Here is a 72089-nt window from a genome sequence, read left to right on the forward strand (position 1 = left end):
TTTTTCAAGAAATATATATTCAGCCTCTAGTACATGGCAGGCACTGGACTAGTTACTGAGGTCATATTCTTGGGGAAAAGGAAATACGTAAACAGTACTAAACAATGCAAGTCAAGTGCAAAAGAAGCTCAGAATGGGAGAGCTCAGAAAGGGAGAGAACAGGGACAGCCAGTACAGAAAAGAACACCTAGAAAGGTTCAGATACTTGATGTGGGTGTTTGTTCTTCCTGTTCTGTGTCAGACTCTGCTCCAGATGCTTTATGTCTAAGAACATGCTTCACACAATCCTTGAGGTAGAAAATCTGCATCTATATTTTAGAGATTAAAAACTGGAGGCAGGAAGAGGTTAAGTAACTTAACAGGTTAAGTACATCAGTAAATGGCAGAGCCAGGAGTACTCCATCCAGCTCCCATCCTCCCAACCACTGTGACTCCTGCTGCTCTGACTTTGCCAGATTTCCCAGGCTAAACATTAACAAGCCAGGACTGAATCATGTTGCTCTTATTCCCAGACCAGCATTAAATTCTAGCTCCTAAGACCCCAGAGTAAGTGTCTATTTTTCTTAGTGGTCTGTCAGAGGCTGATGACTCTCAAGTAACTTCTTTAAAAAAAGGTAAGACATTCCCCAGAATAGCAACTTTGGGGTCCTTGTTTAGAAGTGCCAAGGCTCGGGATAGGGAAATATGACAAATATAAGACTGAACTTCTATTAAACAAAAATGTACTGTGAGCAAAAGCCTGGTGTGTTTGGGTGAACAGTGAGTTTCTACCACATGCAAGGTATAATAATAATCGGGTTTTCAAAATACTCAGCCAGACTCCACTGGCCTCACTAAGATAGAAATGCGCAGACAGATAAAAGACTGTTCAGGTTTTATTTTAATCGTTGCCTCCCTGTTTGTGGTCTCAGAGGCCTTAGTATTGAAAGCAAATGATATTTCTACCTCCTCCTTCCCAAGACAGGAATTTGCATTTTAATTTTGGAATGCTTAGGGAAAAATCAAATGAAATGCTTTATTTACTATTTTTTTTTTGAGAACTTTTTTTCTTCTTTCCAGGAAAAAAATCTATTGCTTACTGAGTTGTAGATTAAATACCATAAGTCCCAGGAAGAACTGGTTATGGGAGTTGTAGAAAATGTGTTTATACTTCACCCAGGAAGAAGGAGCCCAGTTTCAAGGGGCTTCAGCAGAGAATAGATTTGTATCAGAGCATAGGAGTTAGTTACCTTGACCTGAACTTCAAATCAGGGAGTTTATATAAATAAACAGGAAATATACTCTAGTAAAGATGTGCTTATATTTCTACTTTGGTAAGGAAAGTTATTGATGTGCATTTTTTGTCATCTTGCAAGCAATTCTGTAGCTCTCTGAACTATGAAAATGACAACATTGCTACCAGTGTATAATTCTTAGAGTTTGTCTACCTAGCCTGGCCTCTGTTCCCATAAGTAGAACAGCCATACAATTTATCATCTGTACTAGACGCTTAGAAAGCAAAAGTGAGTGCCACTATTAATTACATTGGGACAGTGTATGGACCAAGACTTTACCAGACCACTAGCATGAATAATCAGCCTAATCAGGAGCAAAATTACCTTTTCAAGCAAAGAAACTGTAGCAGTATGGTATCTGGAATTTAGATCTTGAGGCCCAGTTGTCAGCTGAGTGGTTAGGTTCCAGTAGAAAGACCCAACAGGGTCAGTGACTTCCCCTTCTAGTATCAGTGGTCTTCCCATCCAGACATGAAACACCCTCTAAATTTTCTACCAGCACTGACAATAACACTTTTAGCTCTTTTTGGTGTAGAACTAGTAGATAATAACACAAGTGGATAGTAGCACCAATCATTTGAGCAGCGCCCTTGGAATTGAATGGACCTTCTCTCATTAGCATATTCATTAATCATTTATCTAAAAAACTCAGTATCACCTAGCAGTAAGCTGAGGTCTAAGAATAATGACACACAGGAGGACAGGTCCGTTTTGCTGTGAGGTGAAAAGTTCTTTAGGGAATCTGATACTGTAAGTAAAGGCAGGTGATAGAAGACATTGACCACCATGCCTGAGATAGCGGTGGTGGGCTATGTGAAGGTTCTCCATGTTGGAGAAGGGATGGCTGCAGTAACTGAGGACATGAGAAGAGAAGAGAAAGGTTCAGAAGACAAAATTTGCATGCTCTCTACCTTAGCAAAAGGATATGTTAAGGCTTCTTGGAAGTTAATTAAAAGTATGAACTCACACATAGAACAGGTGTGGGATGCCCAGAGCATCCAAGACTGTTTTCTCTGCCTTTGATTATGAGCAGAAACTTGGGAATCAAAGAGCATGAATTAATTATCCCCTTGAAGGCAGGTTCCACTTCATGTCTCTAAATCTTTAGCATTTCCCCGCAAGTCAAGGTGAGTTGGCAGGAAAAGAGAGATGAATTAATTCCAAGTACAGAATTCATTTTTTTCCTACCACTCATGAGTAGCACATTCTGTTTTATACAGTGAAGCCAGGAAAACTGGAATGAATACCTCTTGCAAATCTAAGAGAAAAAAATAATGAAATTCTGGCATTGTTTGTAATGAAGGAACAGTTCCTTCCGAGATGCCAGTTTATCTGTGGCATTATCTTTGCTGCATGCAACCAAGGTTCAATGAGGATGGAAAAATTGAAGCCGTCATTCAGAACTTTAGTCACAATATAATCTAGATCACCTTATTACCTATTGCATATTTGGGAGTTTATAAATGGATGAATATTTCAGTTTTCACCAAGATGTTGAATGCCATGGAAGATTGATAGCTCTGCAATGAGATCATACCTTTTATATTAGATATTCCAGAGTACCACTTAAGAAGTTCCCTTTTGGGGGGCAGTACTCAGTAAGTAGGCATTAAGTATTAGTCTGTTGCACCAGCTTTAACTAAGACATATATTTTGGGTACATATGTTTAGGACTAAGAAGAATTAGTACAGTGTTTTTCACACTCTGATATTTTCATTTTATTAATATTGTTCTTGTCTATAAAGTTGATCCCTTAACCTAATGTGTAATGAACCACTGCTTGAAACATGATGTTCTAGGAGGTTGTGAATCAGATACCTGAGATAGGGTTTGTGTTTTAATGCTGATTTTCCATGACATTCTGCAGATACTTTTTTGCACCAGTTATCTCTGCTGAAAACTAGGAAAACGAGGGCAGTATACAAACAATGCCAAAACTACAGCCTAGTAAATTCAATAAAAGAAGCCAAATTAATTAACACTGGAGAATTAGTTTCTATTTGTATGGACTTTTCAAATCTGTCAAAATCGTCAATGCTATAAACTTTTCTCTCCTACGTATTGCTCTGAAATTAATAAAATGACCGAGAAGCCCTCCAAATCATTTTTTAAAGATGCAAGAAATGAGGTTGAATTAATTTTTAATTTGTAATTATTACTAATGTTTTATTGTTAATTGTTTTATTGTATTATTGCTAATGAAAAATCACCATTTCTTTGATTCATCTCCAAAAGTGTTTTACATTCAATCTACTTGATGGTCCTTTTTCATACTTGAATTTGGATTGTCTGTATTAAGGTCATTAGTAAAGAACAAGGATTCTGGTTATTCATATATCAATTTTAGTATCTTTCTAAGAAATTGGATTAAATTAAAATATCCATTACTTGAATTTTCAATGTAAGATACATTACACACAGGACTGGCTCACCCAATGAAATGTATCTGTTGAGCCACTGTTCATCATAAGGCTAACCATGTAGACACACATACTTACTCACTCACATTTTTATTGAGCACTTATGAATTGATAGATGCTGGACTAGGCACTGACAGGTGAATTAATTCAGGCCCTAAGCACTGAAATGATTATTCCACATCTACCTCCCCATGATGCACAGTCCAAAGATAATTTAAAATAAAAATAATATAAAATATAAAATGTGTAGAGAAATTATCAGAATTCTTCATCCTGTATTGCTTTGATAATCCAATATAACTTCTTTGATAATTTTTGGAAATATCTCTCAGAATCTTTTTTTTTCATTTTCTGATCCTTGTATTTTTCTTATTTCTTATACATATGCTTCTGCCTATTGGGTATCCATCCCAGAGACGGTAACTTCAGAGACAGAAGACCTTCTTTTTGTCTTCAGTGAAACTGTAGTCCAGTGAAAAACACTTACAATGCAATAGGACTTAAAATCATCATCCACCTGCCCAGAAAGCCTAACTAGTGTAACTTTCTATGATAGGTGCATCTTCAATGTCTGTCTGTTCTGCACCCTAATTTGGACAGCAATAATTAGCCAGTATACACCTGGTCTAGGAGTCTATAGCAGAACCTGGGTTTGGTTGGGTTTGTTCAACTTGGAGCTCTGGTAAGTACTAATAGGATATTAAAATGTATAATTTCTGTAATTTATTGTATTTAGTTATACATTTAGCCATAGTGAACAAGGTGCTTAAAATTTATAATTGATTTAGGGGTGCCTGGGTGGCTCAGTTAATTAAGCATCCTACTCTTGGTTTTGGCTCAGATCATGATATCAGGGTCCTGGGATGGAGCAACATGTGGAACCCCATGTGGAGCCCCAAGTTGGACTCCATGCTCAGTGCAGAGTCTGCTTGAGGTTCTTTCCCTCTCCTTCTGTACCCCCCACTCACACTCTCTCACTCTCACTCTTTCTCTCAAATAAATAAATAAATAAATAAATTCTGTTTTAAAATTTACAATTTATTCCGATTAGCTATAATTTTTCTTAAGGAATTGGCTTGTTAACCTTTCTCCTTTGAGATACCAAAATGTTGTTGAGGGCAAGAGTTATGCCTTATTCTTCTTTGTAAGAACAGAGCCTCAGAATGTTTGGCACAAAGCAAGTGGGCAATATGTTGTTAGACTGATGGCAGCTAAGATTTATTTATTGGAATATACCCTGAAAAAACCTGCTAACGGGCTTCTTCCTATTTAGGGCGACCTGGCAGCACTTTTCCCCTCACTGGGCTCTTCTGCCTCTTGTGTTTGTGTTCAGACAGTGCCCCTTAACCTATCATATTTTCCTGAAATAATAACATCCTGACTGTACAAACTGAAAGTGGATCCCCATATAGAAAACATGGATGTCAAAACATGTCCTGTGTTAGTCGTGTATTTTACACCTGCATGGTATCCATTCTAAGATGGAGAGTTGTCCCTTACCATGAAATATAGAGGCTCAGGACTCTGTCTCTATCCTGGGGAGCTGTACACTAGGGAGCAGTGTTGGATGATGGCTCTGAGCATCACATGCTGGAAGGTGAAATGAGGGAGAGCGGAGAGGATAGTGGTAGCAATCAAGGAGGCAACCTCTTGGCAACAAGTCTCTAGTCAGGATGAACTTGTGGTGTAAAATTCCTAAAAGCCTTCTAGAGGGGATAGAAGAGTAAGATAGAGTTTAAAAATGCATAAAGATTGAAGGCCTGTAAAGCAGGCAGGGGGTTATTTCCATCATATAATAGCAAAGTGGGAAAGGCCAAAACTGTGGAATTTAACAGAAAGGACACAGAAATATTCCATTGAAATTTGTTCACAGATTTATTGAGTTAAAAGTGACATATAAACCTCACATATTGAAAGTGTACAATTTAATAAGTTTTTACCTATATAGTGAGACCATTGCCATCATCAAGATAATGAACATATCCATCACTCCCAAAAGTTTCCTGGTGCCTTTTGAAATCACTCCTTTCCACCTTTCCGGACACCCCCAGGGAAACACCATCTACTTTCTCTCATGATGATCCATTTTAAAGTAATGTGTTTTTTTCATTTTTGGCATGGATGGGTGCCTCAGTCATTAAACGCCTGCCTTCGACTCAGGTGGTCCTGGGATGAGCCCCACATTGGGCTCCCTGCTCAGTGGGAAGCCTGCTCCTCCCTTTCCTGCTCCCCATGCTTGTGCACTCCCTTGCTGTCTCTTTCTCTCTGTCAAATAAATAAAATCTTTAAATATATTTGTATGGTTTTTGTACTGTTATGTTATTCACCATATAGTACATCATTAATTTTTTTTTATTTTTTCAAAATATTTTATTTATTCATTTAACAGAGAGAGAGAGAGAGAGATCACAAGCAGGCAGAGAGAAAGGCAGAGAGAGAGGAAGAAGCAGGCTCCCCGCCGAGAAGAGAGGCTGATGTGGGCCTCCATCCCAGGACCCTGAGATCGTGACCTGAGCTAAAGGCAGAGGCTTAACCCACTGAGCCACCCAGGCACCCCCATCATTAATTTTTGATGTAGAGTTCCATGATTCATTGTTTGTGTATAACACCCAGTGCTCCATGCAATCCATGTCCTCCTTAATACCCATCACCAGGCTCACCCAAATTGATATCTTTATATGGTATGAGGTAAGGACAGAGGTTAGTCTGTTGGTCAGTCAGTTGGTCGGTCAGTTGAATTTTAAACATGTCTATCCAACACTATTTATTGAAAAGATTATTTTCCTCCATGAATTGCCTCAACAGTTTGCTATTAATTGGTCATATATGTGTGGGTTTATTTCTGAATTCTCTATTCTGTTCCATTGATCTATTTTTAGGCCAGTAAGAGTGTCTTGAGTAACTCTAACATTGTCATAAAATCTGGTAGTGTAAAGTCCCCCAACTTTGTTCTTTTCCAAGTGGCATGATTATACTAAGTACTTTGTATTTCAATATACATTTTGAAACAGATTCTCAATTTATACAAATAAGCTTACTGGGGATTTAACTGAGATGGTTTTGAAGGCATATATCAATTAGATAGTAAATAAACATTATAACAGTATCAACTTTCTCAATCCATGAATGCACTTCCCCAATCAGAAGTGTATTTCAGATTTCAGTGTACAGATCTTGCATATTTTTTGTCAGATTTATCCTTTGATGTTTTTTTGCTATGATATTAGAAATGGTATTTTTATTTCAATGTCTGATTGCATGTTGCTAGTATACAGAAATAAAATAGATTTTTGGGTATTGACCCTGTATCAAGCAATCCTGCTAAGCATACTTAATAGTTTAAAGTTAATTTATATATCCTATTCCTTAGGATTTTTTATACAGATAATCATGTCATCTGCAAACAAAGTTTTATTTCTTCTCCAATTTGAATGACTTTTACTTATTTTTCTTGCTTTATTGAATGGCTTGATACTCCAATTCAGTGTTAAATAGAAGTGGTAAAGTGAACTTAAGATCATTTAACATAAGTGTGATATTAGCTGTAGGTTTTTCATAGATGCACTTTGTCAAATTGCAGTAGGAATCTTTTATTGCTGTAGCAGTGCTGAGAATTTTTATTAGGAATAGATATGAGGTGTTAATCTAATGCTTTTTCTGTACTTATTAAGAAGATCATATGGTCTTTCTTTTTTTAATTTCAGTAATCTTTTTTTTTCTTTTCAGCATAACAGAATTCATTGTTTATGCACCACACCCAGTGCTCCATGTAATACGTGCCCTCCATAATACCCACCACCGGGCTCCCCCAACCTCCCATCCCCGCCCCTTCAAAACCCTCAGATTGTTTTTAATACATTGAATTATAGAAATGGATTTTCAAATATTAAATGAACTTTGCATTTCAAGGATAAATTCCATTAGTTCTGAGATACTATCTTTTTACTGTATTGTTGGATTTGATTTGTTAGGTTTTGTTAAGAATTTTTGCAGCTATGTTTGTGAGGTGTATTGGTCTATAGTTTTCTTTTCTTATAATGTCTTTGGTTTTGCCATAAAGGTAATGATGGCTTCACAGAATGAGCTGGGAAGTTCCTCTTTCTTCATTTTTCTGAAAGAGAATTACTAACATATATTTACTAGATGTTTGGTAGAATTCTCCAGTAAAGCCATCTGGACCTGGAGTTTTCTTTGTGGGAAAGTTTCTAATTGTACATTAAATTTATTTAATAGAAGAAGCTATTGAAATGATGTATTTCTTCCTGATTGAACCCTCGTAGTTTGTGTCTTTAAAGGAATATTTTTCATTTCATCTAAGTTGTCATATCATTGGCATAGAGTTATCCATGCTAATCTCTCATTATCCAGTCCTTTGTATGACCTGAAGTGATGTCATCTCTTTCATACTTAATATTTGTAATTTGTGTTCTTTATTTTTTCTTCTTATCTATCTAGATAGAGATTTACAATTTTTGTTACTCTTCACAAGAAACAAGCTGTGGGTTTCATTTTTTAATTTCAATGATTTCTATGCTTATGTGTATTTCCTTTCTTCTGTTGATTTTGAATTTAATTTACTCTTTTTCTGGTCCCTTAAGGTGCAAGTAGAGACCATTCCTTTTGAGACATTTCCACTTTTCTAATGCAGCTGCTATCAGTTTAGTATTTTAGTGCTATCAATTGTCCTCTAAATACTCATTTACCTCCGTAAATTTTGGTATGTCCTGTTTTCATTTTGACTTAGTTCAAAATAACTTTCTAATTTCACTTTTGATTTGTTATTTGACCCATAATTTATTTAGAAGGATGTTATAGCTTCCAATTATTAGGAAATTTTCAGGTCTCTTTCTATTATTGACCTCTAATTCCATTTAATTCAAAGAACATACCTTCTATGTTGTACTGAATCCTTTTAAATTTTTTGAGAGTCATTTTATGTCCCAGAATATGGCTATCTAAATAACATTCTGGATATACTTGAAAAGAATGTTTATTCTTTTATTTTTGTGTGGATTATTCTACAAATGCCAATTAGGGCAAGTGGCTTGATATTAACTCTTCTGTATCCTAACTAGTGTCTGCCTACTTGATGTGTCTACAATGAGAGGGAGTACTGAAATCTTTACTATAATTACTGATTTATCTATTTCTCCTTCAGTTCTATCAGTTTTTGCTTCATGTATTTTATTCTGTTATTAACTGTATAGAGTTTTAAAATTGTTTTGTGTTCTCTTGATGAGTTGATCACTTTTTAACAGCTTAATTGAGATATAATTAATATACCACAGAAATCACCCTATTATATTGTACAATGGTGTTTAGCAGGTTTTAGATGGTTTTGTAACCATCCCCACAGTCTAATTTCAGAACATTTTCCTTGCTTCAACAATAGACCACTATCCCATTAGCAAAAATTCCCTACTTTGTCTCTATTGATTAGTCTATTTTGAACATTTCCTATAAGTGGATCATGTGGAATGTGGTCTTTTGTTACTCATTTTTTTTTCCACTTAGCATAATACTTTTATGTTCATCCGTGCTGTGGAATGTATTCAAACTTAATTTTTTTATACTGATAAATAATATTCTATGGATGTACTACATTTTGTTTATCTATCCATCAGCTAATGAATGTTTAAATTGTTTGTGCTTTTTGCCTAGTATTAATAATTTTACTATAAACTTTCATGTACAAGTTTTTGTGTGAATATGTATTTTCATTTCTCTTGAGTGTATATGTAGAAATAAAATTACCAGTTAACATTTTTAGGAACTTCCAGATGTTTTCCAATATAACTGCACCTTTTTACAACCACCAGAAACATATGAAGATTTCACTTTCTATACATTATCATCAACACTTGTCATTGCCTTTCTTAAAACTTTTAGTGAAAGGTGAAAAGGTATTGCATTATGGTTTTGATCTGTATTTCCCTGATTACTAATGATGTTGAACATCTTTTCATGGGTGTATTGGTTACTTGTATATCTTTTCAGGAAATATGTCTGTTGAAATTCTTTTTAATTTGATTATTAGTCTTATTGCTTAGAAATAAGAGTTCTTTGTTATGGATACAAGTTCCTTAACAGATGTATGATTTCATAATATTTCTTCTTATTCTGTGGGTTGTCTTTCCACTTTCTCAGTGGTATCCTTTGAAGCTTAAAAGTTTATAATTCTGCTGAAATCCAATTTATATAGTTTTTGTTGCTTGGGCTTTTGGTGTCAGATTTAAATAACCATTGCTTAATCCAAGGTTCCAAGTATTTACTTTAATATTTTATCCTAAAACAAAGAATATCCTTAAGATACCCTTTAGGATAAAGGATAGCTCTTCCACTTAGGTCTATTGTCCATTTTGAGTTAAATTTGGTATAGTGTATGGAGAGGGATTCCATTTTATTGTTGTGCATGTGGATATCCAGTTTTCCCAGCACCATTTCTTGAAAAATTGTTTCTCTCTATGGGCTTTTCTTGGCAAAAGTCTATCTTTATGCCATGACTACACTGTCTTGATTCGTGTAATTTTATATTAAGTTTAAAAATTGGAAACTATGAGTCCTCTAACTCTTAGTTCTTAGCTATTGTAGGAGCTTTGAATCTCTTCTGTAAAAATGCTTAGCTGTTCTAGGACCTTTGAATTTCCATATGAAATTCTTGCCAACTCCTGCAAAAAAAAAAAAAAAAAGTAAGATTTTGATAGACATTACATTCAATGTAAACATATAGACCAATTGGGGGAATATTGCCATCTTAATATTATGTTCTCCACTGCAACAACATGGGATTTCTTTCCATTTGCTTAGATTTTCTTTAGTTTCAAAAACGTTTTGTACTTTTCAGTGTACAACTCTTTTACTTCTTTTGTTGAACTTATTCCCTCAGTACATTTTAATACCATGATAAATGAAATGGTTTCATAATTTCATTTTCAAGTTGTTCACTTCTAGTGTATAGAAATAAAATAGATTTTGGTTTATTGACTTTGTGCCCTGCAAGTATGCTAAACTCACTTGTTACTCACTTGTTAGTCTTTCTTTTTATTTAGGATTTTCTATATGCAAGATTATGTAACCTGCATATAGAGATTGTTTTACTTCTTATTTTCAATGTGAGTGATTGTATCCCCTTTTCTACACTGGTTTCCATAACTAGAACTTCCCATGCAGTGTTGAATAGAAGTGTCACCAGCAAAATTCCTTGTCTTTTTTCTGACCAAAGAGGAAAATGTTCAGTATTTCATCAGTAAGTATGCTATTAACTGTAGGTTTTTTTTAGATTCCTTTTATCAGGTTGAGAAAATTCTCTTCTATTCCTAGTTTGATAAATGTTTTGTAGTGAAAGAAAATTGTATTTTGTTCCTGTACCTATTAGGATGTTCATGTGGTTTTATACTTTATTTTATTAAAATGTTGTATTACATTGATTGATTTTCAGATGTTAAATCAGTCTTGCATTCTTGGGCTCAGACCCACTTGGTCATGGTCAGTAATTCTTTTTATATGCTGTTGGATCTGGTCTGGTAGTGTTTTGTTGAGGACTATAGCCATAGGGATATTGATATATAGTTTTACTTATTCTTGATGCCTTTGTCTGGTTTTCCTATCAGGAAATACTCGTCTCTCATATTTGGGGAAAATTTATGAAAGATTCATAGTAAATGAATCTTTTTTAAAGGTTTGGCAGAATTCAGTATTGAAATCATTTGGTGAAAAGTAAAGAACTCATTCAATCTTTCATTGTTGTAGGTCTATTCAGACTTTCTGCTTTTTCTTGAGTCAGTTTCTGAGGTTATTTTTTTTAATGTGTTTTTTTCAACTAGGTTATCTACTTTGTTCACAAACAGTTATTCACAACATTTCTTTATATTTGTTTTTATTTCTCTATGATTAGTAGTGATGACTCTTATTTCTGAAGTTATCAATTTCAGTCTTCTCTTTCTTGTGGAAAGCCTAGTTGGAGATTTGTCCATTTTGTTGATATTTTCAAAGAACCAACTTTTCTTTTTATTGATTTTTGCTGTTGTTGCTTTTCTATTCTGTATTTTACTTTTGTTCTAATCTTTTTATTACCTGGTTTGGATTTTTTTTTTAAGTTTCCTAGGACAGAAGACTAAGTTATTTATTTGGGATCATTTGTTTTTAATACAGACATTTACAGCTATAAATTTCCTTCTGAGCATGCTGTAACCTCATATCTTACGTTCTGTTATGTTCTGTTTTCATTCACCTCAAAACATTTTCTAATTTTCCATGTATTTTTATCCTTGATGCATTTGTTATCTAGTAATGTGTTGATTTCCCAAATTTCTTTTTATTTATTTCTAATTTAATTTGGTATGTTCAGAGAACATATTTTGCATGATTTCAATACATTTAAATTTATTGAGGCTTGCTTTCTAACCTGATAGATGGTCTATTCTGGCAAATACTCTATGTATACTTGAGGAAAATCTATGTTCTTCTGTAACTGCATAGAGCATTCTATAGAGCCAGTTGGATTGGATTGCTGTTCAAATCTTCTATCTTCTGTTTGATCTTCTGCCTAATTATTCTATTGTTGAAACTGAGATATTAAAGGCTCCAACTGTTTTGTAGACTTGCATATTTTTCTGTTGAATTCTTTTAGGTTTTGCTTTGTGTATTTTGTGGCTCTATTGATAGGTCAGTATATATAAATAATTATTATATCTTCATGTTATATTGACATTTTATCATTATTAGATGTCCTTCTTTACCTCTGATAACTATTTTGGTCTTAAAGTCTGTTTTGTTTATATTAGGTTAGCCACTCCAGCTCTTTTTTGGTCATGGTTTGCATGGTTTATCTTTTTCCATTCTTTTACTTTCCACATTTTTGTGATTTTGAATCTAACATACGTCTCTTGTAATACCTACATAGTTGGATTAAGTGTTTTTATCCACTGTGTCAATTTTTGCCTTTTGGTTAGAGTGTGTGATCCATTTATATTTAATTTGATAACTGATAGGTAGTTTTAAATCTGCCATTTTGCTATTGTTTCCTATATGTCTTTTGAATTTTTTTTGTTCTTCCATTTCTCCATTATTGATTTCTTTTGTATTAAGTATGTATTTTGTAGTGTACCATTTTAATTTCCTTATTGTTTCTTTTGCTGTATTTTTAAGCTATTTTATAAGTGGTTTCCCAGAAGATTAAAATTAACATCTTAATTTAAAGTAATCTATTTCAAATTAATAATAAATTAATCTCAAAGGTATATAAAAATTTTGCTCTAATAGGCCTCTGGCATCTCCTCTCTTCTCTGTGCTATTATTGTCAATCAAATGAAATTGTTATAAGGTCATCAGTGCAGGGCTGTTTTGTTTTGTTTTGTTTTGTTTTTAGAGAGAGAGCAACAGGGGAGGGACAGAAAGAGAGGAAAAGGGAGACAGAGATTCTGAAGCAGGCTCCCCATGAAGTGCAGAGCCCAACCCTAGGCTCAGTCCCACAACCCTGAGATCATGATCTGAGCCAAAATCAAGAGTCATGTGTTCAACAAACTGAGCCACCCAAGAGCCCCCATCAATACAGGTTTTGTTTTGTTTTGTTTTGATTTGATTTCCTAATCATTTGTTTTGTTTTTAAAGATTTTATTTATTTATTTGACAGAGAGAGAGAACACAAGTAGGCTGAGAGGCAGGTAGAGAGAGAGGGGGAAGCAGGTTTCTTGCTGAGCAGAGGGCCCCATGCAGGGCTCAATCCCAGGACCCTGAGACAATGACCTGAGCAGAGGCTTACCACTCTGAGCCACCCAGGCACCCCAATACAGGTGTTTTTTTTTTTTTTAACTATTGCTTTATACAGTTGTATTTTTAAATCAGTGAAGAAAAGAATTATAAACAAAAGTATATTCACACTGTTTCTTATATTTACCTATGTAGTTACCTTTATTTTTTCATATGCATTTGATTCACTGTCTGGTATTCTTTCATTTAAGACTCAAAGACTAGTTCTCCTTATAGGACAAGTCTTGTAGTGATGAATTACATCAGTTTTTATTATCTGCAAGTGTCTTAATTTCTCCTTCATATTTGAGGGACAGTTTTTTGAATATAGAATTCTTTGTGACTTTGTTGACCATCTTTTTCTTTTTACCACTTTCAACATATTACCCACTGTCTTCTGGACTCCATGATCTCTGGTTAGAAATCAACTATATTTTTTTTTTTTCAGCGTAACAGAATTCTTTTTTTTTTTTTTTTTTTTTTTTTGCACCACACTCAGTGTTCCATGCAATGCATGCCCTTCATAATACCCACCACCTGGCTTCCCCAACCTCCCACCCCCCCGCCCCTTCAAAACCCTCAACTATTAATCTTATTAAAAAGTGAACATAATGAGCTGTTTTTCTCTTGCTGCTTTCAAGATATCTATCTTTATCTTTTGGTATTTTTATTTGAAGGTATCTAGGTGTGGATCTCATTGAATTTACCCTACTTAAAGTTCCTTAAGTTTCTTGAATGTGTAAATTAATTGGGTCTTTAAAATCATCCTGATCTTGGGCCTCCAGCCTCCAGAAATTTGAGAAATAGAGCCCTATTGTTTAAGTCATCTAGTCTCTAGCATCTTGTTATAAAACCCTGAAATGAATAAGAGAGTTTGCTTCTACACAGTAGAAGGGGAAGCTGAGTAGTCATTAGTCAATTATAACATCCTTACTATTAGCCAGCCATGTGCTGATATGGAATTCATAAAACCATATATACAAAATAAACCTTTGCTTAAGAATTCCAACCCTCTGTTATGTCCACAGTAAAGAGGGGCTTATAGTGTCTTCTCTTTCCTGTTCACTTTCCACCTCCACCATGCCCCCTACCAACAGCTGCAGTGGTCTTGTTCCTTTAGTTTCTATTTTCCAAGTTTACCCTCTTCCATGTTTTTGCTCCTTTCCTAATCATTAGAAGATTTTTAAGGGAAGTCTTTCTTTAGACCTTGTTTTCTCTTTTTTACCTCTGCTACTCTCAGCCTTTGCTGTAGATTATATGTTATTCATTAGTAAGCAAATATAGTAATGCCTCATACCCCATAGGAAAGCGGATATATACCACTCCCCAGAAAAGGGGTGGAAATAGTGGGGTATGTGAGGTAGAAGCCAGTCCTGCCATAACCATTTTACAGACTGCCATGGAGAAATAAGTTCCACAGAGAGAGAAGCACTCTGAATATCTGCAGAAGGTCCCACTTGAGTCTTCAGCATAATATCAGTGAGCATGTGTGTGTGAGAAAACTGTACAAAGTCAAGGGAAAGGACTACCTGAAATGAGCAGTGGAAAAAGATCCCCCAAACTCCCAGAAATCAAGTCAAGGAAAATAAAGTATAAAGTATAATATTTGATACAGTCAGGACTAAATCTAGTTTTCTTGGCTCCAGCATTTACTCTGGTTATCTTTCCTTTACTATATGATATGGGAAAATTTTCTTCTACAGAACGTAGATTATTTTTATAAATGCCCCCACTTGCAACCTGTACCCTGTACACTTCTAGTCCTTATTGAAAAGAAAATATTCAAATGCCTAGGTTTTTTTGTTGTTATTGTTAATCATTAGGTTTTTTTATTTAAAAATAAACATCTCAGTTCTGCCTTTGGTATCTGGTTGGTTTGTTGTTGATTTTCTGTTTGTTTGTTTGTTTGTTTGTTTGTTTTAGAGCTATGTTTCTTTTATATCTTGGTAGGCCATTGCTCAGTAGGGCTCCTTTTGAGATGATAAGACATATTTTGAATTTTCCAAGGACTCACATGTTAATATGTGGAATTTGGGGGAAAGATATCTTACCACCTACTCTTTTCTTAGAACAACAGTTCAAAATTATCTGTTACTCTGTAATATCTTATGAACTTCAACAAATGCAAACATATTCTATTTATGGAAAGACTCCATTCAACATGTTCTATTTGCATTTTTTTCGTCATAGGGAATTTTTCCCCCTGACAGTTTCTAAGATGTGAGGGACACTTAGTTCCTTGCTCAAAAAACAAATAAAACAAAATCATATTTTAGAAGTAATAATCTTTAGTTCAGAGGGTGGCCACTAGGACTCTGGTTAATTTATTATTTTTTTTTAATTTTTTCAATTTATTTATTTTCAGCATAACAGTATTCATTATTTTTTCACCACACCCAGTGCTCCATGCAATCCGTGCCCTCTCTAATACCCACCACCTGGTACCCCAACCTCCCACCCCCTCACCACTTCAAACCCCTCAGATTGTTTTTCAGAGTCCATAGTCTCTCGTGATTTACCTCCCCTTCCAATTTACCCCAACTCCCTTCTCCTCTCTAACACCCCTTGTCCTCCATGATATTTGTTATGCTCCACAAATAAGTGAAACCATATGATAATTGACTCTCTCTGCTTGACTTATTTCACTCAGCATAATCTCTTCCAGTCCCGTCCATGTTGCTACAAAAGTTGGGTATTCATCCTTTCTGATGGAGGCATAATACTCCATAGTGTATATGGACCACATCTTCCTTATTCATTCATCCGTTGAAGGGCATTTTGGTTCTTTCCAGTTTGGCGACCGTGGCCATTGCTGCTATAAACATTGGGGTACAGATGGCCCTTCTTTTCACGACATCTGTATCCTTGAGGTAAATACCCAGGAGTGCAATTGCAGGGTCATAGGGAAGCTCTATTTTAAATTTCTTGAGGAATCTCCACACTGTTCTCCAAAGAGGCTGCACCAACTTGCATTCCCACCATCAGTGTTAAGAGGTTTCCCCTTTCTCCACAACCTCTCCAACACATGTTGTTTCCTGTTTTGTTAATTTTGGCCATTCTAACTGGTGTACGGTGATATCTCAATGAGATCAATAAACCATTGGCCACACTAATCCAAAAGAAAAGAGAGAAAGCCCAAATTCATAAAATTATGAATGAAAAGGGAGAGATCACAACTAACACCAAGGAAGTAGAAACAATCATCAGAAGTTATTATCAACAGTTATATGCCAATAAGCTTAGCAACCTAGATGAAATGGATGCATTCCTGGAAAAATATAAACCACCAAAATTGAACCAGGAAGAAATCGACAACCTGAATAGACCGATATCTAATAACAAGATTGAAGCAGTGATCAAAAACCTCCCAAAAACCAAGAGCCCAGGACCTGACAGATTCCCTGGGGAATTCTACCAAACCTTCAAAGAAATAACACCTATTCTCCTGAAGCTGTTTCAAAAAATTGAAGCAGAAGGAAAACTTCCAGACTCTTTCTAATTTATTTTTAAAAGGGCTCAGAAAACAAAGGACTACAAGTATGTGAAAACTTCCTAAGCCTGAATGGAGCTTTTTTTTTTTTTTTTTTTTTTTTTTATTCTTAAAGTTAGGATATTTTACATTACTCTTTTTCCTTGGTTTCCAGAATCCCATTCTCTCCCTTTTTCCTGAATGTGGCTATCTTTTATCTCTCTAATAACAACACTTCATTCAGAAACAGGCTTCATAGCAAGAATCTGCCCGGTCTTTCTGTAAAACCTAGAGACTGGATTTAAAACAATTTGTTCAGAATTTATTGCAGCCATCAAATCAGAAAGAAATAAAAATATCAATGAACCCACGGATTGCTCTGAGAAGTAACCAAGAAGAAATCTTTTAAAAGCACTTATTGGGGACGCCTGGGTGGCTCAGTTGGTTAAGCAGCTGCCTTCAGCTCAGGTCATGATCCCAGCGTCCTGGGATCGAGTCCCACATCGGGCTCCTTGCTCAGCGGGGAGCCTGCTTCTCCCTCTGCCTCTGCCTGCCATTCTGTCTGCCTGTGCTCGCTCTCTCCCCACCCCCGCGATAAATAAATTAAAAATCTTTTAAAAATAAATAAATAAATAAATAAAAATAAAAGCACTTATTGTATACCTGGAACTATTATTACACCGGTATATTAACTAATTGGAATTTAAAATAAAACTTTAAAAAATAAAAAAATAAATAAGCACTTTATAAATACATTCCAAAGTGTAAAACACTTTTCCTTGAACTTTAGATAAATGTAAACATGTCTTATTCCTACTCAACAAACCCTGTCCCATCCCCAAAATGCCCCCATTCTACTCTAAGCTCTCAGAGCATTGGGATTTTTTTTTTTCCTGCTTATCTTTGTATTTCTGCAGCAGGAAAGTGTTAGGAAAGATTCAGTAGAGGCTTTTAAGTTGAGTTAATGAAACAGAACTCACTTTATGGACCAGTGGATCTGCCTTTGCTAAGAAATAGAAACTTTGAGGAAGATTGGAAGTTTTTTTATGTTTATCGGGGAAAAGAGAGGTGTTTCTTTTACTGTGCCTGACCATTCTCATTTATAACAGAAGTCCTATGACATATGATTTGTGAGTCACCCTGACCCATAAAACATCCTTCACTCGGGCACCTGAGTGGCTCAATCGTTAAGCGTCTACCTTCGGCTCAGGTCATGATCTTGGGGTCCTGGGATCAAGTCCCACATTGGGCCCCCTGCTCAGAGGGAGGCCTGCTTCTCCCCCCTCCCACTCCTCCTGCTTGTACTCCCTCTCTCTGTCTCTCTTCTCTGTCAAATAAATAAATTAAATCTTTAAAAAAAAAAAAATCCCTCACTGATGCATGAAAACCTACTTAAAATTCATTTTCTTTCATCTTGAAAAAGAATGTTTGAAAAAATAAAACCCTACACTTCCATATTTGGTGGTAAGAAACTAGATGCTTTCCTACTAAGATCAGGCACAAGGCAACAATGTATACTCTCACTACTTAAATTCAACATTGTACTGAAAGCCCTACCTGATACAGTAGGTCAAGAAAGAAAATAAAAACCATGCATATTAGGGGACGCCTGAGTGGCTCAGTGGATTAAACGTCTGCCTCAGGCTTGAGTCACGATCCCAGAGTCTTGAGATTGAGTCTTCACATCCGGCTCTTAGCAGGAAGCCTGCTTCTCCCTCTGCCTGCTCTGCCTGCCTCTCCTGCATATTGGGAAGAAATAAATAAAACTGTCTTTGTTCACAAATGACACAGTTATCCATGTAGAAAATTCCAAAGAATAAACAAAAAATCCCTGGAACTAATAAATAATTATAACAAGATTATAGGATAGCAGTTTAATATACAAAACCCAATTGCTTTCCTATATACTAGCAATGAACAATTTGGAATTTGAAATATAAACAATATTATTTACATTAGCACCCCCAAAAATTAAATGCTTAAGTATAAGTCTAACAATATATGTACAAGATCTATATGAGGAAAAATACAAAAACAATAAAAGAAATCAGAGGTCTAAATAAATGGAGAAATATTCTATATTCATAGATAGAAAGACTTGGTATTATTAAGATACCAGTTTTTCCCAACTTGATATGTAGATTAAAGGCAATCTCAATCAAAATCCCAGCAGGTTATTTCGTGGATATGGACTGATTCAAAAGTTTATATGGAAAGGCAAAGATCCAAAATAGTCAACACAATACTGAAGAGCAAAGTCAAGGGACTGATACTACCCAATTTCAAGAGTTATGTAAAGCTACGATAATCAAGATTGTCAAAAGAATAGACAAATGGAACATGCAACAGAACAGAGACCCCAGGGAGCCCCTGGGTGGCTCAGTCAGTTGAGCACCCAAATCTTGGTTTGGCTCAGGTCCAGGTAGTGAATTCAGGGGTTGCTGGATGGGTCCTACATTGGGCTCCATGCTCGACAGGGAGCCTGCTTAAGGATTCTCTCCCCTGCTCCTTCCCCCATTTGTGCACATGCTTTCTCTCTCTCAAATAAATAAATCTTAAAAAAAAAAAAAAAAAAACAGAGCCCCCACAAATAGACCTATACACTACAGTAAATTGATCCGTGACAAAAGAACAAAGGCAATTCAGTTGCAAAAAGATAGTTGCTTCAAAAATGATGTAAGAATGACTAGACATCCATATTCAATAAAAGAATTCTAGATACAAACTTTGCACCCTTCTCGAAAATTAAGTCAAAATGGATCATGGCCCTAAACGCAATGTGAAAAACTATAAAACGCCTAGAAGGTAACACAAGAGAAAATCTAAGTAACTTTAGATTTATCAATGACTTCTTGTGTACAACACCAAAAGCAGCATCCATAAAAGAAAAAATTGATAACTGCAATCTCATTAAAATTAAATTTCTGCTCTGAAAAAGACTGTTAAGAGAATGAGAAGACAAACCATAGACTAAGAGAAAATATTTTTTGCAAAACACATATCTGATTAAAAAAAAAAAGCTAGTATCCAAAATATACAAAGACCTCTTAAAACTCAACAATAAGAAAACAACAAACCAATTTAAGAAATGAGCAGAATACCTGAACAGAAATCTTCCCAGAGACTTTTGAAGGACAAAAGGCTTTGAACAACAGCAAATTTTTCTGGGTGGCTTCTAGACAATGTTACTTGTCTTATCTTGACATCCTAATCATTGGTTATTCTCTTTCCAGAAATCAGATGAATTTGTGAGGTTCATCTATGTCACTGTACTGAGTATTGATAAACTTTGAATATTTGAAAAATGCCTTCGGTAGGGAGAGACAGAAATATATATTTCAAATATATTGAAAAATATATTTACAAGATATATATTTGATAGTTTCTTAAAGCAACACATAAAAAAAGGAAAAACTTTTACCAAGAAAGAAAGAAAAAAAGAAAAAAATCTTACCAGATTACCAAAAATATACATATGACAACTAAGCATATAAAAAGATGTTCGACATCATATATCACTGGTGAACTGCATATTAAAACAGTGAGATACCACTACACACCAATTAGAATAACTAAAATGCAAATTACAGACAATACCAAGCACTGGTGAGGATATGGAGCAATAGGAATTCTCATTTATTGGTAGCAGGAATATAAAATGATATAGCCACTTTAGAAGACAGCTTGGCAGTTTTATATAAAATGAAACACAGTCTTACCATATAACCCAGCAATCTCACTTCTAAACATCTACCCAAATGAGTTGAAGACTCATGTCCATGCAAAAACCTGCTGTAAAAAAATGGTTATGCCAGCTCTATTCATAGTTGCAAGCATGTGGAAGTAACCAAGGTTAATGGTGAATGGATAAACCTGTGGTACATATTACAGTGGCTCATTATTTAGCAATAAAATGAAATTAAACCTTTCAAACCACAAAAATACGCGAAGGAATCTCATTTGCATATTGTTAGATAAAAGGAACCATTCTGAAAAATCAAATTGATTCCAACTATGAGACATTGGAAAAAGGCAAAATTATGGAGACAGTGAAAGGATCGGTGGTTGCCAGGGAAAGGAGAGATGAACAGGTGGAGTGCAGGAGAATTTTAGAGTAGTGAAACTTCTGTGTGATGCTGTCATAGTGGATACACAACATTATACATCTGTCAAAACCCATAGAACTCTACAACACAGAGTGAGCCCTATCGTAAACTATGAATTTTTGTTAATAATAACATATCAATATTTGTTCATCAGTTGTAACAAATGTACCACACAAATGCTAGATGTTAATCCTAAGGGAAACTGGGGATGGGAGTAGGAAGTAGAAATATATATGGAAACTACAATTTTTCTACATCTAAAACAACTCTTAAAAAACAAGTTTTTACTTAAATTTTTTTTGAAAATTCATTTTTCTGTATAATTCAGAGGCATTTTTAAATAATCTTCACTTGCAGTATGAAATTCCTCAGAATTAACTAATGCAAATCACATTAATATTCCACTCAGGCGTCTCTCTCAGGGTAAAATGAAAGTTCCAGGTTCTGTGAGACTGGGGGTTTCTGAAAGGTAAAGTAGGATTCAGAGAAAACCATCTAAGGCAATGTTATTTTCACATACTGGTTATTAATTGTCACAATACCCCATCTCCATGGTAGAAGCCTTTTCTCATTCTTGCATTTATGACCATGTCAGCATTTGTGAGTAGGGGAATAAACAGAGAACTTAGAGGTTTTTCTGACACTTAAAATTAATGCAAATTCTACTAGCTTGGTACTAAAAGGCAGGAAAATAGCTTCAGTATGCATTAACAGCATGTATTACCTAAGTTTGCATCTCATTTGGGCAAATGACCTCAACCTCTCTCTAAAATAAAGATAATAACGGTCACTTCAGATCAAAGGGTTATTATGACACTTAACTGAAGTAATGCAGTTATCTACTGAGGTCACAATAAAATATTAGCAATTCTTGTTCCTATTGCTGTTGCTGTTTCTTGCCATTGGAATACTTCCTGGTGAAATTCAATTTAAAATGCGGATTTCAGTATGTCTAGTCTGAGTAAGAGGGCTAACTGTGGGTTGTCGGAAGTGGAGGGTTAGAGATGGGAAGGATATCCGGATAAAGTAAAGAAGAAACTAACATTTCTGATGACAGCTGTAAATCAAGGATCATGTGCTTTGTTATCTCAAGAATCCTCGTGGCAGCCTCAGGAATTGTCCGTTTTTATAGATGGAGAAACTGAGACTCAGGGTAGGTAATTTCCGCGATACCACAACTAGTATTGGAACCGGTAGTGCTGGGATCAAACTCAGAAATTTTTTCTTGTCATGTGAGCTTCCCTGTGTAGCCTATGATGCCACGTGGGCTGAAAGATTAGGCTTATCATTTATTTGGGCTACTTGAGAGCTGTAACCAGGCAGTCTTAATGGGCCTTTCCCATGGTCAGTGCTTGATAAATATCAGATTTGTTGAACATATTTTTAAACAAAAGGGAAAGTGAATGAGTGGATGAATCAGGAGAATCAAACTATACCAAATTGCAGAGTACTGAATATAATTCAAAAGTTATTCTATTCTATACCATGGATGTGTTGCTCCAAAAGTTGCAGAACTTTTGTAAATATAGTCATATTTTAAACTATACAAGGAACCTCCCAATTTGAACCTGATAGTTTGTAAAGAGAAAATTCCTTTTGAAATAGGAATGATTACCTCATTTATTGGCCAGTTTTTATTTCACTGGGTTGAATTTTTTCTTAAATGGATTTGAGTAGAGGACTGAGTAAACAGTCTTAAAGGTTCACTTGAGGGTCACTTCATGAAATGTGAGCATAGGTCAGAGCTGGTCACCAAGGTCACTTGGTATTTCTAAAGCATTTTGCTCCTACCTTACCTGGGTCTACATATTGGCTCAGCTAACCAGTTCTTTTTTTTTTTTTTTTCCTGACTAAGTCTGTTATAGGCTCCTGTTCACATATTTTTCTTCTGTTTTCATAAAAAATGAACATGTTATACTTAACTAATGAATCATGGAGCACTGTACTAAGGACTAATTATGTACTACTGTACAGTGGCTAACTGAACATAATAAAAAAAATTTTTTTAAACCTTACATTTAAAAGCTAAAAAAAGGGGTGCCTGGGTGGCTCAGCGGGTTAAAGCCTCTGCCTTCGGCCCAGGTCATGGTCCTGGGGTCCTGGGATCGAGCCCCGCATCGGGCTCTCTGCTCAGTGCAGAGCCTGCTTCTCTCTCTCTCTCTGCCTGCCTCTCTGCCTGCTTGTGTTCTCTGTCAAATAAATAAATAAAAATTTTAAAAATAATAATAATAATAAAAGCTAAAAAAAAAAAGAAAGATGAACATGTTACCTTGTATCTGAATCTAATTTGAATTTGTATTTCTGTTTAGAACTATTAATGAAAGGCAATTCTGATGCTGAAGCTGTTTTAATTAAATAAGTCAACAGGCACTTATAAAGACTACTATGTGCTGGATAATAGACAAAGATAAAAAACAAACAAACAAAAACTTGTCCTCAATAAACTCATAGTCTAATGAGTAGGATTGTTTGATAATTACCTCTTAAAGACTATTTCTGTCTTTTAATAATAACATCCACACTGTTCTGCAACAATATGGTAAGGACTTTATATGTAAAATGCCATAGAGAAGTAAGGGAATATTCAAGATATAAAGGGGCTGGTGAGTGGGAATTTAACATTTATTGAGTATCAACTATATACCGGGCCCTATGCCCACTAAATTCTTAAAACTATTCTTTGAAACAGGTATTTTTACCCCCATTCAACAGATGGGAAAAAGTACCAGTGCCAGTAAAATGCAAAATTGGTCATTCAAAACCCCGTCCTACTAACTCCAATCAAGTTTTCCTCCCATAGTAGTCACCATTTTCTGAATACCTACTATGCCCCAGGCTCTGGAATAAGCAGTCTCATATGTCTAGGTGGTTCATGTGATACACCTGGATTTGAACAAACTTTAATGCTTCTTGGGGAAGTGACAGATCTACACACCAGTTGATATGCATGCAAAGTGTTTCTGGAGTTGTATAGAGATGTTTCCTGTTTTGTATTTTACTAGAAGAGAGAGTAGAATTGGGGGCAGGTGCCCAAGAGAAAGAACAAACTAGGACAATGGAGGCAAATAAGTGACCTCCTTTCATCTATTCCTTTCTCCTCATTTCCACCTTGAGCCTGATTGGTTGGTTTTCAGCCCCTCCATAAGAAGAATTAGGATAGAAATAACAGTCCATGTAAGAGTCAGGGCATAAACAATGCTGATTTGGGGCTCAGATCACAATATAGAATCCAGAATGGAGCATGCCCCATACAGTCTGCCTGTACCCTGCAGAGGAGGGAGCCGTGCTCTCTCAGTGGATTAGCTTTCTAAAGCTGCTATAACAAATTTCCACAAACTCAGTGGCTTAGAACAACAGAAATTCATTCTCATGGTTCAGGAGACCTGAAGTTTGACATTAGTATTACTGGGGTGTAATTAAGGTGTTGGCAGAATAGCTTTTCCCCTGGAGGCTCTCAGAAAGGATCTGCTCCTTGCCTCTTTCAACTGCTGGTGGCTACTAGCATTCATTGGCTTGTAGCCACCAGCAGTTCAAAGTGTCTGTGTCACTCCAATCGTTAAGCCCAAAATCTTTAAATCTCTCTCTGCCTCCATCTTCATATTACTTTCTCTTCCATTTAAAATCTGCCTCTATCTCCCTCTCAAAAAATATATGTGATTGTATTTAAGGCCCACCCTAACAATCTAAAATAAATTCCCATCTCAGTAAATCTGATCATCCTAATCAAATATGCAAAGATCCTATTTTTAGATAAAGTAATGGTCACAGGTTCCAGGATTTAGGATGTGAATATCTTTGGGGGCCATTTTTCAGCCTACCACACCCAGATCCCTGTCTTCCAAGGAAGTAGATAAGAACCTCATTGAGGGTCCAGATGCCATGGACTTCCCAGAGGAAGTACAAACAGAAGAAAAGGAACAACCTGTATTGAGAGCCTAGAAAACTGAATATGACCCAAGGAAACCTTGGTTGAGTGGGTGGGTAAGTAATAACCTGCAGGAGCAGGTATGAACTAAGAGCCTGGCAATTTGAAAATTGTTCTTCAAGTGGTTACATGACTCTCACTGCCTGGTAGATGCTGAGACATTAGGATGAGCTGTAACCAGTATCTGAGGGAACAAAATACAAAAAGGTGTGATCATAAAGCAGCTGGTATTTTCATCAATGCTTCCTTTCACACTAGCTCAATGGGTTAATAGCTAGTTGTTCTTTCCCAACCCGAGAAAGCACTCAGGCATGGTCTGTAATCTACTGAACACTTTTTATTTATTTATTTATTTATTTATTTATTTATTTATTTAAACCCTTTTTATTTATTTATTTATTTATTTATTAAAAGCCCCCCGGTCAGTCTCAATCCAGTAATTAAATGTCCAGTCCTGTTTATAATCACAATTTTATGCTTTATTTAAAGCTAAAGCTTCTCCCCCACTTACAGTGGGGGAAAAGGGACATGACCCACCTGTGTCCCAGCCTTGCACTTTCCTTCTCCCCTACCCACCCTAACCTCTTCACAGTAGTCAGTTGTGGAGGTAGAGTTAGCTAAAAGAAAGCTGACTAGAAAAGATAGAATCTGGTATTGGTGCCCTTTGGCAGATTCCCAATACTAATACTTTTTCTCATGCGGAGTTTTCTTCTGAAAACTTCTCCAAGATTCTCCAAGATTCTCCCACTAGGAACATCAAGTGCAATTCATAAGACACTGGTATTCTGACTGACTGCTAAGGGGCTCACCCTTGGACCCTAGGCCCAGGGGTCACCACACACAGATGTAGTCACCACATACAGGTCCATTGCCTTATCACTGGCTCTTTGTGTAAGATTCAGTTAAGCTGGCTCTAGACAAACTCTCTCCCAAAGGATAGCATTTAGGTCTAAGGTGAGCTCTCATGTATTCTGCCTATGCAGTCCCCAAAAAGGCAGTTTACCCCAATGCAGCCTGCTTTTCCTCTTCTCTGACACGTCAAGTTTCTAGAAGCCAAGAAATTTACATCTTTGAAACAAAAACTCTACCGAAAAGGAATACTTTTGCAGTTACTGAAATACTTTCCCATAAAATCCTTTGCCCTCTTTTTCCTCTTCCTGTTCACTTGATATTTTTAACCATAAAGAATATAGCATGTAATTTTGACTTTCCAGGACTTGTACCAAATTATGGTCTTCACGCAATTGATCCAGAGCATATTAGACTGAATTCAGTGAATCGCAGGTACCTTCCACCCTCTTTCCAGAGATGGCTAAAGAGCATCCATTTTTCCATTGCCTTAGAGACCATATCTTTCCTCTCCAACATCCAAGCACAGAGCTTTGATTCTAATAGATGTAACACAAGTGTAGCAAAATATACACTTTTTAGCCTTCTCTGGGACCTGGCTCCAAATCCCTGTCTATTTCACTACCCTGGTAAGATTAAACTGTCCAACCTAGAAACTCTAAGTCAGATCCTGTATATTCCTTAAAGCTTTTACTAGTTGGCCTAAGAGGCTCCCTGTTTCTTATTTCTTTTTCTCCTGGGTAGCACTGACACAGGAGGAAAACAGTCAAATCTATTTAGAGGCCAGATGCCCTCTAGGGCATTCAACACTAAAACCGTTCAGTAACTTCAGAGACCCTGGTTCTTGGGCCATAAGTCCACTTTGTTGAAGATATGTGTTCTTTGTAGCCTTTTCTATTTTGTCTTTTCTAAAATACTGATTTCAATTATAATTTAACCTCATCATGCAGAGGCAAATGGAAATATTCTGACTTCTCTGCTAGAGAAATTATTCAAGTTTCTTAGCAAAATGAACAGAGAAGTTATTTTTCTAAATACATATATGTCTTGTAAGGAAAGAACTTTTCTTCATTATTAAATAATATGTTAAATCTTAATAATCTAGTCAGCAATATATGTACAATATATAACATATTTGTTGAACTATTTAGGGACCTATAGAGATTCCAAAATATGTCATTTCCTTGAAAGACAAGTAACATATGGTGGAATTTAATAGTTATATGGCCTTTATGGAAAGGAATTCATTGTTTTACAGTGGAATTTTAATGGATGATAAATGAGATTTGAAGTAAAGTGGAGTTTCTTTAAAATGAATCCTAGATAAGGAATGAAGAAACAGCAGTTAGGAAATTCAAAAATTGAGAGCCGATTTTTACTTATACTTTTAAACAACTATTTATTGAGTTATGCTGCACTCTAATGACAAAGTACCATTATTTTATAAACTACTGATTTCTAGGCAGCATGGGTAAGAAATTATAAAACTGTTTATCAAAATACTTCAGAAACTCAAACTATGTTTTAATAAAATTAATTAAAGACTGCTATAAAATAGAAAAACTTCCAATTTTACAATCATACATTTATAACTGATGAGAAATAGAAGTATGATTGTCAGTAATAATCTTCTTATAGTGTGTGGATACATACTATACTTGGAAGATAATAGCCAAAATTGCTTTTAGCTAATGTAAATAACACGAGTTTTATTTTTAGAGACAGAAAGATATAGGTTCAAATTCTAAGTTTGTCACTTTCTAAATGTAACCTTGAGCATTTACTTAGCTTGTCTGAAGCTAGTTTCCTGACCAGTAAAAGGGAATAATAATACTCTACCAACTGTAAATATCACGTGACTTATCTGACTTCCAGTGAAAGCAAACTAAGAAATTCAGACTAACCTCTCCAAATGAACAACTAGAAAATAGTTTTTAAAAATATTCTGCCTGAAAGCTTTATAGAGCCAGCCAATAAGACAGTGAATAATTAAATAGACAAAATCTCAGAAAAGAAACAAACCCACAGAAGTGAGCTCAGTAGAGGGACTTCTTTTCCCCACCAGTGGCTGCTGGTTCTGGAAGAGGGTGCTAAGAAGGCTAGAAATGAGCAGAACTTTCCACAGCCTCACATGAGAATAATTGATGTCCATAGTCTGTTTCCAGTAGGGATTCTAAAAGGCAGCTCCTTAGGTATAATTGTGAATCAGAAGTAGACCAGCCCTCAAAGTTGACAGGGACTGAAGCCTAGCTTCAAATCATCTTAATCCAAAAGTAAGAAAAGGGAGAAAAGGAGCACAAGTGGAGCCAAGTAACAATACAATAGAATTCAAATTCAGTCGGCGCCTTGTCTGTAGTGTTACTTGTGAATATCTTCTGCCATTCTGTGGGTTGTTTCTTCCTTTTGTTGACTGTTTCCTTTGCTATGCAGAAGCATTTTATCTTGAAGAAGTCCCAAAAGTTCATTTTTGCTTTTATTTCCCTTGCTTTTGGAGATGTGTCTTGAAAGAAGTTGCTGTTGCCAATGTTGAAGAAGTTACTGCCTATGTTCTCCTCTAGGATTTTGAGGGATTCCTGTCTCACATTGAGGTCTTTCATCCATTTTGAGTTTATCCTTGTACATGGTGTAAGAGAATGGTTGAGTTTCATTCTTCTGTAATCAGGGAAATTCAAATCAAAACCTATATTGAAATACCACTTTACACCAGTTAGAATGGCAAAAAATAACAAGACAAAAAACAACAAATGTTGGAGAGGATGTGGAGAAAGGGAAACCCTCTTACACTGTTGGTGGGAATGCAAGTTGGTGCAGCCACATTGGAAAACAGTGTGGAGATTTCTCAAAAAATTAAAAATAGAGCTACCCTATGACCTGGCAATTGCACTACTGGGTATTTACCCTAAAGATACAGACGTAGTGAAAACAAGGGCCATCTGTACTCCAATGTTCATAGCAGCAATGTCCACAGTAGCCAAACTGTGGAAAGAGCTGAGATGCCCTTCAACAGACTAATGGATAAAGAAGATATGGTCCATATATACAATGGAATATTACTCAGCCATCAGAAATCATGAATACCCAACTTTTGCATCAACATGGATAGAACTGAAGGAGATTATGCTGAGTGAAATAAGTCAATCAAAGAAAGTCAATTATCATATGGTTTCACTTACTTGTGGAACATAAGGAATAACATGGAGGACATGAGGAGAAGGAAAGGAAAAGTGAAGGGGGAGAAACTGGAGAAGGAGATAAGCCATGAAAGACTGTGGATGCCACATAAAAAACTGAGGGTTTTAGAGGGGAGGGTAGTAGGGAGACAGGTGAGCCTGGTGGTGGGTATTAAGGAGGGCACATATTGCATGGAGCAGTGGGTGGTATATGTAAACAATGAATCTTGGAACACTACATCAAAAACTAATGATGTATAGTGACTAACATAACACAACTTTAAAAATAATCAATTTGATTGATTTTTTAAGAAGAATTTAAATTCAAGTATATCCATAATTACATTAAGTAAAAATGTACTAAATGCTCCAATTAAAAGACAAAGATTGACAGAGTGGCATACAATATGTGTACATTCTGCACACTGTAAGCCAAACCTAAAACATAAGGAAACCTGAAGTCTAGAAGTAAAAGTATGAAAAAAATGTACCACTCAAATACTAAATGGGGTGGGTTTAAAATAGGACCTGAATTCTTTGATATTACTCCGTTCAAATAGGGCTTAATTCCCCTCTTCTTGAGAATGGATCACACTTAATGACCCACTTCTACTGAATAGAATGTGGCAGAAGTGAAAATGTGCAACTTAACAGAGTTCATAAAATGTGTTGTGGCTTCCTCCTTGTCCTTTCTTCCCCAGACTGCTTGCTCTGTGGAAAGCTAGCTTCTAAATCACAAGGACACTCAGGCAGCCTATTGGAGAGGTCCATGTGAGGAGAAACCAAGACTTCCTGTCAACAGCCAATATGAAACTAAGTGGATTGTCCCCATTCAAGCCTTCAGCCCCAATCAAGTCTCATGAAGGTGCAGCCCCATTTGACACCTTGACTGTAACCTCATGAGAAACTAAGATGCTTCTTTATCCCTGACTCCCTTAAACTATTAGAAGCAATAAATGTTGCTTGTTTTAAGCTACTAAGTTTAGGGGTACTTTGTCAGGAATAAATAACTAATACACTAAACAAAAGAAAGTTGGTGGAGCTACATTAGTATGAGAAAAAATATATACTTTAAGGCAAGAAAAAAACAAACACTATGGAAAAGGAGTTTAATTTAACAGACAGACATAATAATACATAAATTTATCTAATGAAATAATATAGCCTAAAAAAATATAAAGCAAAAATTGATGAATTATAAGAAATAAGGGCAAATGCACATTCACACTGAAACAGTCATAAAATACCCATATGTAACTGATAGAACAAGCAGACCAAATATGATATAAAATACTTGAACAACCCAGTTAAAAATACATGTAATTGAGTACCCAACAACTGCACACCACACATTCTTTTCAAATACACATGGAAATTTTTCAAAATCGCTACACCATAAAGCAACTCAACAAATTTCAAAAGAATGACATCACACAGAATTTGCTAGATGACCACAGATCAATGTATAATAAAAAGATAACTAGAAAATTCCCATATATTTGGAAAATACAAAATGTGTTTCTAAATAACCTCTGGATCAAAAAAAAAAAAAAAAAAGACCACAATGAAAATTAGAAAATATCTTGAACTAATGATAATGGAAATATTTGTGGAATTCAACTAAAGTCGTACTTTAGAGGGAAATACATAGCCTTACATACATATATCAGGAAGAATAAAGACTGAAAATCAATGATCTAAGGATCCATCTCAAGAAGTTAGTAAAAGAATGGACACTTAACTCTTCAAAAATAGAAAAAAGAACTTATGAAAAAAGGCACAAATATTGGTGAAACAGAAGACTAACATAATAGGATCAACAAAGTAAAAATTGATTCTTTGAAAAGACTATTGAAATTAATAAACTCTGGGCAAAGCTTATTAAGAAAAAAAGGCACAAATTAACAATATCAGGATTGAAAAGGGTGATATAACTACTTATCCTGTACACATTTAAGATATAGTAAGAGAATATTATTTATAACTTTGCATATTGGAATTATGTGATCTCTCCACAGTGATAGTTATTTTCTTTCTCATTTTTTTCAGTTTTGTATTAACCTTCTTCATTTTCAGAATACTTTTCTAAACTTTTCTACAAATAGCTGGTTCCATTTTCTTTGATTTCAAGTCTTCTTCTTAAGGCCATCTTTGAAAATGTTACCTCATTGGACTTTCTATATTGTTGGTCTCCCATTTTATTTTGACCAGGTCTTATTTAACAGAAAATATCCTATATCATTAGAGGAGGAAAAGCCACTTTATTTTTTAAAACTTCTTTCTTTTTGATCTTAACCAATTTGGGGATTTTTCACAGGCTGTCCCTATTCCTTTCTACTGCAAAATATTTTTTCATGGTTCTCAGATTATTTTGTTGGTTTTGTAATTTGATCATCTTTAAGATCTTAAGATTTTAAACTCATCCAGAGCATCATATATAAATGAAGGGGACTCTTTTGGGACAATGCCAAGAATAGGCCTTCTACAAACAAATGCCCCCAATATCTCTTCTTCCCTATACACATGAAAGAACTGACTTTGAAATCAGTAACATGAGGGTCATATTCAGGCTCTACCTCTTACTGGTTGTATGTGCAAATTTGGACAAATCAGTTAACCTAATAAGAGGTTTTCTCAGTTTTTCTAATCAGTAAAATTGAGATTATAAGAATAGGCTCCTTGCAAGTTTGTTGTGATGAAAAAATAAAATTATCTATATGAAAGTAGTCATAGAGGCATCTGGGTGGCTCAGTTGATTGGGCATCTGCCCTCAGCTCAGGTCATGGTCCTGGGATCCCGAGATCAAGCCACATCTTGGGGTCCCTGCTCAGCAGGGGAATCTGCTTCTTCCACTGCCCTTCCTTGTGCTCTCTTTCTCTCTCACTCACTCTCTTTTTCAAATAAACAATTTTTTTTAATAAGTAGTTATAACAAATGATACCAATACTTCAAAGGAAGCATATAAGTCAATAGTCAATTGAAAACTCCTCTGGGGCACCTGGGAGGCTCAGTGGGTTAAAGCCTCTGCCTTCAGCTCAGGTCATGATCCCAGGGTCCTGGGATCGAGCCCCGCATCAGGCTCTGCTCAGCAGGGAGCCTCCTTCCTCTTTTTCTCTGCCTGCCTCTCTGCCTACTTGTGATCTCTCTCTCTGTTAAATAAATAAGTAAAATCTTTAAAAAAAAAAAAAAAAAAAACTCCTCTCAAGTAGACTTCGTGAGGGTGAAATGCCAAACACATGTTAACACAGTTAACAGTTATACCTTTAAGTTAATAAAGCTTTTTCAGATGTATGTTGAGCTTTACACTTGGATTTCTTCCCTGTTCACTCCAAAAATCCTCAGCTATCTCACATAGACTGTCTTGCCCTTTTCTATGGAAAGAATCGATTCTACTTTGTGAAGTATTTTCAGATCAAAAGATTAAAGCCTTCAGACCAAGAGGTGTCGCTCTCGACCCGCAAGAATGACCCGCAGACGAGGTTGAGTGGCAAACTTCTTTATTGTCAGTCTTCTACATATCTTGATCCGGGAACCCCGCACCACAATTTTAGCCCCCTATTATAGTCCCAAAGCTTACATAAGGATCAAACATCACATCACGCGCTATACCTATGCACCAATCATAAACCCTACAGGTGACCTTATCGAAGAGCATGTGAGGTGCCCGTGAACATCTACGTGACTCTGCAGGTGCCCATTGTTCTACATGTCCTGTGTCTATCCCATGACTATTAGGTTAATAATATACCCAACCTATGACTATAGGCATTAAATTGGCGTCATCCATGAACGCACCCAATTTCCTTGGGTTAAACATTCACGGTCCCATTGTCCTGGGCCTAGTCACCTACGTGACTGCCATCCACAAGTGCATGGCTCCCCACATCTCCCCCTTTTCTTTTATATATGGCAGGGATCGTGCCTGTCTTAGGTTGCCAATCCTCAACACACACGCTTACCCGTCATCGGGTACTCCCCCCGGATCGAGGAGCCCCTGTCTTAGGTTGCTATGGTGAGGGATCAGTCTTACCCGTCTTTGGCTACCGATCCAGCCTCGAGCCATATGTTGGGGAGACTCCGGCCGCATGGCCATGCCGTATCCAGTAAAGAAAAAGCCAAAGTCATATAGGATGAAGGGTACTTAACATTACTAATGTCATGGGCGACAAGACTTATGCAAATTTAGGTAATGGACTTAATTTGTTTTTTCCTTTTACTTATAGCTTGGAGTACATCTAACTGGGCACAAGTTTTCTTTTTAAACTGCGACCACATTATCAACGCTCCTCCTCCAAGGAGCATAAGGCAAAAAATGATTCCTAAAATACCTAATAATATCCAAAATGTGTAATGTAAGATATTTCCCGGATTAAATCCTCTCGACCCGGGAGAACGACCCGCAGACGAGGTTGAGTGGCAAACTTCTTTATTGTCAGTCTTCTACATATCTTGATCCGGGAACCCCGCACCACAATTTTAGCCCCCTATTATAGTCCCAAAGCTTACATAAGGATCAAACATCACATCACGCGCTATACCTATGCACCAATCATAAACCCTACAGGTGACCTTATCGAAGAGCATGTGAGGTGCCCGTGAACATCTACGTGACTCTGCAGGTGCCCATTGTTCTACATGTCCTGTGTCTATCCCATGACTATTAGGTTAATAATATACCCAACCTATGACTATAGGCATTAAATTGGCGTCATCCATGAACGCACCCAATTTCCTTGGGTTAAACATTCACGGTCCCATTGTCCTGGGCCTAGTCACCTACGTGACTGCCATCCACAAGTGCATGGCTCCCCACAAAGAGGTAAGGATAGAGGGAGCTAGCTGAAATTGCTGATTATTCAGGATGGGAGGGGGGGGGCTGCGCGCACGCTTGCATGCACGCGCGCACAGCTGATACCTTTCTTGCAAGAGCAGAAGAGTCATGTGTGTGATTACCCAAATACCTCAGTGGCAGGGAAGAGCTAAATGTTTCTCTTCTTTGGAAGAAGCCCCACATTTTGGAGATTGCTGAGGGAGGAGCAGGGCTTGTGATCCAGCTGCCAATCCTATCATCACATGCCTTAGGCATTAAGATGCACTGGACAGTCATTTTGGTATTCTGGGTTCATTATGTTACTATAATCGTTAGTGTTTCTCTCTCCCCTTCTTGATTATAACCTCCTCATCTCTGAAAAAATGAATATGTCCAGGAGTTTGTGTCTGCTTTAGATTTCACTCTACCATCTTGAGTGAAAGAGTAGTTTAAGTGTCATCATTTAGATTGCTGAAAGAATCTGTCATTCACTTTGTAATTTAACAAATACTTACTTCCTGCTCTGTTCCAGTCATGGGTAGAGCCTTCGGTCTACAGAAACAAAAAAAGACAAACACTGATCTCAAATAGCTCATAGCCTAGCTGCTAGAGCAACAAACGAGTATGACAAGTGTGACAACACTGGCCAAAAAGAAAAGAAAAGAAAAAAAAGCAGTTATGGCAGTGTATGAAACAGCAGAGTTTTGGAAGATGAGTGGGATGTAGTTAGGTGAAACATTAAAGAAAAGATAATCCAGGGAAGAAACAGGTACAAAGCAAGACAAGTCTGGCATTTGCTGGGACTATAAAGAGTTTTATGTAGCTACAGTGTGAGGTATGATGAAAGATTTTTTATCTCCCAAATGCCTAAAATTTATCCACCTCTCCATCTCAATCTTTTTTTATTTTCAAGACTTTATTAATTTACTTGACAGAGGAGAGAGACAACAAAAGAGGGGACACAAGCAGGGGGAAGGGGAGGGGAAGAGGGAGAAGAAGGCTTCTGGCTGAGCAGGGAGCCTGATGCCGTACTCCATACCATGCCCCTGATCATGAACTGAGCTGAAAGCAGACTGCAATGACTGAGTCACCCAAGCATCCTCCAATGCTCAATCTTTTTGTAAGTTATCATCTCTTGCCTGCACTATTGCAAAGTCCTCCCACCTTGTTTTCCTAAAGTCATTTCTCCCCACATTACAATCCAATTTCCACACTGAAGCTGAAATAATTTTTTAAAAATAATTTTTAAAACATATTCATTGATAAGAGAAGAGAGATGAACCACATGGTCCTCTCAAATGATGCAGCATTTGACAAGATACAGCATCTGTTCCTGAATAAATGATTCAAAGTATAGGGATAGAGGGAACATTCCTGAACTTCTATCTATCTAAAATCTATTTATGGAAAGCCCACAGAGAATATCATCCTCAATGGGGAAATGTTGACAACCTTCCCTTTGAGATCAGGAACATGACAAGGATGCCCATTCTCACCACTATTGTTCAACATAGTACTAGAAGTCCTAGCAACAGCAATCAGACAACAAAAAGTAATAAAAGGTATTGAAATTGGTAATGAGAAAGTCAAACTCTCTCTCTTCACAGATGACATGATGCTTTATATGAAAACTCAAAAGACTCCACCTCCAAACTACTAGAACTCATACAGCAATTCAGTAATGTGGCAGGATACAAAATCAGTATACAGAAATCAGTTGCTTTCTTATACACTAACAATGAAAAAGTGGAAAGGGAAATTAGAGAATTGATTTCATTTACTATAGCACCAAGAACCATAAGATATCTGGGAGTAAACCTAACCAAAGAGGTAAAGGATCTGTACTTGAAGAACTACAGAACACTCATGGAAGAAATTGAAGAAGACACAAAAAGATGGAAGAGCATTCCATGCTCATGGATCAGAAAATTAAACATTGTCAAAATGTCTATACTGCCTAGAGCCATCTATACTTTCAATGCCATCTCAATCAAAATTCCACCGGCATTTTTCAAAGAGCTGGAACAAACAATCCTAAAATTTGTGTGGAACCAGAAGAGACCCCGAATTGCTAAGGAAATGTTGAAAAAGAAAAACAAAACTGGGGTATCACATTACCTGATTTCAAGCTTTACTACAAAGCTGTGATCACCAAGACAGCATGCTACTGGCACAAAAACAGACACATAGACCAGTGGAACAGAGTAGAGAGGCCAGATATGGACCCTCAATTCTATAGTCAAATAATCTTTGACAAAGCAGGAAAAATATATACATTGGAAAAAGGACAGTCTCTTCAATAAATGGTGTTGCGAAAATTGGACAGCTATGTGTAGAAGAATGAAACTCGACCATCCTCTTAAACCATACACAAAGATAAACTCAAAATGGATAAAAGACCTCAATGTGAGGCAGGAATCTATCAAAGTCCTAGAGGAGAACATAGGCAGTAACCTCTTTGATATCAGCCACAGCAACTTCTTTCAAGATATGTCTCCAAAAGCAGAGGAAACAAAAGTGAAAATGAACTTTTGGGATTCATCAAGATCAAAAGCTTCTGCACAGCAAAGGAAACAGCCAACAACACAAAAAGGTAACCCATGGAATGGGAGAAGATATTCGCAAATGACACTATAGACAAAGGGCTGATATCCAAGATTTATAAAGAGCTCCTCAAACTCAACACACACAAAACAGATAATCACGTCAAAAAATGGGCAGAAGACATGAACAGACACTTCTCCAAAGAAGACATAAAAATGGATAACAGACACATGAAAAAATGTTCATCATCATTAACCATCAGGGAGATTCAAATTAAAACCACATTGAGATACCACCTTACACCAGTTAAAATGGCCAAAGTTAACAAGACAGTAAACAATAAGTGTTGGAGAGGATGTGGAGAAAGGGGAACACTCTTACACTGTTGGTGGGAATGCAAGTTGGTGCAGCTGCTTTGGAAAACTGTGTAGAGATCCCTTAAGAAATTAAAAATAGAGCTACCTTATGACCCTGCAATTGCACTCTGGGTATTTACCCCAAAGATACAGGTGTAGTGAAAAGAAGGGCCATCTATACCCCAGTGTACATATCAGCAATGGCCACAGTCACCAGACTGTGGAAAGAACCAAGATGCCCTTCAACGGACAAATGGATAAAGAAGATATAGTCTATATATACAATGGAATATTATGCCTCCATCAGAAAGGATGAATACCCAACTTTTGTATCAACATGGACAGGACTGGAAGAGATTATGCTGAGTGAAATAAGTCAAGCAGAGAAAGTCAGTTATATGGTTTCTCTTATTTGTGGAGTATAAGGATTAACACAGAGGGCATTGAGAGATGGAGAGGAGAAGTGAGTTGGGAGAAATTGGAGGGAGAGACAAACCATGAGAAACTGTGGACTCTGAGAAACAAACTGAGGGTTTTGGAGGGGAAGGTGGTGAGGGGTTGGGTGAGCCTGGTGGTGGGTATTAAGGAAGGCACATATTGCATGGAGCACTGGGTGTGGTGCATAAACAATGAATTTTGGAACACTGAAAAGAAATGAAATAAAATAAAATTTTTAAAAATGGGAAAAAAATAAAAAGATACAAATTCAATACCTAGCTATATGTTCTTATAGTACATGTGTACTTTTCCTTCATAGCATTTGTCATAGTTTGTGTTCAGTTTAATTTTATAATTGTTATTTAATTATATCTTATCCTTCCAGTGGGATGTGTAGGAATGGAAAATTGTAAGTCCCATATGTTTCATAAAACCTTGGTGAAAATTATGATTAATACCTGAAGTTCTAAGTTAAAACATTAGTTAATGAGAAGTTTTGATAAGGAATAAAACCATTAAGACAAGTTTTTGAAAAAGTAACTGAATTAGTTCATTCTTTGTTACTATACATGATAAGGAAATAAAGGTCAGGGAATATTTACATTCCTTTGACCCTAAAACACAAATACCAGTGAATCAGTCAGATGAGATCCACTTCTTATTTAAGCTAAATTTGTTTACATATTTGTATTGTCATATTTTCTCATCATGAATGTTTTTCTTTTTTATAACAAGATTTCTTACAATATATTTCTATTAACTATATTTTCCACAGAACATAAAAAAGCTGTCATTATTGCAAAAACTAATACTCTTGCTTTTTTATATATTAGACTATGTTTAGTAGGAAATTGCATTTAGTCTCTTAAGGGTAACAAACACATCTTGACAATTATTTCACTATCTGTGTGCTTATTTTTTTCTTTTTTAAAAAAGATTTTGTTTTTATTTATTTACTTGGGGGAGAGAGAGGAAAGAGCAGGAGCAGGGGGTGGGGGAGAGTGACAGAGGGACAAGCAGACTTCCCTCTGAGCAGAGAGCCCAACATGGGGCTCCATATCAGGACCCTGAGATCATGACCTGAGCTGAAGGCAAGAGCTTAACCCACTGAGCCACCCAGGAGCCCTAATATATGCATTTTAAAGCTATAAACTTTTTCAAGGACTACTTTAGCTGTATCCCACAAGTTTTGGTGTCTTCATCATCAGTCAGTTCTAAATATCTTCTCGTTTCTATTGTGTTCCCTTCTTTGACTCATGTGTCAGATTCTTTTTAAACACAGTAAAAGTGTAGTTATTCAATAGTGATATGATGAGAAGTGAGAGGACTACCTGCTTTTGCTTGTCATCATGTCCTCAATATCTAACAAAATATCTGGAACATTATAGACACTTAATAAATATTTTTAATGAATTAATTAATTCACTAATTAATTAATTAAAAGTGAGAAGGCTAAAGGGTCATACAAGGGCCAGATCATGAAAGGCTTTATATTGCATGCTATGGAGTTTGGGTTTTTACCTGAGAAAGATGAAAAGCCATTGAAAGTTTTCATCAAGATAATGATATGACCCAAATTGTATTCTAGACAGATTAGTTTGACAATAGTGGAGAAGATAAATTAGAGGTAATAAATTTAAATGAATAAGATTTGTGTATCCATCATTAAATATTTATTGACTGTCTAATGTGGGCCAGGCACTGCTCAAACCATGACAAAGAGAGCAGATAACAATAGCAAAACTCCTACCTTACAAGTTTTGCATTCTAATGAGAGATTTAAGAAAATTTATCTTGATATATCCAGTTCACAAGAGTAAAATATACTATATTTAGAGAACAATGTCTAAAATGGAAAATATTGAAGAAAATGGAATTGATCCTATTATGTTATTCTTTCACTAAAATGAATGAGAAAAATGACATTTTTCTAAATTAGATACTGTTAGTTCTCCTTTACTCCCTTCTCATTTGTTGGAACATTTTTTATAGTTTCTACATTTGTTCTCTGAAACTTGGCAGCCTTTTTATTACACAAATGATCTTCATGCCCTTTTTGATTAGCTGTTTACTAGTGCCTCTTATTTCCAAATGGGACAATTAAGCCAAATAGATGAGCCCTATATTTAGAGCCCTATATTTGGTGAGATTAACCCACTCTTTCACAGTAGATGACTGTATGGTTATACCTATTCTAAAGGTGGTTTTTGTCTTTGTTTTTGTTTTTGTTTTTTAATATGAGAAGAACTCATAAGAGTTTTCCTAGTGCTTCAGTGGCTAGATCCTTCCAAGATGACAGGGTTATCGGGGACCTAACGGACAGGATGAATGGATTTCCTAAAGAGGCTTGCTGCTTCTAGATACTCACATAGTCATGTACCAAATCTGTAACAGATGAGAAATCCAGATAAGGCATATTCCTCCCCCCACAAATATTGAAAATTACAAAATACCACTTCTCTCAATTTCATGTCCCATTTTATTCTACTTTATTTGAAACACATTCCTTTTTCTTAATTTCCAGATAAGCCTTTATTATAATTAATAGTATATTATAATTATGTATTATAATGTTATGAATTCATTGCATTCATTATTCCCTGGAGAGATAACCAGGAAAATGTTCACAGTTTTCATATTCTGAAAAAATTAACTTTGTTGTCATCAACATCAGATTTCATTTCTAGCTCAGGACATGGTGTTCGATCCTAGAGGTACAGACAAATGAGAAAAAAAATTTTGACTACCAGGAGATCATAGTCTAAGTGGAAGAGACAGACAAATAAACATATAATTTTTTTAATGGGATGAATTCTCTTGGAGTTATGTGGGAAGTAAAATAAATGCAGAAAGGAAGGAATGCCTTGATGCTGGAAATGGGGGGAAATCCCAAAAAGTACTTTGTAGAAGAGCTATTTGAGCTAAATTATGAAGGGTAAGTGGAAATTCAGGAGTTCTTTGAGCTAATAACCTCTCATCTGCATAGATTTTAGATTTCCCCAAATTGATGCCCAAAGTGAGGATATCAATTTGGAAATGGTAAATGTGTCACAATTATCATGCCTGGGGTCAGTGTATAACTCTTTCCCCAAATTCTGGATAGTTTTTTTCTCCATTTGTACTCCATTCTACATGCTATTTTTGTGATTAAGAATGACAGGAGAAATGCTTATCTTAACTCATTACGAGAGGGCCAGTTTTAACTTGGCCAACTGCCCATCGATGTCATAGTGGTCAAGAGACATTTGGCTTCAGGATTTAATGCTCTATAAAAGCCAGCAGTGAGTAACTTTAATTTTATATCACAGTGAAACTTGGTGGAATATAAATTCTGTTGTTTTCAGAAAAATTGACTTGCTGAGAAATTCACAAGACTCACCAAATTCCACAGTCTCCACAACCTCTTTCACTTCCTGCCCAAAAAGGAGGGCACATAGAGCCAAATCTTAATGCAATTAGAAAACACAGTGAGTTATTTTTACTTGCCCAATTCCTATTAAAAATAAAATATCTCAATGATTTAATTTCTTAGTGCAAACCTGGCCTGGTCCTGAAACAGTGTTTCCACACCACTACTACTGAACCCCACCATTAAGAGTTCCTTGTTTTTTGTAATTGGAATTGAATGTTAGGGAGGATAAAATAAAACCACCATGTGACCCTGGCTGCTATCTCCTCTGCAGTTCTACACCTGAAAGTGGCTACTTAAAGAACATTGTGATGACAATGAGTGGAATGCTATTTATACCCTCAATCAGAGTTATTTCAGAGACAGGACAAAAGCAAGTGAATCACACTTTTATCTTTTAGGGAAAATATGAATTCCATGTTTTCCATTTATAAAAAAAAACAGAAAAGGAAAAAAATGCTGTTTCCTAGAAAACTTTCTGCTGAGAAATGCCTTAGTGATTTTATCATTGTGATGCCATTTAAACAAATGGGTTAAGAAAACCTAGTATTGCAGGCAACATTGTAGAAGACCGTTATAATCACCTACCAGTTGATTCTGGGTCTTATCTGGCCTTTTCATCTTTCTCTTTCCAAATCCTGCTTGGGGACCATCTACTTGCTCAGTAGCACCTCTCTAAGTGAGTTGGCAGGAAATAATGGATTAGATTTATATATATATATATATATATATATTAGATTGCCATATACATATTTTTTGAAAGAGAGAGCTCCAGAATAACTGTAAAGTGAGATTTGAATAACTTGGGGTGTTATAATAACATATCCTGTCTTTATCTCATAACAATTATGAGTGTACTGATTTGACTACCTTTATTTTAAGCACCTTTATTAGACCCTCCAGGCAAATTCCATAAATACGACTTTTTCTAAGTACTAAGTCTATTAGCCAATGATAAAGAGTTAGTCACTACTCCAGCCCATATTTGCTCCTCCCTGATGTCATCTCTGTTGGATTTTTCAAACTTGAGGACATACACAGCACAAACCAAGTACAAGAACCAAATGTTGTGCTATAAAATTAATTTTTTCAGCGTGATTATCTGGGTGTTTGACTTGTCTTTTGGCCTCTTTGGCAGCCTTTGTTATCTGGATTCTTGGCTGGCTTCCTCCCTTCAGTGATAAGTAGTGTATGGCTTTGCTTCTCCATAATCTTCATAATCAACACCTCCATTTGTGATAAAGTACATTCACCAACACTCTTGTGTGGAGCACTTTGCTTACTTTACAGAAATCAGAGGAAAGGTAAACAGATGCCCTGCTGGAGGATCCCATATTCAGAGCTTATTGGTGACCCAAGGAGAGAACACACTGTGACTTTTCTTTTGGGAATATCAACACCTTATACATATCAGAGCAGTATTTTATCTCTATGTCCAATTCAATATAAAATTATCACTCGAGGGGTAGCTGGCTCAGTCAGTTAAGTGTTCAACTCCTGATTTTGGCTCAGGTCGTCATCTCAGGGTAGTGAGATTGAGTCCCATATCAGCTTCACACTGGGCATGGAGTCTGTTTAAGATTCTCTCAGTTCCTCCCTTCTTCCCCTTCCCTCTCAAAAAAATTTTTTTAATAAATTAAATTTTAAAAATAAGTAAAATTGTCTCTTTTGGGGCACCTGAAAGGCTTAGTTAGTGAAGCATTTGTCTTCACTTAGGTCATGATCCTGGGGTCCTGGAATGGAACCCCAAGTTGAGCTTCCTGCTCAGTGGGGAGTCTGCTTCTCCCTCTCCCTCTGCCCTTCCTCCTCCACTCATGCTGACTCTCTCTCTCTCTTTCTCCCTCAAATAAATAAAATATCTTTAAATTTTTTTTTAAAAATTTCTTTATCTCTTGGAAAGGAGATACTGTTCTTCAAAATGGATTGGAAACCAGATGAGAAAAGCTATGACTCCACATCACTAGATCTGATATTGCCTCATTCTGAATTGTGAGCAAATTTTGTTAGTGTAACCAGGATTCTTTAATATCTGTTTTGTTGAGAATGGGGAAAAAAAAAAGGCGATGCCTTTCTGGCTCAGTCAGAAAAGCATGTGACTCTTGAACTTGGAGGCATGAGCTTCAGTTCCACATTGGGTATAGAGATTACTAAAAATAAATAAATAAATAAATAAATAAGGTAGGAAAGGAAAAAATGAAACAAGATGGAATTGAGAGGGAGACAAACCATAGAGACTCTTAATCTCGTGAAAAAAACAGGGTTTCTGGGGGGAGGGGGGTGTGGAGAGGGTGTTTGGGTTTGGACATTGGGGGAGGGTATGTGATATGGTGAGTGCTGTGAGGTGTGTAAGCCTGATGATTCACAAACCTGTACCCCTGGGGCAAATAATACATTACATGTTAATAAAAATAATTAATATAAATAAATAAGCTTTTTTAAAAAAGGTATGAAAACAAGAAAAAAGTTATTACAATCTTACTTAAAGTGAAATTTCAATGTGACTATTCAGCCATATGAAAGCTTCCAAATTTTCCAATTTGACATTAGTACAAACTTATGGCAGTATTTTACTTCCCCCCACTAAATCTCCTATTTTTAATAAAACAAAGGAAAAATGAGGTTCCTATCAGTATATGTTGTCATATGTTGAAGGGGCCAGGTAAAAGGTGCTATTGTCTGAATTGTATCTTCTCAAAATTCATATGTTAAATCCCTTAACTCCCAGTGTGTCTGTATTTGGAGATCAGGCAATTAAGGAGGCAATTAAGGTTACATGAGTTTGTAAGGATGGGGACTAATCCAATATGACTGGGGTCCTTATGAGAAGAGAGACACCAGGGATACCTGCACACAAAGGAAAGGTTATATGAAAACACAGCAAAAAGGTGCTATCTGAAAGCCAAGGAAAGAGGCCTCAGCAGAAAATAAACATGTTAATACCTTGATCTTGGACTTCAAATCTCAAAAACTGTGAGAAAATAAATTTCTATTGTTTAAGCCACACAGCCTATAGTATTTTGTTATGGCATCCACAGAAGACTAACACATCAGTCAAAAATGTCTTCCTGGAGAAAAAAGTGAGAAAGTCAAGCCTTCAAACTTTTTTTAAGATTTTTCATTCATTCTTTGAGAGCTAGAGAGAGAGAGAGCCAACAAGAGTGCAAGCAGCGTGGTGGGTCAGAGGGAGAGGGATAAGCATACTCCCCACCAAGCAGGAAGCCCAATGTGGGCCTCCCCAAGATCATAACCTGAGCCTAAGGCAGATGCTTAGCTGACTAAGCCACCCAGGCACCCCAAGCCTTCAAACTCTTGAACAAATTTATCTTTTTTTTGAATCTGTGGATTTAATTGGGTTGCTTTGGGCAAAAAATGATTTAGTCATTTTATTAAACTAATTTTATCAGAGCATTTATAAGACAGCACAACTTTGTTTTCTCTAAGAGTTCAAATTTAAAAATCACCTGATTAGTGGGATAATTTTTGCTGCATTCAACACTGTGCTGGGAACCTAGTAGAATTTTGGGCATGATAATTTCAACTAGAAACATCTAAAGAAAGAAATTTACCAATATTGTAACTTTGGTTGTATTATGTTGATTCTTCCATAGGCTATAGCTTTCTCCTTCCTATCCATATCTCCCAAATTTTCTTCAGTGTGCTAGTATTTATTTTATAATGGAAAACTAAAATATAATGGACTTGAAAACATTATATGTATGTGTGTATATGTAATTCTTATTTACATGGTTTTAAGCCAATTACATTTTCATGTTTTATATATTTTATATATTTATATTATAGATATAGATAGAAATGGTATGTTGTAATGCTAGCCACAGTTTATCTAGAGGGTTAGGAATAACTAATTGGGGAAGGATTATGAAAGAAGGAAAAAATAATTGTGACAGGAATGACATGGAAGAAAGAGAACAGAGCATGCTTGGATAAAGGTGTAGTTTGTTGTGCTACTAATGTGGTGAGGATACATATATTATGTAAACTAGGGCTGATAGACTAGAAATTGATAACTGAAAATCTTAAGTGCCATGTTAGTGAGTTTGGACTTTATTCCTGCAGCAGTGGAATGCAGAAATGGTAGCATGAGTGGTGGTGTGAAGGCTTAGAGCAAAGAGACTGGAGCTTGGGAGATAGTTATTAGCCTATGAAATAGTCCTTGAGAGAGATGCTGTAAGTCTTGAGGATAGAAGGGATAGGGGAAAGAGGGTGGAAAAAAATGACATTGCATAAAGGGAATGGGTGTTGGACTTAGGAGTAGACTGGATATAATGAAGAAAGAAAAGTACAAAGTCACGATATTGAAAAAGTCCCAGTTCAAGGGATTGTAAGAACAATAGCTCCATAATCCTGCCTAGGGAACCCTGAAGGAAGAACAGTAAGTTCTTGTTTGGGCAAATGATGAATTAATATTTATCTCTTGTAGAAAAATCCAAATGCTAGTTGATAACATGGGGTAGGAGATTAGGAGCAAATTACAACCAGGAGAATTATTCTTCTTTCTAGGAATTAAAGTGTAAACATACCATAAGAAAGAACCAAGAATGAGCCTTTAAGAAAACCCCCAGTTATGGGGCTGGATGTAAAAGAAAACAAGCAGCCATGATTAAGGGGATGGTATAAAAAAAAAAAAAAAAAAGCAGAAATTGTACAGCTAGGTGAAAGAAGAATATGGTGATACGGAAGGTGTGAATAAAGGCTTGACATATGCTTGCCATAGCATGAACATACTTGCTATTTTGGCCTGACCAAATAAACAGGCTTCAGTAACCAGGGAAACCATTTTATTCCCAGAATCAACAATAGGATGGTGCCTTGTTGTCTAGGATAAGATGGGGCTGGCTATTCATCCTAAGACCCTTCCTTCCTGCTTCTTGACCTGTAACTTGGCCTCCCTGTAGCTAGCTCTCTTATCTTCAACCCATAGGGAACATACCCCAGTTAAGAGGAAACTCCATCTCTCTTCTCCAGGCACCTACTCCGATTTCTATTATCTTTTATCAGCTGTAATACTATCCAAGGTTGTGATTTCAGACAGCAGTAGGCTTGGACATTCTCTCTCTAAGACCAGAGGTTATCCAAACAGCCAATGGGTAAAGTGTAATACATCACAATTAATAATAATCAAAAGCATTTACAACTAAAATTGAGACCTTCCTGACCACTCAAGAACACAACTCTGTTGATTGATCTCACTCTAAATTCATGATTGCTAACCCCCCATGGGCAATCCTACCACATATGCCTAATTTATTCTCTTCCATATTCTCCTAAATTATGTACCAGCTCACATTTTTTTTCTTCTACCTTCAAACCTCCTACCCCCCCCAACTTTCCCATCATTCTCAGTGATAACATTTATAGAGACAATAGAAGCAATCAGTATCAGCTTTCCACCATCAAATATCAAATTGTAATTGCATTCAACACCCAAACTCTCATTTTTTCAGCTACATCGAATCTGTATCATTGCTGAATCAAAATTCAGTCCCTCTGGAGTGCCTGGGTGGCTTGGTGGGTTAAGGACTCTGCCTTCTGCTCAGGTCATGATCTGGGATTGAGCTCCGCATCTGGCTCTCTGCTCAGCAGGGAGCCTGTTTCCCCCACCCCCCACCCTCTGTCTGCCTCTCTGCCTACTTGAGATATCTGTCAAATAAATACATAAAATCTTAAAAAAAAAAAAAATTTAGTCCCTCCACGTGGATCCCAAACCCTCTCAGCAGTTCAATCACTTTGCTTCTGCTATTTTCCCCTCTTTACTGGAGCCCTTCCATCAACACAGAAACATGTTCTGAGGTTTCACGTTAACTTTTCAGAGTCTCAGCTCTAGCAGTGAGAATTCTCTGAACATTTAGGTTCTTCCAACAACTCTTTAAGCTGCCTTCTTCTTTCTTCCTTTCTTTCATACCTTCACAAGACTCTTTTACTGAAATGACTTTTACTAATTCTGAAATGTTTTATACTGCCATATCATGGTTATTTTTTCTCTAGTCAAATAAAAATTTATGTTTCCCCAAGCTGTGATGAAGAGTTTCAGAAACCTGGTAACAGAAATGTAATAAAAGTACTTTATAAAAGTACTTTGCAAGCTTCTCCATGTTCTTCACTTACTTACCTGAGCAAAATCTTTGGTAAATGGTGTGATACATACCACAAAGCCCTCTTGAAGTTTTCTTTTTCTTTCTTTCTTTTTTTTCCTCTATTGTTTCTGTCTCTTTTATGAGACAATGCAATAAACACCATCAAGATATAAGTATTTTTAACATTTAAAAAACTATGCAGGTCCTTCAGAACAATAACCAGCAAAGAAATTGAATCAGTAATCAAAAAACTCTCAATAAACAAAAGTCCAGGACCAGATGGATTCACAGGTGAATTCTGCCAAACATTTGAAGAAGAGTTAATACTTATTTTTCTAAAACTACTCCAAAAAGCAGAAAAGGAAGGAAAACTTCCAAACTCATTCTATGAGGCCAGCATTACCATCTATGCCAAAACTGGATGAAGACACCACTAAAAAAGAAAAGTACAGGCCAATATCCTTGATGAACATAGATGCAAAATTCTCCAACAAAATACTAACAAACTGGTCCAACAATATATCTAAAAAATCATTCACCATGATCAAGTGGGATTTATTCCTGTGTTGCAAGATTGGTTCAGTATTTGCAAGTCAACCAATGTGATACATCAAAAAGTGAAAGATTAAGAACCATATGATCATTGCAATAAATGCAGGAAAAACATTTAACAAAGTACAATATCCATCCATGATAAAAACTCTCAACAAGTAGGTTTAGAGAGAATATACATCAACATAATAAATGCCGTATATGATGAACTCACACCTAACATCATCTTTAAAGGAAAAAAAAAATGAGAGCTTTTCTCCTAATGTCAGGGTAAGACAAGGGCATCCATTCTAACCACTTTTATTCAATATAATACTGGAGGTCTTAGCCACAGCAATCAGACAACAAAAAGAAATAAAAGGCACCCAAATTGGCAAGAAAAGAAGTAAAACTTTCACTATTTGAAAGACCACCAAAAAATGGCTAGAACTAAGAAACAAATTCAGTAAAGTCACAGAATACAAAATCAGTGTATGGAAATCTATTGCATTTCCGTATACCAATAATGAAACAGCAGAAAGTGAAATTAAGAAAACAATCCCATTTACAATTGCATAAAAAATAAGATATCTAGGAATAAACCTAACCAAAGAGGAAAAAGACCTATACTCTGAAAACATAAAACATAAAACAATGATGAAATCATTTATGAAATCATAAAACAATGATGAAAAAAATTAAGGACAACATAAAGAAATGTTAAGATGTTCTATGCTCATGGATTAGAAGAAAAAATATTGTTAAAATGTCTATACTACCCAAAGCAAGGTACACATTCAATGTAATCCCTATCAAAATACCATCACCATTTTTCAAAGAACTAGAAAAAACAGTTCTAAAATTCGTATGGAACCACAAAGACCCAATATAACAAATATAACCTTGAAGAAGAAAAGCAAAGCTGAAAGCATCACAATTCCAGACTTCAAGTTATATTACAAAACTGTAGAGATCAAAACAGTATACTACAGGCACAAAAGCAAACACATAGATCAATGGAATAGAATAGAAAGTCCAAAAATAAACCCACAACCAAATTGTCAATCTTCAACAAAGCAGGAAAGAATATCTTATGGGAAAAAGACAGTCTCTTCAAAAAATGGTGCTGAGAAACCTGGACAGCTACATGCAAAAGAAGAAACTGGACCACTTTCTTATACCATACACAAAAATAAACTCAAAATGGATTACAGACACCAATGTGAGCCATAAAAATCCTAGAAAAAAACACAGAAGCAATAACTTCTTTGACATCAGCCAAAGCAACTTTTTTCTAGATATGTCTCCACAGGGAAGGGAAACAAAGGGGAAAATAAACTATTTGGACTACATCAAAATAAAAATCTTCTGCACAGCAGAGGAAACAATCAATACAATACAAGGCAACCTACAGACTGGGAGAAGATATTTACAAATGACATATGCAATAAAGGGATAGAATCCAAAATATATAAGGAACTTATAAAACTCAACACCCAGGGGGCACCTGGGTTGCTCAGTCGGTTAAGTATCTGTCTTAGGCTCAGGTCATTATCTCAGGGTCTTGGGATTGAGCCGCACATCTGGCTCCCTGCTCATCGGAGAGTCTGCTTCTCCCATTCCCTCTGTCCCACCCCCTGCTTGTGTGCTCTCTCTCTCTCTCTCTCTCTCTCAGGTTCTCTATATCTCACTCTCAAATAAATAAATAAAATCTTTAAAAAAAAAAACCCTCAACACCCCAAAAATAAATAATCTGATTCAAATGGGCAGAAGACATGAAGACACATTTCTCCAAAGAAGACATCCAGATGCCTAACAGACAAATGAAAATATGTTCATCATCACTTACCATCAGGGAAATACAAATCAAAACTACAATTAGATATCACCTCATGCCTCTCAGAATGACTAAAATCAATAACGCAAGAAACAACAGGTGTTGGGGGGATATGAAGAGAAAGAAACCCTCACGCACTGTTGGTGAGAATGCAAACTGTTGCAACCACTGTAGAAAACAAAATGGAGCTTCCTCAAAAAGTTAAAAATAGATCTGTCCTTTGATCCGTCACTCACATTAGTGGGTATTTGCACAAAGAACACTAATTCAAAAGGATACATGCACCCTTATGATTATTGTAGCATTATTTATAATAGCCAAGATATGGAAGCAACCCAAGTGTCCATCAACTGATGGATAAAGATGTGGTATATATATAAATATATATATAATTTAGCCATAAAAGAGAATGAAATATTGCTATTTTCAATGACATAAATGGAACTAGAGAGTATAATGCTAACCAAAATAAGTCAGGTGGAGAAAGACAAAAATCATATGATTTCACTCACAAGTGGGATTTAGGAAACAAAGCAAATGAGCAAAAGGGAAAAAAAGTGAAAGGGAGGCAAATCAAGAAACAGACTCTTAATTATAGAGAACAAACTTACGGTCACCAGAGGGGAGGTGATGGAGGGTCGGGTTAAATAGGTGATGGGGATTAAAGAGTACACTTTTAATAAGTACCAGATATTGTATGGAAGTGTTGAATCACTATTGTACACCTGAAACTAATATAAAACTGTATGGCAACTCATTGGGAAAAAAAAAAAAAACTATGCATGTTCTTGTGTTAATTGCACAAATACCACAAAATCGTATTAAGTACTGCATACTGTAAATCTTCAACTCATAATAGATTTAACTGTACGGTAATCATGAATGCGAAGAATACATTTGACTCTCGATTCAATCTGCTCCCCATTTTTGTTATTAGGTTCCAGGAATCCAGACACGATGTTCTATTTCCATAGATAAGAAGGCACGGACTTTGGAGGGAACGTTATTTGTGTCTCTGTCATGCTTGTGTTTCTATTATTGTTTCTTTCATGTAGAGCATTTGAGCCTCTAAGCAACTATTATTTTTTAAATGACAAAATACAGAAAAGTTAAATACCAGTTAAGATACCCTAGCCATGAGAAAGTCAGAACATGCTATGAACTACAGAAAAAACTCAATGAATGCTTTGGATAATGTCGGTAAAACCTCATTCTCGTGGAATATCCAAGTTAATTCCAATTTTGAGATTTATTTATATAGATTATGGCATTTCTGCATAGTGTGTGCATTATAGATCTAGCTAATGCCTTCAGTTGTGGAAATTTTTCATCCTTCCAAGGTGATTCTTTAAAATTTTCATAAGCAACCAGAAATCATTTGGACTGAAATATGAAAGCTTACTAAATTGTGTTTCACATTTCTGAGACCAAATCAAAGTATAACCTAAAAGTTAAAATAATTGACTTATTTGCCTCATGGCTGTTCCTGGTGGTAAATGAATGATGGCCACTTCTACTGGAATAAAGGAACAAATGCCAAGGGTAAATTTGAAGGGCACTAATTTTTATGTGTTTATCTTTGTTCCAGAATTTTTCTAAGTCTTATTTCTCTTCTTTTCAGTCATACCTCTTACTTTTTAACAAAAAAATAGATCCAGATATGTTTTCTTGAGAATTTCGCTGGCATCTCATGATTGCTGCCAGCCTCATGTAGCAGCACAAAGCCACAGTTAGAGATTAGTGTTCTGTGAGCAGGAAGGGAATGTAAGACTCTTGTGGCCTCAGCCTGCCAAACAGCTCTCAGGTAGAGTACCTTTTGTCCCAACTGCTTCTCAGTATGCCATTTTCATGTCATCCTTGTCAGCAAGTGAAATGTTCAAGCCGCACAGCTAAGGAAGTTAGGGAAAGAAGTCCAATTGGAGCATCTTTAAAAGCGGTGGTAAAGTTAAGTCTTGAGCAATGATGATATCACTCTGGAAACTATTTTATTTTAAAAAAAAAAATCTTTTTTAGAGAGAGAGAGAGACACTGAGCCTGCGATTGGGGATGGGGCATGTGGTAGGGAGGGGCAAAAGGAGAGAGAGAATCTTAGGCAGGCTCCACACCCAGCACAGAGCCCGACACAGGTCTCGATCTCACAACCCTGAAATTATGACCTGAGCAGAAATCAAGAGTTGGGTGCTTAACTGACTAAGCCACTTAGGGATCCCAATTTTATTTCAAAACTTACTGGAATTTTCAAGAGCCAGACATATCAATATGTTCTATGAGACGTGTGTGTGTGTGTTCTGCTTACTATTTTTGTGACCCTCCCCTGGCCTTGTATGTTCTTGTTTCCAAAAGCTCACACCAACAACTTCATCTGGAGGACTACTAGAGTATTCCTGAGCCTTTGCCCACACAGGCAGGGAGCCAGACATCCCTCAGACAGTCCTTAGCCAGTAACTGATGCCAGAGAATTAAAGGCACAGATTCCTTGCCCAAGAATCACGGGAGGCAAGGAATTCTACGTTCCTTTTGTCAGTCATCAATCCAATACTAGTGACCTTAAATAGCTTGTAAAAACATGAATAGTTATCCCCTATAATCTGTTATATAAAGTTTCACTCACATTAATCCATGTGAATGCATTTAGTCAAAAACTTATACTGAAGATTCCCTATAAACAGAATACTGTGCTTATATTTAAAATCTGTAAAAGATAGATGAACATGTATCCTGAAGTATAGACTCTTACCAGTATATTTGTTCTTTTCTAGTTGATGAGAGGAGTGGCTCGTTCCTAAGGAGTTCATTCAACCTTACAGTCTCTTAAAATGTATATCTCTATGGAGAATTCTAGATGGCAATTAGAAATACAAGGCCCAGAGTTTGGATGATAGCTAGGGACTAGACCATGGTTCAACATTCTAGGAGTGAAAATATAAACAGATCACAGGAGAGGGGTGACGATGGGGTATTAGAGAAGGCTCTCAGGGAACTGGAGGTAGAAGATTAGCCATAGATTAAAAGAGAGTAAGTACACTCTGTAGTAGGAGAAGGTAGTGTCACAGAGAGGGAAAGAATTATTTTGAGAAAGATGCACCGAGAGGGCTCGTTTCTTCATGAACAAACACAGTATTATCCTGCCTCCCTCACATTGCTAGGACAACTGAACACCTTGCCTCCATTGCTGCTGCATCTTGGTGACTTTCCTGTTCCTGATTTTATCTTTGCACACTTTACAGGACATTGTATCTGATAGTAGAAAGCGTTATCATCCCTTTTTTGCATTAGTTTGGCTGACCATCTTCTCTTGTAAACATTATCACAAACCCTATTGAGTGAAAGATGTCAGGCTTCACGGTTCTCTCTTTCCTCTTCACTTTGGTGAGTTGATTCTTGACGTTTGGAAGCAACAGTATCCATAGTAGCCGTAGCTGCCAGAGAACACACAAGTTAAAAAGAAAACACCATGGAGGACATGGGGAGAAGGGAGTTGAGGGAAATTGGAAGGGGAGATGAACCATGAAAGACTATGGACTCTGAAAAACAACCTGAGCATTTTGAAGGGGCGGAGGGTGGGAGGTTGGGGGAACCAGGTGGTGGGTATTAGGGAGGGCTCATATTGCACGGAGCACTGGGTGTGGTGCAAAAACAATGAATACTGTTACCCTGAAAAGAAATTTTAAAAAAAAAGAAAAGAAAAGAAAAAAGAAAACAAAATCAGCTTTAGAAAGAAGTAGGCACTTGATATAAATAAAAAATGTGCTCAACATTTATTTTTCACTGTTGATTTGCACAAAATGGGCAGGGATATTTTTAGGTACAATTCTTTCTGGGCTACTATATTCCAGGCCTGTTGTTACCCTTAAAAATGTTCACATTTGCAAGTTGCAGCAGATGCCATCAAATCTAATTCTCCCTGGGGCCCAAAGATACTCTTCTTTTTCATCTTTTATCTTGATCATGGATGTGTTTTTACAGAGTTTATCCTCAGTGGTAAATTACATTCCAGTTCTTTGAGTCAGAGCAACGTCTTAACACGCACACCAGTATCAGGGCTGCTGCTTTGCTACCATATTTGCCTGGAGACAGAAGACTTTTAGAGATTAATTTAATACATCTCAGAACCATGTGAACTTGGGACAATGAAGACTAGTAATGATTAAAAAGCGGTTTTCTGCGTTTTGAAGAATTCTCACCCAAAAGATGAGAGCCATTTGTTTTTTCACTTCACAAGAAGAAACAGACCTAAGGATTTATATTAGACTTAAATTAGAAGAAAGTACTAACAGTGAAGACTGATATACATTAAAAGTATTCCAAAAGCTAGATGCAGCCACTGTGGGAAACAGTATGGAGGTTCCTCAAAAAGTTAAAAATAGAAATTAAACTTAGATGGAGTGCCTGGGTGGCTTAGTCTGTTAGGCATTCAACTTTCTACTGTTAATAATAATAATCAAATCTCTTGATTTCAGCACAGAGCATGATCTCAGGGTTGTGAGATCAAGCCCCACATTGGGCTCCCTGCTCAGTGGGGAGCCTGACTGAAATTCTCTCTCTCTCTCTCCCTCTGCCCCCACCCCCACACTTACTCATACACATTCTTTCTCTTTGTCAAAATAAATAAATAAATCTTTAAAAAAAGAAATTAAACATAGAATTACCATACAATCCAACAATTGCAATTTGGGGTATATACTCAAAAGAATTGAAGGCAGGGGCTCAAATAGATATTTATATACCCATATTTGTAAACAGCATTATTTACATTGGCCAAAAGGTGCAAGCAACCCAAATGTCCACCAATGGATGAACAAAATGTGGTACACAGATACAATGGAATGCTCTTCAGCCTTAAAAAGGAAGGAAATTCTGCCACATGCTACTACATGAATGACCCTTGAGGATATTATGATAAATGAAATAACCCAGTGACCAAATGACAAATGCTGTAAGATTCCACTTGTATGAGACCAAATTCACACAGAAAGAAAGTATAAGGGTAGGTTCCAGGGTAGGAAGGGGAAATGGGTGCTTGTTTTGTGATACTTGTTCACAAGGTAAAAATTTCTGGAGATTGAGTGTATGTGTACAGCAATGTGGATATACTTTACACTACTACACTGTACATTTAAAAATAGTTGAAATGGTAAGTTTTCTGTTAAACATATTTTAACACAATTAAAAATAATTGTAGGGGGCACCTGGGTGGCTCAGTGGGTTAAGCCTCTGCCTTTGGCTCAGGTCATGATCCCAGGGTTCTGAGATTGAGCCCCGCATCGGGCTCTCTGCTCAGCAGGGAGCCTGCTTCCTCCTCTCTCTCTGCCTGCCTCTCTGCCTACTTGTGATCTCTGTCAAATAAATAAATAAAATCTTTAAAAAATAATAATAATAATAATTGTAAATTATTTTATCTAAAAAAAAAGTTAAAAATAGAACTACCCTTCCATACAGCAATTGTACTATTGGGTGTTTACCCAAAAAATATAAAAGTACTAATTCAAAGGGATACATCACCCTGATGTTTATAGAGGCATTATCTATAATAGCCAAACTACGGGAACAGCCCAAGTGTCCACCAACTGATAAATGGGTAAAGAAGATGTGGTATATATATACAATGGAATATTACCCAACTATAAAAAGAACAAAATCTTTTTATAGATTTTGGATGGAGCTAGAGAGTAATCTCTTATGATTAGAGTAGGCACATCTGGATAATCCCAGATAATCTCCCTATTTCAAGGTCAACTGATTAGCGATCTCAAATTCATCTGAAACCATAATTCCCCTTTGCCATATAACCCAAAATATATACCAGTTGCAGGTACCGGGGGACACAAGAACATTATTGTCCTACTGCTGAAGGATACCTAAGACATTGCCTATTATGGTAGAATTTAGAATTCAGCCTTAAATTAAGGATTAGCTTCTTCACTCAGACCTTAATAATATCCTGATAGCTTGCAGGGTAAAAATTACTGTGCTTCTTATAAATACCACAACGACAATTGCCATTAACTGTCTTTTTAGTATATGTGCTGCCAAAGCGAGCACTTAACTGTCTTTTTAAATAATTAAAAGTATATTTATCTAACCACTTAGTCATTATTTAATTTGTACGTTCTTTAGAGTTCCATAGTTTTCCAAGATAGAATGTGACCACATTTGAACCACATTTCACATCTCATCTAAGGGGAAAAATTGGAAACATAATGCTATAAACATCTTTACATCAGGTGAAGGTCATCTAGATTTTTTTCCAGGATCTCGACTAGAAAGAACTTCTGGCTCTGTGTGTGTATTCATATGCACAATCACCCATGGGCATGCGTTCACATATGGGAAACAGACTCCCCCCCTCCAGAAAACAGAGGTTGGGGGCGGAAAAAGAAGAGACTTGGACTGAAGTTATAATGAGAAAAGACACTGTAAAAATAACATTGTGGCTTCTGTGGGATCCCATATTTATCCTCTCAGATGCTTCCAGAGCAAACATAGTCCATTTATAAGTGAAAGGAGGATTTTGCTGTCAACCTAGAAGCTCCACCTGAGATCTGGGAAGGAAAAGCCTCACCCTCACTCTTTTAGTCTCTTACCTCATGGCCTAAGGCAAACAGCACCGCCACCACCCTCTGAAAAATGTAGGTGTCGGCATCTATGCTCACCTTTGCAGTACAGAAAAACAAAGTAGTTAGTATTTAAATCTACCCAAGAGAGACGGTTTCAATATGATCATCTTTCCAACTTCAACAATTATATCTGAAATGACATTCAAGTGGAATTAAGTATCATATTTTCATGTTCTCTAGTCTTAGGATGAATACAGAGGTTCCGCCTATGTTACTCAGAAGTGAGCTGGGTACTACAGTAGAGATGAAAAGGGAAAGTGAGGAGTTAGGAAAGAGATGTGCCTCCTCTCCACCAACCACCAGTCCCCTGAAGGATCAGGGGTACAGACAAGGAGCACAAGTTTAATCATGAGGAAGAGGTGCGTTTGAACTCTGAGTTCACCATACCTAGTGTCTGACCACAAACAAATTCCACAGATCTTTTGGCCCCGCATTTTTTCTACCTTAAAGATGTAATAATCATTCCTACCTTCAAAGAAAGCTCTTGTGATAACTGATAATTAAATGAGAGTATGTTTGGAGATAGGCAGCACTTGGCCCATGGATGCTTAAGAACATTTAAGTACATTGTTACAGCTCTTCTGACAGTCCTGAGACTACTGGCCCTCAAATCTATTCCTTGCCCTTCCCCCGCTCTTCCTCTGTGTATTGCAGAGGGGATCATCCCCCAGCAGCCCGTCTTCCCCAGGCTTTCATAACACCTGGCTGAGTTAGACCCCCACTATGGAAAGTACTTATGGATGTTAGACAAGGGGTACAGGGAGAATCCAAGGTAGATTGGCCCACCAAATTCCCCTCAGGTCAGGTGATCTCAGCCCTTTAGGCATACAATCTACTTCCATACTAGGGAGAGTAATGGCTAACTTTTGTTTGGCTCTCCACTTCTCCATCATTTGTGTTACCCTAACCCTGCACTACGCCCTCTGTTTTAGATACTCAAAGTGTTTCTATTTTTCTGGTGAAATCTTGGCTGATAGAATTCTTTTCCTCTTTCCTAAGCAGTGACAAAAGATAGAGTAATATAAAGGTCAGAGAACAGCCTGCCTCAGAGTTATTTTATCCCCACAAACTCGAGGCTTGCAAACCTTATTTTGACTTGCCCATTATCTGCTCCTTTTATGTGATAATTATGATCATGATTTAATGATCTCTAGAGTGGAGAAACCAAGAATCACCTACCACTATCTAAGAGGATGGATGGTTAGAAGAACACCTTCAAATGGAAGAGCTAATCAGTTTAGTTGTTTTTCATCCTAGACATCAGTGGGCAGGGTTTTCCAACAGACAAAATAATTAATAGACAACAGGCTAGAATTGTTGTGATGTGCATGAGAGACAGACAAGGTCAGGAGCATTAAATGCCTATTGAAAGAAACTTAAGAGGCCTTCTTTTCACTTCATTCAAGCATCTGCTCAAATGACACCTCAGAGAAGCATTCCCTGACCATTTGATTCAGATCTGTGCCTTCCCTGACCACGTGATGTAAACCAGTGCCATCACCATCACCACTACTCTCTTTCATTTCAAGGCTATTATGAATACTGGATTTCACATTATACATATTTGTTTATCATCTCTTGCCTGTACTAGTGAAGAAAACTTGGGAGATTAAGGGATTTATTTTACTCATCACTTAATGTCAAGAACCTAACACTCTATCTGGCACATAGTAGGCACTCAGGAAATATGTGTTCAGTGAATGAATGAATGTGAGAATCCTACCCAGCCTTGTGTCTGGATCTGTCTTCTTCTCCCCACTACACACTCCCTACCTCAGCCAAGAGTATTCACTACCTACTTAAAATCCCAAGCTAACCTACGAGCTGGCCCTTCTTAAGGCCCTGACAGAAAGCATATAATGGCTTCTGAGCTCCAGGCATTGGTTGTTAACACTTTCAAGAGCCCCGTGATGCTATTTTCATATGCCATTTCACCTTGTTTTGCCCTTTCAGTTCTTATTTTCTTTTTGTTTTTTTTGTTGTTGTTTTGTTTTGTTTCCTGAATATTTCCCCAGAACTTTTCACCTATGCCTTGCCCATCTGTTTGCCTGACTAACCTCTGACTCAGTGTTTTAAACTGGTCACAAACTCATGTATATGTCTTGGTTTCTTACTATTAATTTAGACCCCCAGACCTGGTTTTCCTTTCTAATATATATCCATGTCCTATATATTGCATTTTAAATAATGGAAGGAAAAGGAAGGCAGAGTAGAGGAAAATAGGAGATCCTGAAAATAAAACAGCTCTGCTTTACCATGTTTTCTAGGGTTGGACTTTACCAAGAGCACCTTAGGTTCTGATTTGTTTGAGCTGATGACTTAATGTATAATCTGGAGGAAGATTATTTGACCTTGTGGGCTAGCTTGCCCTAACATAACCATGAGAAAAAACAAGAAGTTCATGCTAACACTCAGCTCCACATTCCAAGAGGAGCCTTAATCCTGGACTGATAAATAATAAGCAAAATTAACCCTGCTAATCCTTAATTACTGCAGGCTTTGGTGATGTGTCCATGCTGTTGAAGAAACACGTAAATTATTTACTTAACAGTATTTTGTGCTTGGAAACAGCTTCATTAGTCTCCCTATTTTGCAGAGCTAATGTACTCATTGGTGGAATGGAAAAGGATTTGGTTTAGGAGTTCAGAAAGCCGGATGCTGGTATCAACCCTACCACCTATCAGCTATGTGACTTTGGGCATTTCATCTCTCTCAGGCTTGATGTCCTCATCTCTAAATGAAAGGTTTGAATTTAGATAATCTTTGAAACTATTTCATACCTTTACAGTCCTGTGCAACCTAGAAAATACATAAAAGCATTCATATGTGTAGAGGGTTTTGCCAAAATGGTACTCAAAACAGTATCTTGATTGTGGTATGGGGAAAGGAACTCTGGAATCTCCGTGCTACTATTCTTCATAATTCAAGTTTGTTAGCTTCCATCTTTACCTGTAAAATCAGGAGTTTGAGCAAGAATATATCTAAGAATCCTTCTTTTCTAAGGTCTCATAATTCTGTGTTTCTATGACTACACAAAGTCTATTTTCCTAACAAAACTGTAAACAGATTTGCACATTTTTGAAAATTGACAACTATAAAATGGCACTTGAAATTTGGGTGAGAGAGATATAAAATCTTCTCACCTTGATAAGAGCTTTCTGCCTAGTAAATTTCAGTAGGAGAAAAACTTATTGATAATATGGATGAATGGATAGATGATGATAGATAGATAGATAGGTAATAGATAGATAATAGATGAGAGAGAGAAGGAAGGAAGGAAGGAAGGAAGGAAGGAAGGAAGGAAGGAAAGAAGGAAGGAAAAAGAAAGATGGGATTTTTTTAAGAGAAGCACCAGAAAGAGAAGGAGTAGCTAACATGAATATGTGAATTAATGAAATTGCTAGTTTCAGGCCATAAACCAGATTTCATCTTTTTTTTTTTTTTTAAGATTTTATTTATTTGTTAGAGAGAGAGATACAGAGCGCAAGCACAGGCAGACAGAGTGGCAGGCTAGAGGCAGAGGGAGAAGCAGGCTCCCTGCCGAGCAAGGAGCCCGATGTGGGACTCGATCCCAGAACGCTGGGATCATGACCTGAGCCGAAGGCAGCTGCTTAACCAACTGAGCCACCCAGGCGTCCCCAGATTTCATCTTTGATGAAAGGTGATCCCAATGGCTCCAATCTTTGTTTTATTTCTCACATTTTCCAAATTACACCCATTCCCCAGAACTTGATCTACTAGAGCTAATTGTAAAGTCATTATCTTTAAGACTGTCGATATTATCCTCAGAAGAGTTTCCTTCTTAATTAACATTAAGAAGAATTAATTTCTCAATGTTCTTGTAATGCATTAATTGTATTTAGGTTAAAAATCACAAGTGTTTAAAATCTATGATTTGAGTTTCGATTATTTTCCAAGAAGGCGGATGGTACTATGACAGAAAAAAAAGTTGGGGGGAGGGAAGGGAGGCAAAGTAGTTTCCTATTTCTTAGGGAGAAAGCATTTGAATTACCATTTCCTATCTTAAAGAAAGACTGTCATGGATAATTAAAAGGAAGGTGTATATAAAAGTACGTAGCACGGGGCGTGGGACATGGTGTTTGACAAATGTGATTCTCCTTCTTTCCTTTCTTCCTTCTATAAATGGATTCCTAGACAATCCTCAAGATGATTCCAAATCCTAAAAGTTCTAAATCATCCCCACTCCATAAATTACCCCCTCTGCTCTTTTAATAAAGCCTAATAAACATCTCTATGCTTCCCATGCCCTTAGGCTGTTCATTTTATTTCTAGTAGTGTCTAAACAGATAAAAAGCACAAGACTTGCAGTCAAGATTCAGCATGCTTTAAGGATTCTGTCTTTCAGAGCTCTATTTTTAAGTTGTGAGCTCTGAGAACACACTGTAAAAGGAAAGGAGTACTGCTTGTTCAGTCTTCCTCAGTTTTAGACCTTTCCCACCTCCTTCTAGGACAATGAAGTTCCAGAGGTCTGGGTGGAGATCAGCATCCTCTGCAAAATCTACTGTTGGGTCCCTGGAGTTTGGGGCTCAAACTTGCAGATTTGAAAGGTTCTGTCATCCCCCTTTGCCTCACCTATACCAAAGATCATTGAGTTCCATTTTCTCAGTCATTGATTCATGCCTTACCAGTTTTTCTGAGTAATGACTAAGACTATTGAAGAATGTATTTAGCCTCTTCATATATGTTGATGTATGATAACATATTATATTTGTTTGTGTATACCTGTCCTTTTTATCACAAAGGATTCGGTTGGCTTTTAACAAAGTATATGATGAATTTATAAGTGGAAAACCCAGCCTAAAGGAAAAGGAGAATGTAAATGTGGTTGCTGTGCCTGAAGCGCACATTTAATTATAATCTGCTGGTCGCCAGGACCATAATGCTCATCAGGGAGGGAGAAGTATACCAGCCTACAGAAAAGAGATAAAACTTTTTAGCAATAACTTCTAAATAGAATGATACATAGGACTTTAAAGAGATATGGAGTTATTTATGGACCAAATTCTTAATATATTTACAGCAAATTAAATGGGGTTCGGATGGCTATTTTGATGGTAACTGTCAATAAAATGTTCAAGGCATAAGATTAAAGAACACTTTGGCGGATGAATATGTCACATAGTAAAGTATTGAAACCAATTCTGAAAGTGTCTGGAAATGTAGTTGATCCAGGAACTGTAGAAAGCTTTCTAGCAAAGAAACAAACTGTCTCTTAGATAACCTACCCTACTTTTCACAACTCAGCTGTAAAAGAAGGTATAAGAGAAAATATTCTCACCTTAACCTAATGTAACATTGTGTGCCAATTTACTCAAATAAAAGAAATTTTAAAAGAGAAAGAGTATACTCTCAGAATAAGGCCTGTAGAAGACTTCTATACTAGTAGTAAATCCTTAAGCTTAGAAAACCAGGTAAATAAGCACCAAGGTGTTAGTTGCCTAACTCTTGTTCCAGCCTGAATTAAAGATCACCCTAGCTCCTCAGGATTTGATTGCATATGCATGTGGGAGCGTTAAATTAAGAAGTTTAACAATAATCTGACTTTATTTAGCCAAACTAGAATATGCTCTTTTAATATAGAGGTATAAAGTCTATCAGTCTGGGTTTTCCATTTATCTTCCCATTTGGATAACGAAGATGTGGTTCATATATACAATGGAATAACACTCAGCCATGAAAAAGGATGAATACTGATCATTTACATTGACATGGATGGAACTGGAGGTTATTATGCTAAGTGAAATAAGCCAATCAGAGAAAGACAATTATCATATAGTTTCACTCATACATAGAATATAAGAAATAGCACAGAGGATCATAGGGGAGGCGAGGGAATAGAGAATGAGAAGAAATCAGTGAGGAAGACAAACCATGCGAGACACTGGACTCCAGGAAATAAACTGAGGGATTGAGGGTTGTGGAAAGGGAAGTGGGTAGGGGGATGGGGTAACTGGGTGATGGGTATTAAGAAGGGCACATGAATATTATGAGCACTGGTCATTGAACATTATACCAAAAACTAATGATGTACTGTATGTTGGTTAACTGAATTTAAATAAAATAAAGAAAAAATAAATAGAACCCATGTGTCATTTCAACAGGGGGCTTTTCTGGTCCCCTGTACTAAGGTGGGATCTTAGGTGGACCTCCCCGATGTGTGTCCCTAGCTTACTACTCATTATACTGTAGTTATAATTAGTCATTTGATGTCTCTCCACCCCTTCAGACAGGAAAAGCATAGGAAATAAATTTGTCTTTTTTACTACTTATTCTCCGTGTCTAGAATATAGTATCTGATTTATTATCAATATTCAAACCCCATTTGTAAAATTACTGAATGCATGTTGCTATTTTCAATGTTGCTTTATAACTTCGTTTGTTTCATAACTCTTTCCACTCATCAGGAGTGAACTCAGGTAAAGCGTATGTTGGATGTGATAGGTATGACATCATTTATTCCTTAAAACCACCCTCTGAGTTAAATATGATTCTTATCTTCATTTTACTAATGAGAAAACTGAGGCACCAAGAGGGAAAGTACTTTCCAGGATCATACTCTTGGGAAGTGGTAGAGCTAGGATTCACTCTCAGGCAGTCTGGCTTTAAATTCCACAGTCTTTACCACATAATACAGGAGCCATGAGCAGAGTACTTTAAGGTTTCAATAATTTCATCCTCTCACAGAGTGCCCATCTCATTGCATTCTTACTAACTTTTATTACTAGCAACTATTGTGTTAATCACTTTTTTTGATAAAAAGTTGAGATTGAATATTGTCTCATTGTTTATTAGCTTCTTGTATTTTTTTAGGAAATTAGTACATGTATGTTTTAATTGATGGAGATAAAAGAAAAAGAAGGACCAAGAAATGGGCTTTTGTTTGGGTACAGCAACAGGCCTAATTAACTAACTAACTGAAGTGTTGCTTTTGAGGACTAGGAGGCATGGGAGAAGCACCAACAACAAACGTCTCTATTTTTAGGGTAGTCATTAACTTATCCTGGAAGCCAGTGCTCTTCAGAGAGGAAGGAAGCACTGTGCTAATAACACCAAGAATATAGGTATAAACCAGGACTACCCCAGGCAAACTGGGATATAAATTCACCTTACCTACTTTTTACCTTAGCACCAGGTTGTTTCTAGTTCTCAGCTGTGGCGACTGCTACTGGTTACCCCAAATAGTTCTATTCAGCATATCACATGGACCGTGTTCCTTTTTCTAACATTCCTGGCATTATACAACTATTTGTATTGTCCTTTTTAATGTGTTCTTTTAGGATACTACAACCTAGTCCAATGATGTTACAATTGTTCAAAATATTTTTTGTAATTCTGTCTTACATCAACTTCTAATCCATTAATGGCTTCTTTAAAAAAACCAATCTGAACACATCTTACTAATCTTATTATTCCACTTAGTTAACTCCTTGCATGTAGAGGCACTAAATAAATATTTGCAGAATTCAGTGAAATGGAATTAGATTCCAAAGCTCAAAATTATCCTTGGAGAATGAAAATTCATTATTGCTGAGTCTTTTCAATAGGTCACAACTCAGAGAAAAAAAGACTGGAAAGAAATATATGTTAACCATGCTTGTCTTTAGGTGTTAGAATTATAAGTAAAAATTCAGTAAAGAATAAAGAACAAAATAATATCAAACTTTCAATAAGAATATGTATTACTTTTAATTAAGAAAACTTTCATTTTATTTTGTTTTCACATACAATGCCTCAGGTAATTCCAAAGAAGAATTTCTCAAATACATTACATAATACTGTCATTTGGGGAATGTGTACAACTTACAGAAGTGAATACTTTGAAAGGAACAACACACATTTAGATGAGTACATTCTGTAATGTTTGTTTAAAAAAAAAAATCCACTACTTTGTAATCATGCTTCTATTTTAGATATTTTCATGAATATAAGTCATGACATAGGTACTCATGTACCTATGAGGTACAAGATTTTAAAAATAAGAGAAATAAACATTCAAGTAATAAGTAGAAGACACTTAGGGTCAGGGCAGGTAGCCAGCTGCCTGGGGAGCAGTCTTCATAGCTGCACCCTTCTCTAGTAGTGAAATAGAGAAGCAACAGTGGTTCATCTAAAGGTTCTTCCTAGTGATGAACAATATAGATATTTGCCCAGCCAGATATTTAGACACTGAGAACAAGCTTTATCATTCCAGTTTTATGGAATGAAACCAAAGTTTAGAAGTTCCAACAATTTGCCTGCACTGGTATTGTGATGAGGGACAGTTGAGTTTTCAGACCAGAGCATTGAGAGGGCATACACAAACAACCCACATCAATACGCATTCATTTTTTTTCAACTGTATAACCTACTAAAACAGCCATGGCCTCAACACAAACTACCCCATTAACCAAGAGCTAATTAAACACAAACATGGTTGTTATCACTCACCAGTGGCTGGAGTGGTATATGGTAAGGGTGTTCTGAGCAAGAGTGTCCATGTCAATAATGAGGCTTTCTATGAAGAACTTTCTGAGACGTGTTGATGGGAGAATGGGAAAAAGAAGAGGGGTGGGCACTGACTGTGGCTGGTGGGTGAGAACTCAAGGCCACCCAAAGACAGCGGTAACATATGTTGAAGGAGGCCATTTTACCAGCTCCTTTTGAGCCAGGGCCATGTTCAGAGCAGATGTTCCTGTGTGACTGCTGCTTTCTCTGTGGATGAATATTGGGCTGGGCTGTGAAGGAGGTGGGGACAGTGGGAAGCCAAAACTGGTTCCCCTCTCCCTGTGGAAAGGAGAAGCGTGCTGCCTGTTGTAAAAAGAAAACATTATAAAGTGCCTGTTTATGTGCTAAAGTAATTTCTAATTACTGGAGGCTGGGAACGTGGTCTGGTGTGGTTAAAGGAGGGCACTCAGCACCAGGACAGTGACCATTCTGTTCTCTTCTCTGCCCTTAACCTCCTCATGTGACTGGCTGCAAGTCTCCTACCTCCTTTCCCCTCAGAACTCCCAGTTAGATTATTTGGGTGAAACTTCTCATTCATTCAGCACTTGGCATCTGGCATTCTCAAGCCCTTTAAAAATGTAGACTAATTAATAGTATCCCTTTGAGACTGGAAATTACTATCATGAAGATGATGATACTTTTAGCTGACAGTGATTGGAGACACACAGAGTTTAAATGATTTCCCTCCAGGGGTTAGAATCCCTAAATGTGGGTAAGAACTAATCTTGGCTATCACCACTCAACCCCACACCCTGGCAGACCACACCAGGGAATTCACAGGGTGCTTTGAGGATAAATGAGTTACTTATTCAACTTAAGGCAACTCAGATTAGGTGTTAAAGAAATAACAAAGCTATTCTAATACAGATGGAGGCTTTATTTTCACAAAGCCACCCTAGTATTGCTGAACCCTTAGCTCACTGGGCAGAGCTCTTTCCTCGTCATCTCCTGTCCACTGGAGACTGTTACAAGCAAAGACTGTTAAACTAGACTGAATTATTACTCCCTCATTTTAGTTGTAAACTTTTATCTTCAAAAAGTTACATTCTCCGGGACGCCTGGGTGGCTCGGTTGGTTAAGCAGCTGCCTTCGGCTCAGGTCATGATCCCAGTGTCCTGGGATCGAGTCCCACATGGGGTTCCTTGCTCGGCAGGGAGCCTGCTTCTCCCTCTGCCTCTGCCTGCCATTCTGTCTGCCTGGTGCTCGCTCTCTCCCCATCTCTCTCTGATAAATAAATAAAATCTTTTAAAAAAAAAAGTTACATTCTCCTTGAAAAATGAAGTTTAAGTAATCAAAAATTACCCAAAGTAGAGAGAACAATACTTCTTCAATCCTTGTCCTGTACTCACCTCCAACAACCCCAATCAAACTTCTGGGTGCTAAACACTGTCCATTTTCTTCTCTGTCCTTCCAAGCAATCACAGCATTAGTATTAATATTTAGGAAGCTGTATAGTCTAACTGCCAACCCCGTGATTTCCTCACTATACAATATTGGTCGAGTTTACTCAACCTCTGTTAAGCTTTGGTTTGCTCATCTGCAAAATGGAAATAATTATAATGCTCATCTCACAGGGATATTTTAAAGATTAAATAAGATTTCTACTCTTTACTGTGAAATAAAGGTATTCTACAGTTTTTAGGAACATACAATACTTTATCTTACAGAGTGGGATCATTTCAGGGGACTGGCTGACCCAGTTGGTAGAGTATATGACTCTTGATCTTGGGGTGGTGAGTTTGAGGCCTACATTGGGTACAGAGAATACTTAAAAAATAAAATCTCTTTTTAAAAAAGAATCATTTGAAGTAGATCTTATTTTGTTTTGCAAAGTGATTTTTCACCCCACTTTCTGCCATCACCAAAGGATTTTTCCCACATTGGTTTGTAAAGCTAGGTAATATTCAGAATATTAACAGTCCAACCCAAACATTGAGCAGTCAGGAAGAATATGCTGAACAATCAGAGGAGATGCCGGGTAAAACCAGCAGGTGGATACCAGCTAAATTTATTCTCTTCTGTTTAAATCATCCTTTTATTTTCTATAGAATGTTTCATCATTTTTAATAGCACTTCAAGAAACATGCATGTGATTCACAGACCTGTACCCCTGGGGCTAATAATACATTATATGTTTATAAAATAATAATAATAATAATAAAAAGGAAATGGGGAAAAAATGCATGTATCTTTTTATCGATTTTTTGCTTAATTGCTATGTGTTGAGGACCATGCTCTATATGAATTCTATACTTTGAAATGACTAAGGATTACTTCAGGCACATTACATGGTTAACGTTATGTTGTTGTTTTTTTTAAACGTTCCATGTGTGTTTTGAAAAGTTGCATATTCTGCGCTTGGGGATGCATGTTTGTTATATAGCCATAAAGCAAGTTTTTAAAAATGTATTGTCCAAATATCTATTACTCCTCTGAGTTTTGTTGCTGCTTCTATCAATCACAGGGACTAGTATATTAAAGAGTTTCCACTATGGTTCTGGATTACTCTATTCCTCTTTGTTTGTTTTGTCAGTTTGGGTGGAGGCTAGACTAAATGGCAATTTACAATTACCTTTACAAGTAGTTCGAAGTCTACTGCTACCTCCTCATAAATTAACTGGTTTAGTCTTGACGACATTATAGTCCATAAACAAATGATAGTACCAATGGTTATTTCAGATGTCACATGGTTGAACTTTAAAAAAAAAATTCTAATAAGCAGTTCACTATTTGATGTGTACTAGAAAAAAATTAGAAACTAGCACATCAAAACAAACATTTTTCATGGATTTATTGCTTAAAATGAAACCAGGCCTTTTTTTTTTAACCAAATCTCCCTTTTAATCCCTTTCCTCAAGTTTTTCCCCTCAAATATCCTCTACAGTTATAATTTCACAAATAATCTTTGGTCTCAAAAGCATTATATGAAGTCTTCTCTGTTGGAACTAAGCAGGGGTTAGGCTGAAGCTAAGGATAGGGATTAACCTGGAGGCCAAGTTTGGACTAAAATGGAAACGCCTTATTCGATTATTGTAAACCAAAATGTAATTAAAAGGAGGTCAGACTCAACACCCAATTAACAAATAATCCAATCAAGAAATGGGCAGAAGATGGGGCGCCTGGGTGGCTCAGTGGGTTAAAGCCGCTGCCTTCGGCTCGGGTCATGATCCCAGGGTTCTGGGATTGAGCCCTGCATCGGGCTCTCTGCTCCTCAGGGAGCCTGCTTCCTCCTCTTTCTCTGCCTGCCTCTCTGTCTACTTGTGATCTCTGCCTGTCAAATAAATAAATAAAATCTTTAAAAAAAAAAAAAAAAAGAAAGAAAAGAAATGGGCAGAAGACATGAACAGACATTTCCGCAAAGAAGACATCCAGATGGCCAACAGACACATGAAAAAGTGCTCCATATCACTCGGCATCAGGGAAATACAAATCAAAACCACAATGAGATATCACCTCCCACCAGTCAGAATGGCTAAAATTAACAAGTCAGGAAACAACAGATGCTGGCGAGGATGCGGAGAAAGGGGAACCCTCCTACACTGTTGGTGGGAATGCAAGCTGGTGCAACCACTCTGGAAAACAGCATGGAGGTTCCTCAAAAAGTTGCAAATAGAGCTACCTTACGACCCAGCAGTTGCACTACTGGGTATTTACCCTAAAGATACAATTGTAGTGAACTGGAGGGACACGTGCACCCGAATGTTTATAGCAGCAATGTCCACAATAGCCAAACTATGGAAAGAACCTTGATGTCCATCAACAGATGAATGGATCAAGAAGAGGTGAGATATATACACACATATATATATATATATATATATATATATATGTATACACACACACACACACACACATACATACAATGGAATACTATGCAGCCATCAAAAGAAATGAAATCTTGCCATTTGCAACAATGTGGATGGAACTAGAGGGTATTATGCTTAGCAAAATAAGTCAGTCAGAGAAAGACAACTATCATATGATCTCCCTGAAATGAGGAAGTGGAGATGTAATGTGGGGGGCTTGGGGGTTAGGAAAAGAATAAATGAAATAAGATGGGATCGGGAAGGAGACAAACCATAAGAGACTCTTACAGTCACAAAACAAACTGAGGGTGACCGGGGGGAGGGCGGTCAGGAGAGGGTGGTGGGGTTATGGACATTGGGGAGGGTATGTGCTATGGTGAGTGCTGTGAAGTGTGTAAACCTGGCAATTCACAGACCTGTACCCCTGGGGGTAAAAATGCATTATATATTTATAAAAAATTTTTTTAAATTAAAAAAAAAGGAGCTCAGTACCTGAAGTACTTTATGACTACATAAAAATCAAAGTAAAGAAATAATTTAATTGAAACATCTGAAAAATATCAACAAAATAAAATGAGAGAAAGAACAAAGAATGATTTAATAAGTCCATATGTAAATTACTGAGTTAGGAGAAATAACAGAATTTTAATATAAATTCAGAAACTTATTTTCGGAATAAGATTCAAAAAAAATTTTTTTTTAAAGATTTTATTTATTTATTTGACAGGCAGAGATCACAAGTAGGCAGAGAGGCAGGCAGAGAGAGAGGAATAAGCAGGCTCCCTGCTGAGCAGAGAGCCCGATGTGGGGCTCGATCCCAGGACCCTGGGATCATGACCTGAGCCGAAGGCAGTGGCTTTAACCCACTGAGCCACCCAGGCGCCCCGTAGATTCAAAAATTTATTCTTTGAATAAATAAGATGTAGAACATTTGCCTGATCAAAAAAAATATGAGAAGATAATGAGAAAATACATAAAATCAGAAATGATGAAGGAGAATCCTGAATCAAATTGATATTTTAAGGCTGTATTAGAAGAATTGTCTCAGTAAGTCATATAAGATACAAATTTACCAGTAAGAAGACTGCTATTGAGCTATTCCCTCAAAAAAGACTCCTACTTGAAATAGTTATTGTTGAATTCCTTCAGTAGTCAAGAAGCCTAAGACATTTTAACTGCTGGGGAGTCTACACAAACGAGAAAATTTTCTGAATTAATTTTTTAAACCAACCTGATTGATAGCAGTAAAGTGTAAAAAAAAAAAATCATTTGACCATTAAAATAAATGAATTTAGTAAATATTTTTAAAAAATGAAACTAGACTTAATTATTTAAGTTTTTAAAGAGTCAACTTAAAGAAAAATATTTAGTATGTAAGATTACTGATTACACTACAATATGAAAAATATCTTAAATATAGTTTACAAAAGACTGAAGTTTGAAAGACCTTGAACTAGGTAATAAAGAAAAAACTATGAAACATATAAAGGCACATCTTTAAATTCCTGGACTGCTCTGCACATTGTGGGGACACAGTTAATATAGTGATGCATCCTTATAATGTTATAGTAGGGTCTGGGACTAATGCCGGCATTGTACATTAATATAGTTTTTAAAGTTTTGACTTTCTTATACCTAGTTTTTTTTTTTTTTATGGTTGGTGGAATGCCACACTAAACAGATTTTTTTCATTTTTTTATTAATATATAATGTATTATTTGTTTCAGGGGTACAGGTCTGTGATTTATCAGTCTTACACAATTCACAGTGCTCACCATAGCGCATACCCTCCCCAGTGTCCATCACCAGCCACTCCATCTCTCCCACCCGGCTCCACTCCAGCAACCTTCAGTTTGTTTCCTGAGATTAAGAGTCTCTTATTCTTTGACTCCCTCTCTGGTTTTGTCTTACTTCATTTTTCCCTCCCTTCTCCCACGATCCTCTGTCTTGTTTCTCAAATTCCTCATATCAGGGAGATCATATGATAATTGTCTTTCTCTGATAGACTTATTTCGCTTAGCTTGATACCCTCTAGTTCCATCCACATCGTTGCAAATGGCAGGATTTCACGTTTTTTGATGGCTCCATAATATACCTGTGTGTGTGTGTGTGTGTGTGTGTGTGTGTGTGTGTGTATACACCACATGTTCTTTATCCATTCATTTGCTGATGGACATCTAGGTTCTTTCCATAGTTTGGCTGTTGTGGACATTGCTGCTATAAACATTGGGGTGCATGTGCCCCTTCAGATCACTACATTTGTATCTTTGTGGCAAATACCCAGTAGTGCAATTTCTGGGTCATAAGGCATACCCAGCTTTTTTGCAGAAACTATTTAAAGTGTTATCTAGGTATACTTAATTGTGTTTTTTCAAGAGATAATATTTACCTTGAATATATCTACATGATAAAAAGTCTTGCTTTACTTATTTAATTAATTGTTTAGTTGAAGCCACCAAGTTAAGATTATCAGTTTTAGGTTGACTTTTGCCCTTTGCTTCTGGCTGCTGGGCAATTCCATCAGTTTTCGGTGGATTAAAAAAATGAAGGTGTTGGTCCAAGTTTTGGTTTTGGATCATTTGTGGATGTTAATTTGTTCTTCTTAAGGCCACTAAGACAAGTAATAGAGCATTGTCAATAGTCTTATAATTTTAACCGAAGAAATTTTTGGCTACAGTTCTCTAATAATAACATAGTTTATATCTTTATAGTCTTTAAAGGTTGCAAAGCACTTTCAAAAACACTGATTAAATTAACCTTTATACAACCTTGTGTAGTAGGTAAAGTGTTGTTATAAAGTGTGAGGGTGCCCTGGGATGCTTGAAACAAGAGAACTAGCTTGTTTTGAAGCTAGAGAACTTTTAGGACATTTAAAGCAACTGGTGCATTTCAAGAGAAAATGGATTTTATGTTTAAGGGAAGTCCTCCTTTTGTTCTGGGAGAGATTGCTGTTGTCAAGCAGAATATATATGTATGCAATTCTTTGGAAAGTCTGCCAGATTGAAATGTTAAAAATGTGGTTTCATAATGTAAAGTGAGTCTATTATAAGACTGTGACACCAAAGATTTGGACAATTTTTAATTTATTTTTCAGTTCCCTTTTGCTGAAAAATATTAATTTGTTCTTGGGAAATATGTCTATATCCTTGCCTAAACGCTGACTGGCTCATAGTAAAGGGGCAATTGACTGATGGTCAAGAAGAACAAGCAAGTTTGACCTCTTTCACATCACTTAAATAACAGATTGAGAAATGCATCAGACGTGAATGTGGAATCTGCTAGCTAAATCAGTGATTTCTCAAACCTGATGTCATTGAGGGCTTTAATACCCCAGGCTTTAGACTTCAATACATGTACTGTGAACTATTGTGATAGCCTGTCCATGACAAGTGGGCCAGGCAACATCTTGGATGTAGGGGCTAGCATTTCCTTGAAGGAAGTGGATCTTCCTATCATGATGCATCCTGGAAAAGAAAACAGAGCCTGTGATGATGCTTCTCCAATATGCCCACTGATAAGCATTGAACTGGCTTCACATCTCTTGGAAGCTTGACAGGAGTTGTGCAAATAATCAAAGTGGGTGTGGGAATTGGAGCAGTCATAAGTATTCATAAGCAAAGGTGAATTCACCATGAAACTAAAGAAGCTAATTATCAGGGTTTTTCACTTTGCAGGGCCTCTTCAGAGAGGAATCCTAGCCATGTGTATACATGGTCATATGTTTTTAAACTTGCAAAGTAAAATATTTTTGTATTATTTTTCTTATAGAAAACCACAAAAATATATCAATCTCATCCCCCACCCCCAGAATCCGAGCTTGTCCGTATTCTTAGATAATCTATGTTGAACTTTTGTTATCTCCAAACCTTCAGTAAAGTTTGTTAAATATTTCAGCCTTGTCTTGGCTATTATTTGGAGGAATTAAAGGGTACAGGGTCTAATCTTGGGATGAAATTGTGCAGGTTTGTGGCAATATCCCAGAGAAACCAGTTATGAGGTGTGTTGTTGACCAGTCAAAAGCAGAACAGTGATCTGGGGAATGACTGTGGGCCAGTGAAGGAGTGTGCCTAGACCAAATATGCTTACCACCACTCCCACATATATTAGAGGGGAAGAAGCCTTGAAAGAAACCTTAATCCCACTATTTATGTACATAGGAGCTATTTAAGTTATATTCATT

The sequence above is a fragment of the Mustela erminea genome, chromosome 3, assembly GCF_009829155.1.
Source record: "Mustela erminea isolate mMusErm1 chromosome 3, mMusErm1.Pri, whole genome shotgun sequence".
NCBI lineage: Eukaryota > Metazoa > Chordata > Mammalia > Carnivora > Mustelidae > Mustela > Mustela erminea.